Source organism: Megalops cyprinoides, chromosome 4 (assembly GCF_013368585.1).
Source record: "Megalops cyprinoides isolate fMegCyp1 chromosome 4, fMegCyp1.pri, whole genome shotgun sequence".
NCBI classification, from domain to species: Eukaryota; Metazoa; Chordata; class Actinopteri; order Elopiformes; family Megalopidae; genus Megalops; species Megalops cyprinoides.
Window position 1 is genome coordinate 17,339,929 of NC_050586.1, and position 72,089 is coordinate 17,412,017.

The 72,089-nt window shown below is 39.7% G+C and overlaps 1 protein-coding gene across 2 annotated transcripts; it reads right to left on the reverse strand.

Annotated features, from left to right (window-relative positions):
- Positions 1 to 6,054: 6,054 nt before the first annotated feature.
- On the reverse strand, positions 6,055 to 42,735 carry rtn4r (reticulon 4 receptor). 2 transcript variants are annotated; one of them, XR_005004943.1, is made up of 3 exons: positions 42,155 to 42,735; positions 6,534 to 8,055; positions 6,055 to 6,358 (listed from the first exon to the last, which is right to left on the reverse strand). XR_005004943.1 is itself a non-coding variant. In XM_036528095.1 (2 exons), the coding sequence occupies exons 1-2, from the start codon at positions 42,174 to 42,176 to the stop codon at positions 6,641 to 6,643; spliced, it is 1,437 nt and encodes a 478-aa protein (XP_036383988.1). In that variant the 5' UTR covers positions 42,177 to 42,735; the 3' UTR covers positions 6,055 to 6,640. The 2 variants fall into 2 exon arrangements, 1 of the variants encoding a protein (XP_036383988.1); XM_036528095.1 differs by having other exon boundaries at positions 6,055 to 8,055.
- Between the last annotated feature and the right edge of the window lie 29,354 nt (positions 42,736 to 72,089).

Below are 72,089 nucleotides of genomic sequence, written 5' to 3' on the forward strand. Positions count from 1 at the left end.
GTCTTTGTTTCAAATAACGTGTTTAATGTGTTTGCTTTAAAATATGTTTTTCTCCTGTTTTAATGAGAAACCTTTTTTTTCCTATTTCTTTTACAAAAACATTTACACGTATTTAAATGAACCATATTTTCATATGTTGTACAATCAGTATACTAAATGTTTTAAAACATAATACTTTCACACATGTTCATCGTTTTAGCATCTCTGTGATAATTGCTGCTGTGAAGTTTACAATGCCATGGCGCAGTCATTGTTTATCACAAAGAGTTCATTTTGGTGCCTTGCCAGTTTGCATTCATTGTCTCTTTTGTTTGTCTTGATGCTTTCCCTGTCTTCTAGAATCTCAGTGTAGCCTGGGGAATGTGCAATGTTTCTGCTGCTTCTCTTTAGATGGTCTTCAGAAGACTAAAGTTACACTCATGAGGTGGTGTTTTACATCTGTAGAAACCATCTTTCTGTTTCTTGCCACATTGACTGGCTTCAAAGTACTTATAAATTGTTCAGCTTTTTTCTCTGAATATTTTATTAAAGGAGTACACTGTTTAAATCAGATCCGTTCAAATGCAAATTTAGAAGATATTAGAATGGTGAATACATTTGAATGCACTTTCCTGTACATGCAAAGTGACCATTTACAAAGTGTACATACTGTTTTTGTTTTATAGAGGAATCTTTCTGGAGAAAGGTCATGTAACATCATTCTGAAGTAGCTTGAAGTGATCAAAAAGTTGCAACAAAATTAGGTCATGGTGGGAAAGGTACTGTAGTTCTCAAGGGATAGATACCTGTAAATAGAGCACTGACTACACAAGTAGCTAGCTGGCTAACTGGCAATTTGCAGGAATAATTTCAGGATGGGACAATGACAGAAGCTGTGACTATTAAGTTAATATTTAACATATCACCAGAGCAAAGTGATCTCTGCTGACAGTAGAGTTGTTCAGAAAGTGAAAATTTTGGAGAGCATAAAAATTAAATTACAGGCTGAAGTCCAATATTCTGCAAACAGGATGTGTAGAAGGGGAGCCACATCCCACGATGCATGCTGCCTTTTTTAGAAGTAATCAAAGGAGATGCTGTATCACAACAAAAAAGCCAGTCTAACTGAAAACAGAACATGATTGCTTTCCAAACTGACAACAAAACAGGCTCTATTGCTTGGCAATGGCCTTGGTTCTTTTGAACAACAAGCTCATAGTTTTTCTACATCTCTTTCTCTCTTGCACAGCTGTGGAGTTGTGTGGTGCAGAATCTTAATGTGCTATGCCACCACTAATGAGATAAACAATGTCTTTAATTAGCTGCCTTCCAAAAAACATTTAGATACCACAACATCATTATGTGATGGTAAACATGGCACATCGGCTTTGACCCAGGTACTATCAGTTTGTTTACAGTAGGCGTTAATCTCATAACATAAGAAAACATTCTTTTGTGGTGAATCATTCTTAATTTAACCAGTATGCACAGGGTAGATTGGTGGTGAGAAGTGCATGTCTTACTTTCTTTGAGGTCAGTGTCCTCAACCTAGATACTTTTCCACTTGTGTATGAAAGATCACTTGAAAATGCAGACCACACACATCACACCACTCAGCCGATCCACACGGATTTAAATTTGATGCAGAGCTGAGAAAACTTGTCAGTTCAAAAGCTGTTTGCTATAGTCTGTGGCACATACCTGGATTTGTTTAACAGCAAATGTCACATAAATCACACTAACGATTGAAAGTAAAGTTTAAATAGCAGTATTTTCACAGCCTTAATTTTGGAATTAATGTGTAAAATCCACTGCTCTTTAGAATCTCATTCTCCAGAAAATCATACTCTCTATGTATTTTCAAGAACAATCACAAAGAACAACAACTGAGATATACAGAGGCCATCCCGAAGAACATGAAACCCATTTTGCCCTAGCTTCCTTCTGACTGTTACTTTATTTCCATCCTTTGCAGGACAGGGAATAATGAATATTTTACAGGAATTCAAGAAATAATTCTTTGACGGTCTGTGTAACAGGCAAGCGCAAGACATAGCTTCTGACATCCACTGTCACTGTCAGTTTGGTTGCCGTGCAAGCATTAATGAAGCAACCTCTCTGCTTCCCTTATGGATAGAAAGGGTTTAAAAATGGAGGAGTCCTATCCATAAAAAAGCAGAACAGTTCCAGAATTTATTACCCACCAGTATGCCAAAGGCTTTCTAAAAGCATGGGGAACTGTTAACCCTCATACTATACTTTCTTATTAATGTGCTTATCCATTAATTATCTATATGGATATCACAGAAATACATAGCTAGTCTTTTGATACTATCTCACATGTAAAACTATTAACAGTAGTAATCTGTTTGTACTTCACATTAAGGAAATAAGGAGTGAATTCCTGAATGTGCTGTCAGTGGAGATCGCAGTCAAGGTCAAACATGTTTATGTTGATGTAATGGTTGGAAGGCATGACCAAAATAATGTAACCTAAGTTGAAATTTGTACTAACGTTTGGAACAAATTAATTAAAAATTGGACAGTAACAGTTTAATTTGTAATAATGTTGTCAATAATCTCAAAAGCAAAGGCTTCTGTCAAAGGAATGTCATTTATGAACCTAAATTATGCACAGCTAAATTATGCTTATTATTAAACTATGCTGTTCACATGCTGTACATACATGGGGTTCACATGCTGTACACACATCCTGTACATAATGGGCCAGCAATAAACCTTATCCCTCAAGTAATTTTTTTTTTTAATCGAGAGGATTTTTGTGTGCAATTTTTTCTATGAGTAATCAACGAAAGTAAAACACATGCTGCTGGCAGGATATTGATGTAATTAATCTTTTCTGTTTCTCTGGAATGATGATTTAATCTATTGATGTCACAACATTTGTCAACAACTCCAGTCTCGTTCTGAGCATTTATCCGAATTAGACAAATACTAGAGAAAAAAAATAAAATTGCAGTCATTAGTCAGTGTTTTGCAACCAGCATATAATGAGCAATTTCAGCTTATCAAAAATGTCAATAACATTCAGACACTTGCAATTTATCTTGGTTTTTGCCTGCAAAGCCTCACTTGAACTTCATTGATTCCATATGCACTTTTGTTCCTCAGTGATTTATTTTCTATAGCAACATTTAGAGAGATGGAATTCTCTACAATTTACTCAAATTCTAACTCACTGATCTGATTTCCCATCTCTAGGCACATGGAAAAATGTCCTGTTTCCTAGCAGAGTTTTGTCTCTGTAATTGCATGTATGGTCCAATGCTAAGGGACTTCAGCTTCACTAAGGCATGTCTCTGGGTTCACATATTAATACTAAATGACAATGTCATACCTGTCTAAATTGTAAATGTCTTCAAGTGTTCTTTGATGAATGGATGTTAACTGTTTTATTTTTTATATTTCCAAATCTCGTGTATTATACAATGTTAAGGTGTGCTTCAAAGGAGGAAGGTTGTTGACATCATAATACTTTAAACAAAAACAAAAGTTTTCCTTCCTTTGCTTTTAAAAGGAATAATTTTCCTATTTTTGTTGAGTTGTTCCAAACACTGGAACCTCTGTTCTTATTAATTGCTGAAACATTTTGTTGCTTTGCCAAACAGGTAATAATCTCTTGCATCCAGGGGAGGCGTGGTGGGGTGTGATGAAATTGCTTCATTTATCACCGAGATGAGAAGTTAAGTGTCGCACCAGAGGACACACAGGCTACTCAGTGGCTCGGCTCTAAATCTGAATGGCTCTGTACACAGGTAGGCAAGGGAACCAGTGGGAGCTGAGGGCTCAGCTCTTGATGTTAGCTCTTAATTACCAATGGGGTATCAGTGCTGCTTGCACCATAAAACCTTGCAGCCTCAGCTACAATTTCAGGGCTTGACCCATGGCCAAGCCCAGAGGGACTCATGAGTCTTTGGACACTCGGTGAGGAGGGAATGAGAGTGCCAAGCCTGCTGATCAGACCCCATGGCTCCATAGGAGCGGATCAGCAAAGCCGACCCCAATTACCGGGGGCCAGCACTGCTCAGGCCACAAGTCCTCGGTGTGGAAAAAGGTCAGTATGTAGGCAGGACAACCATTTATTTTCTCTGTTCATTTTGAGTAGAGATCAATAAAGTGGGAGCCACACTGGACCATTGTACATTGCAGGGTTAAAAACAATAAAATGCTGCTGGGATTTGTCAAGGGCCGAGCCTTAATCCTACACCTTTCTCTGTCATAAATCCAGGATCGGCCGCTAGATCTTGATTTAATTTGGTGCCATTTATCAGTTTTGACTGATCTTGACTGCCAGGTATGGGAAAACCAGCTGGTATAGACTTGTCTGTCTGTCAAGACTAACAGAGGGTAGCTATAGATAGTATATTGTATATTGTTTGAATTATTCAGGCATTATGGCAGGCAGAGGGGATATATTTTGCGCTGCAATTAAAGTCAATTTTCAGCTTTTTGCAGAATCCTGTCAGGTGCCTGAGGCATCTAATGTAAATGCATTCCCTCAGGCCTCACATTGCCTAGAAATTGCCTGCAGAGGACTTTATCATCCTGCACTTAAACCTATACCTAAATCCTAATACATTTTTCAGTGTGGCTTTAATAGTACGCATTTTTAATGAGCCATCGTTTATGTCCAGTGACGTAAATATCATCCTATACAGCCTTATTATTATTTTCTAATCCTCTTAAATGGTTGTGCATGCATTCTGTTTGAATGTCAGTCATAATACGAGCATGTGTGTCCTTACAGTCATTTGAACAGTGAAATATAAATGATATTTGTGGGGCAACACAGGTTGCGTTAAGTACTGGGAAAAGACTGTTTCCTGTCACATAAAAAGGATATTTTACAGTTAAAGCTAGTAGAACAAAGACACTGTCTTGACTCCTTAGGAACACTGTCAAGCGGTGTGAGCATCGGCGACAGTGGAATTGATGATGCTCCTTGTCTCTCCCAAACAGGGGAGGCGGAGCAGAATGTCGCCTCTTTGAAGCTGTGATGGAACAAAGCCTACAGGAATTATTTAGAGGCCCGACAGCTCATTGTGATATGTGGGAGTTTGCCATCTCAGCTGCGAACTATACCTACAACAAAAACGCTTATGCACTGGTGATACAAACACAGTGACTTGGCCGAACAACTCAACAAAAACCGGAATACATGACGCTTTCATAAACCACTATACTGGATGGGGAGTTGGGAAGTAATAAAACGTGTAGGGCTAGCATTTGTTTTCAAGCTAGATTAAAATAATACATTGGGACATCATCCAAAAAGTATGTAGATAGTACACTGAGAGTATGCTGGCCAGCTGCTACACATCACAGAGGGGATTATGTGGTGTTTTTTCATAACACAGTGTATGACTGTCACTGCCATTTACTTCTTTTACTAGTATGCAACTAGCAAAATCATAATTTCATTAGGCAGAGCTCAATTAATCACTGTATTCTGATGTTTGCTATTTGATCACTCTTTTTTCTTTATGAAGGAACAAATAAGTGCAACATTTCACTAGTAGGTTTTTAATCAATGTACTTCATGTTGATTTACCTTTTCATGGTAGACCATGGTAGACTGCTCCAAACTGCTTTATGCCTGTTAATTTTGTCTGTAAATAACCAAGGTATACTGATCATGCCATAAGTACATTGTGTTAAAATGATCAAATATTCCCTGATAAACTTACTCATTTGGTCCTATTCTGTTTTCCACACAACAAAAGGTAAATATCTATTTTTATTTCTTTGGCAGACTTTAAGAGTACTTATCAAACTGCAAAATGCAAATAATATTCAGAGTTTTTCCATACAAGTAACATCTCTGGCTGTCTTATTCTTAAGAACCCTTCCTGTTTCTTGAATAAAACATATCCCATCATCAAACAGATCTAAGAAAAGAAGACTTTATTTATAATATATTTATACTTGTACACAAGTAAAATAAAATTCATATCTATAATTTAACCGCAATCTCAGTGAAGGAACAGACAGCATTCTTTAGCCAATGCCACCTGTAACCATGGTGTGATGAAAACAGAACTCAAATTTTGGGAGGATAAACATCTTCTTTACTGTAATACTTATAAACATAAAAAAACAAATAACAGCATTGAACAAATGCATCACTTTTTGTCAAAAAAATGGGAAAGAAAATCTGCCAAGTCTTCGGGTTTTGTCATCAAAGAAACCCAAAACATTCTTGGTTTAATGAGCATGTGTGCGTTCAGCGCTCTGATCTGTCACCAGTGGTGTTCTGATTTCACTGTCATCAGTGGCGCTCTGATTTCACTTTTTATCAGTGACGCTCTGATTTCAGGGTCCTCAGTGGTTTGTCTGGTCACTGTCTTTGCAGCGTAAGCTTTGAGGGGGAAAGGGAAAGGGAAACTCTCAGAAGTGCAGCTTGGACACAGTACAGTACATAGAACAAATGATTTGGGCACCAATTCTTTATATACATTAAATCTGATGTATTATATAAAGGCATCCATTTGTAAATGTTATCTTTTTTGTTTTTGTTTTATCTTAAGATTTACCTTGTGTCCCTTCTTTCTCTTTCTGGACAATTGTGGAGGTTACTGTAGGTTCTATGACATTGTCATCAGCAATATAATCCGAGAGAATCCTCTCTGGGTTTCATGTCCTAACAGATAGCCAACGATAACCAGAACATGGGCAAAAAGAGAAGGTGCAGTGTTTGAGTAGTAGCTCCACTGCCTTTGAGACACTGAGCGTCTGATTTGGGCTTTTTTGAGCACTTTTTTTTCTTCCGGGATGGAGCTGTGGAAGGCTCTAGGTTGTCCATAAACTCAGGTTTTAGCTTTCCCAAGGACTGGTCCAGATTGTTGGAGAAAGTACCAACGGGACCGTCATTCAGACTCTTGTTGTGGGTGCCATTCTTGGTGGGGTCTGCCTCAAGAAACTTGGTCTTAGAGATGTTCTCCTTCTCCTTCAAGGGGTTGTTTGTAATCTGCCGACTGTTGTAAGAGGAAGGATCTGGGAGACCCTTGCTGGAGATGATGGATGACTTGTCATTGTCTGGCAGACAGCACCTGGGAGTACCCTCCCTCAGTGGGCTCTCTGTGGAATGGAACTTTCCAGAACGCGTCTTTGTGCTGAAGATACTGGTCTGGACCTGGAGAGAACTATCAATACACCCCTCCAAGTCGCTGCTTTTTAATCTTTTCAAGTCTTTACCCGCCAGGCTGGCAGGAACATGACACTCCAGCTCTGAGCTGGACCCTTTGAAGCGTTTGAACCAGTCCCAGAGGGTCCTGGCCCTGCAGTCACATATCCACTGGTTACCATTCAGACGAAGGTACTGCAATGACACCAGAGGGTCCATGGTCTCCCCAGTCAGTACGGTCAGATTGTTGTAGAACAGGAACAAGGTGGTCAACTTTCCCAGATCGTGAAAAGCTCTCTGCTGGACAAAGGTCACTCGGTTCTGGTGGAGCAACAAGCGGTCCAAGTTGACCAGGCCCCGAAGCATGTTGTCTGACACTGTCTTGATTTTGTTATTGTGAAGAAAGAGATAAGTCAGGTTGGCTAAGTCTAGGAAAGTGTCATCGTGCAGGGTGAGCAAGTTATTGTCTTGGAGGTACAGGTATTGCAGGGAGAAGAGTCCTCTGAATACACCGACGGGGAGGTCAGACAGCCCACACCTGTGCAGGTGTAGGGTGTGCAGTTTGGAGAGCCCACGGAAAGCGGTGGGGTTTATGATCCGCAGATTGTTGTTGTCCCCAATGTCCAGCTCCTCCAGCTTCTCCAGGCCATAGAAGGCCCCCGCCTCAATGTGGCTGATGTTGTTGGAGTAGAGCCAGAGCACGGTGAGGTTGTGACAGGAGCTAAAGCTGGTGGACCTCACCACAGTTAGCTTGTTGCTCTGAAGGAATATCCGCTGGCTCCGGATAGGGATCTCGGTAGGGATGGAGAACAGTCCTTGCTGCTGGCAGGCCACTGTAGGGCGGGGCTCACTGTAGCACACACACATTGCTGGGCAGCCGTCCGCTTGAGGCACCAGATTCAGCCAGAGGACCAGGAAGAGGAGCCTGCCTCCTGGAAAAGAAGTAAAGAAATGGGTGAGTAAGTCAGCTGTTCTTTTTCTTTATTCATGACTTTGCCCCATTACAATTCCTGCATGGGCTGAAGGACACTGCACCACACCAGGCTTTACACAATTATAAAATTGCCCCAATAATTTCTAAATAGTGAAGAATGGACATTTATAGTCTGAGGATCCTGTGACAACAATTGAGTACATTATTCTCACTTGTTTTCTCAATATCATCAGAGGAAAGAGGGGAAAAAGTGAGCCTGTGGGGGGTTTTGCCTTGTGACACAAAAATCATTTTCCAAGTATAATTAATCTTCTAAGGTCTTGGTTTAAGTAAAAACACAGTTGTGTTAACTAATACTGTTCTTCACTCTCCACTGAAGAAGCACTGACAATTTTTTTGCCCTTTTCAGTGTAATACAGCAGACATGAGTGTCAAGCTGCAAGGGGAATTGTGCAAACAAGAAGTTAAAAATACCTTTCATTTCTTGATGCAGACAAAAGTGTAATTATTTAAAAGGTTCTCCTTTTTCCATAAAATACAACTGCAACAATTTTCATGCATAAGATTAAAGAGATTTTTTTTTCAGCTAAATCATATCTTTATGTGCAATACAGTACATACAGCCTGAAAATAGCAGTTGAGATAACACCTCCATGTTAATTGAGCAGTCTGCCTTTAAAGACAGAGCTACAAGAGGAAATTGCTGTTCAGGGAGCTGTTCCTGCTCACTGCCAATGTAAGTGCAATGGCCATTCGAGAGAGCCCCACGAAATTCTGATTAATTAAACATTGGTGGGTTCCTTCTGCAAAATTAGCCCACACTAATAGCACAAATGGAACTAATCTTGTTTGAGCATGGCTTGGGATTGACATTTAGTCGTCCATATGAGATAAGTGTGGGCTTTCATGCTTCACTGGGATGTTACAGAGGTCCTGAGGGGCCAAGATGCTGGGCTCCTTGTAGATGTGGTGCACAGGAGTGTCTAAAGTGCCTTTCGAGTGCTAAGACTGCATGTAGATGAGGCGGACACCCATCAAACTCCATGTGGAGTATCCCTGCGGAGTGTTCCCAGACACCTCTGGGAAAAAGTCCTGCACTCTTTATTATTGAAGACAGTGAGCAGGACTGGTGGTGAACTGGACTGTGCCCATGTCCAATCCACTCACATTCCCCTTAATGGGATAATATCACAGCCAAACTCCATAACAGCTTGGTTGCATGGTAAACAAATCACTACAGACTTGAAAGATGTACCTGTACCTGAATAGTATGTATAAATAAATGACTAAGACTTCTATAAGTCTGCCATGGGGTGTATATATATCAATGTGAGGTGATTTTAAGATCTTAAATGCCCTCACTATCTCTCCCAGGCTTGGATAACAACACAGAGGCCCTTATGTCTAAGCATCATAATGCTGAGCAGGATGTTTCTTTGCTACACAGGCAGAGTGCACCCTTGGCATCAAACTCTTCATCATTTAGAAAACTGCCTTCAGTTTCTTCAAGCAATCGGTGACATTAAAGTAATGGCTAAGCTGACTAAACTGGTTTCCTTTTGGTAAACCACAAAAATGACACACAGGTTTATTTTACTTTCTCTCTGCAAAACGCAAAGGAGTTTTACACCTCGAGGTCAAAGACGTGGTGTTAAATCCTTTGATGAAGATGTAGTACATTGGAGCTCCATGTTCAAGAAACCTGGTGTTTCCTTAATCATTGATTCCTATAATCAAGTATATTTTGTTTGTCTTTATAGGAGGATTCTTGTTCTTTTAAAATGACCTGAATCCTGTCTGAAGGAATGGTTTGTGTAGTGACTTTGTTCAATATTTTCTGAATTACTAGCATTATTTTTGCACAGGGTAAGAACAAAACAATGAATAACAATTGGTCATTGACGTTATTCTATATGCATTATATATTGCATATATTCTTCCCAGGTTGCTGTAAATTTAGGCTGAACTAAAATGTACATGCCTCTACTAACTATGAGTTTTATTGGACTCCACCCCCACCCCGCCTACTTCAAACCATTCCACAGCTCATTCCTAGCGCTTGTTAAACTGAGATTTCTTACAGCTTGACAGAGCGCCTGAGCAACACTTCCCACACATTTTTTCTCTACACAACATTCAAGGATTGCCACAGGAAAGCTGTCAGAGTTTCCACTGTTTCTGCTCCACAGCACAATTCTTTCACCTGCCTGAAAGATATAAATACCCTCTGTACGATACACTTCATAACTCCTCCATCTATTGTTTTTTTTCCATTCCATTTCCAGTCACACTGTGTATCAGAGACCTATTTTCAAGGTTCGTCTCATCCTACGCAAGGGCACCTGCTCATTGTTTTCCTGGTCATCACTGTCGTCTGAGAAATCTAACTCCCTTGCCCTGCCATATTATTTGAATCCTTTATTTGTAAGGTCCATTGGCTATTCTGTTCTCTTCCGAATACAAAAATGGATCAGGGTAAAAAAAGCCTCGCTCATGTACAGTTTCAGTGCCCTCACCCCCCTAGTTGGACCTACAGTCAACTGCTAGAATTGCAGACCCCCTATTCTTACCAATTCTGTCTTTGTGTTGTGTTTTATGGGACTGGTTCACATGCTAGTTGACTGCTCCCCCTCTTAGAGCACCATAGATGGCCCTTCCATGAACCCACATACTTTTTCACACCTTCTGCCATGGGGACTTCCACATCTTTACAGAACATGACAGAGTTCATTCACAGCTTCGATCGGCTAGCCCCTAGCACAGACCAAACTGTACCTTAAAAAAATGAATATATATCTGTTAGAACACTGCCATTCAGCATGGACCTGTTGGGATTTCATTAAATTAAATAATTACTTGCAACACACTCACACAAAACTTTCATGGTTACATTTCGCTGACAGAACTTCCTGTCTCTGGAAAACTGCCATAGCTCATCTCTTAGAAGAATGGTGTGAACATGATTTTTTTTTGCCTTAAATAAAGCACCACTGTTTTTTATACGTAATTTAAATGTTTTTTGTTATATGCTATAATATAAAGTTATATGTTCATTATTATGTTATTTGTTCATCATGTAATATGTATTTCTTTTACGTTGACCCACACTGTCACACACAGCAAATGACACATTAATATATGAAACCTGATGCGCTATGCTATCATGATATCATTGAATTTCAAATCACACAAATTAATAATGGAACCAACAATAGTTGTGCTAAGTGCATTTTGATAGTAATGCATCATTAGTAACAGTAATCATAATGTCCAAATAACAAAAGAACAATATAACACCAGAAAATTTTGCTGTATGAATAATGAAATTGTTTTCTTTTTTTTAATTTAAAAAAGGTTTTTAAAAAAATCAAACTTTAAAAAAAATTGATCAGTCAACTGGAACCATTTGGAACAGGTAAACCAAGAGCAACTAAAAACAAAAAGACCTCCTGTTGCAATGGACAGATGCTGAATAGCAGACCCAGGATTTTAGCATAAAACGTGCTGCTATGATGTTTAAAAAGTACTCCTTTTGACGTTCAGAGGGACAGAAAAATATACCCAAGCAAAGAACCTCTGACAAATACCTCAAATCAAAAATACCTCTTAAATGGCCACCAGAATTATATGGAAATACAAAACAACATAAAAGAAAACAGGCACTTAAGATAATTGCCTGAAAAGAGCTGGAGCTCAGTGTTTGCTTTGCTCGGCAGCGTGTGACAATCTTGACACGGCACTAATTTGCATGCGCCGCTGGCAGTGAAGCCACTGCAGAAATCGGGTATTAGTCCACCTCCACCCTCCTTCTCGTCTGCTACCACAAAGGCCCCTGATCCGTTGGCCAGGGCCCTTCATAGCTTTTCAGGAGATATTCACTGCGGAAGAGGCTTTCCATTGCTTAGTGAGCCTGTTTCTTTCCATAAGGGCTGTCCTGCAAAGTCACTGATTGGAAAAGATGCAGCCCCCCAGGCCGCGACACTGTGGCCGCAGCATCGCCTCGCCAATGCTCGCAGGGCCAGCGCTGGCCGGCCCGCCGGATTGCAGGGTCCGGGACAGTGAACTTTCGCTTCAATGATAGGGGGATAGAGATTGTTCACTGAGTGTGGCTTCACTTGCCTGAAATCTCAAGGCCACCATGATGATCCCGTTGGTTGCAATGTATAAATCATGTAATGCACACCCCCTGTTTGGTCTGTCACACCATGCTGTTCTGCACAGATGAATGCATAACAAATTGCATTGTTCTTGTTGGCAAGATCATTGTGGATTAAATTTACAGCAAACAGCAATCATCTTGCCCTTGGACACATTTTAAAAAACTAATATATCAATTGTACATTTCTGCTTTTACCCACATATCTGTTCATGAAAAATGGGTAACCAATTAGCTGATAATTAGAAAACAAATCATGAATATCTGTGTGGGTAAAATGCAGACTCAACATACAGTTAAGAGCTGCCCCTGTGTCTGACGTTCAGAATTAGTGGAGGCTCAGTTGAATGCACACGGATCATTAATTAAACAATCAATTAAAAGAGAGATGGACTGTTACAGTGGGAAGGAAAATATTTTTGAATGGCAATACCTCCGAGGGGACTGATGTAGCTGAGAGGCCAGAGTCTCGCATGCAGACGAGGACAACAATTAGCAAATGAGCTGAGGAGGGATCGGGTTCTGTCTGCCTCCCATCTGACACAGCGCTCTTACCAGCAGATGGCTCATGAATAACTGAGGAAAACGGAGGAGGAATGAGGGGAGCGACAGAAAGAGTGAAAACATACAACTCTGCAAGAGCACAGGTTTTGAATGGGGTCTATTTATAACACAGGTTGGAAGGAATTGCCCAGCTACATCAACAAAGCCCTGGGGAGTTGAGCCATGGAACCGTACCATCGCCATGATTGAAAGGCATAGTAAAGGTTGAGGCTTTGGTCTGACTTGCATGGTTTAAAATGTCAGGTCAGGTATGACGTCTCAAGTTTGTTTGGAGTGGTGTGCACAACACGGATTGTGACAATTCAGCAAGTGTTGTTGATTATGATGAATTCTGAGTGGTTTGGAATAGCACAATGGAACTAATGGCCTATAGTTAAAGTCCTGGGTGGAGCATAGCGCCCACAGCCATAAGCAATGACTTTGAATGGTTTCAGCAGAAATCCAGCAGCAGGAATGAGTTAATGTTTAACTGTAATGAATGAAAAGCAAACGCAGTGGGATGACCATGGATGGAGCCATCTGGTAAATAAAAATAATACGTGCATGAACTTGAAGGCCTCACCAAAAGCTCAGAGGAACATAAATATCCAAGTGCAACTGCCCTGTTTTGCTTCTGTGGGTAGTGTGGGTTGCCCAGTCAGCTCTGCAAATTTGAACAACAACACTCTGCCTTTTTATTCAGTCTAATTAAATTTTGTTGGTATGAAAGATCTCCCTCTGGTAACGGGTGCCAGATGTGAGACTCACCACCGGTTGGCTCAGGGATGCTCAAAGCACAAGCATTTGCTCTGTTGCAGAGGTCTCCCAATTAATTGCGATGTAGATGAAGCCATCATGCCCCATGTGTTAAAAAGATGCCCCTCCCACGCCCTAAAACTGAATTACTGTCTCATATATTTTTTGCCCCATTTATTACCAATAAAACCCAATTGGAAATTTGTGTGGTTGCCAGCCTTCGGGGTAAAAAAAGGCATTACCTTGAAATAAAAGGAAATGATGCCTAATGATTCACTGCTCTCTTATTTGAGGGCCTCTGGATCATTAGTTTTGGAATATGAAATGATGACATTGTTTCTCGTGTGTTGAGTGCTGGGTTTTTTTTCCTAGCTAGATGCCAATACACAACAGTAAACAGAGGCACACCACATTCTAATGTGAAGTAAACATGTATTACTGCAAGGCTGTGTAATGAGGGGACCACACACAGGATGTTTATCCTACTAAAGCCACACTCTTCAGTTAGACTGTTCAACCACACTGGATGGCTTACAGCATGCTTCCCACACAGGTCACTATAACACTCAGTAATAAAGAAGTGACATTGCCCTAAAAGACTCATTAAACAGAGACAAACCTAGTGTCTAGTGTTAGGTATGTTTACCAATGCAAGACTGTAGAGTTCAGCTTTTCAAGGGGTGTCTACTGGGGTATGTATTGTACAGAGAAAGGTAAAAAAATCCTTGCATGCAAACATAAATTAGAAATAGACATGCAGACTAAAATGTTAAAGAAAGATGCATGAAGTAAAATACAGCTGCTGAAATTTGTTGAAAGCCCTCTCTATGTCCACTCTGGTTTATCTAGTCTGAACTTGCATGAAATAGGGAGCTGTACAGTCAGTGAGGTAATAATATATGTCACTAACTCACTGACAACTGCCTCCAGTCAAGCAAGAGTGATACTTTGCAGTGCTGCCAAGTATGCTTTAACTAATGAGGCAGGGCATCAGCAGGTTCAACTCCTAGTATCCTTGAGCAGGTCACAAATGTGTTTCTTATACTGAGCATTCCACGTCAAAAAAAAAGTAACAAAGTACACTCCACATTATTCTCCTTTTGCCTGTAAAAACCATGAACAGATGAAAAGGATGTTTTATTCTCTCAGTTTGTACACATTAAAAAGGCCGGTGTAATCCAATTTTCTAAGACTAATTGAACATCTCTGATGGATCACTACATGGGTTTCTTGTGTGTCACTTTTGCATGATGTGGCACTGGGTTCAGTTTTTTTTTGTTCCTGCAGCTTAATGGAGATGAATCCCCTCCACAGGGACAGGGCTTGATTGGCAACTGTGAATCAATGGTTTGGGCTGATGGTCCCTGGATAATGGTCCGTGGCTAAAAGGAAGAAGTTGGGAGACTTAATGAAGCATGGGCATAATGGAATTACTTTGCTCCTTTCCCAACACACACACACACACACACACACACACACATACACACACACGTGCAAGCACTCCATATGTTTATTATAAGCAAATTTTTAAAACAAATTTCATTCCTGAAAACCCCATCATAAACCAGATCGACATGAGTGAAATGCGTCTTCTCATAGAGGTAAGGTTATAAACTGGGTTATGTTCAAAGGCCATTTGACAAAGCCAAATATTCATCAGATATTAATACAGCATGCACATTTCCATTTTAAATTGTTTAAAAAATAAATATATAAATTACAGTGTATACTGTATATGTATATTTGAAGTATTATTGGCACTAATGACATGGCAGATAATACTTAAAATATTTTAGTTACTACCTCAAAGTTCAATGAAAGATTTTGAAGTCATCATTTGGGACTGTGAGTGTCTTTGTTTTCACCTGGGAATTGGCCTCTTCCTCTCTTATGTACTTTATAGTGCCAATGAAGTGAGAGGTGATATGACCAGTGTGCTCGTTCCCTCCTTTAGTAATGGGTCCCACATGCTATCTGACCTAAAGGGGATCAAGGCAACACATGGTCTTGGTTCAGAGGCCCACTTCAAGGTCTTCTCATTAGTGAGGTGAGATAAGATGCCAAAGAGTAATTTCATGAGTTAAATGGAAAGGGCTTCAAGGCCTCATGTTAGTGGATCTGTTGTTGGATTCTTTGTGTTTTTGTCAAGTCAGCACACTACTTCTATGTACTTCTACTCTGAACAGGTACCCTCTAGGTTCTGCAACTGTCTTTTACTTTACCATGGCGTGATCTGTACTTATTTTGTTACACCCTGTTAATTTTCTATTTTTTATGTGTTTTCCTCAACCATTTTCATCTATGCTTTTTATTTCACCACTCAAAGCCCCTGCTATTCAGGTGTGAGAAGACTTTTTGAATGGTAGTGTGTGAATAAAATTTGGCAAAATCACATCATTTTCCAGTGGATTATTTGTTTGCACCTGAAATAGTCTTACAGCCCATTAGATAGTCTGCTAGCAATGTCTTGCTATCTTTGCATGCAGACTTGGAACACACCTATTCAGACTACACCTTGGCTCTCCGAACTCTCACCCTTCCCTCTCCTGTCACTGATAAAAGTTAGCTGCTGTTGAATGGATATCAATTTAGGCATAATTGATAAAAACCTGGTGGCACGTCAAGCTTTTTCAACAGTCATACAAACCTATGGCAACACAAACACTGAAGCTAAAATTGGTGGTAATAGTTTTAGGTTGAATGCCCTGTGACAGCATTTATTCCCCTTGTAGCAATGTTTCCCACAATGGCATGGCACTACATTTCAATGACAACACTAATTATTCAGTATCTGTGCAGCTAATTGCCTAACAGTATTGAATGCACTTAGGTACTTTGGAGTGGATAGGAGCATCTGCCAAATTGATAAATCTAAATGTAAATATAGTAAGCCATCCAGCCAATGATAAATTATCTTGTAAATGAGAATGTGACTGTAACTGCAATTTGACTGAGAATCTTCTTGTGTCTAATTTTATCTTGATGTCACTGTCTAACCACTATGCCTTCAGAGATTTTTTTGTCTGTGTAACTATCCTATTTAGTTAGTTAGTGAACACGCTATTCATGTAGCCAGCTTACAAGCTACAAAAACTACTGTTTTAGTGAGGATAAATTCAGTTAGGCTTTTTAAAATACTATTAATTTTCAGTAAATGTTCCAGCCAGAGAGCTTGCATTTAGCTATGTCTGTGGTTTCAAAAGACATTATCGACCTGCAGTGAAAGTATGTTTTACACTGTGTGCTGGATTTCAGTAATGTTACACCACACTGAGTATAACATGAACAGTTAATGAACAAGAGAGCTTGAGGCATGGTCCAAATGCCAAATATTTGAGATTTTATGAATTATGTCACATAGAAATCTAGGAGAAACACCAGTTTATTTATCAATTGTGTGAGAATTGACACTAACACAGAAAACAGAGTGACACAAATTGGCAAGTAATGTTATAATCAACAAACCTTTCTATTCTTTCAGTCAGAATCTGTTGTATTTCGTGTACAGCATAATGTCAGTAATGTTGTCCAACCATTACAGTTGAACTAATTAGTTAACATCAAGTCTGTTGTGGAAAGTTTCACAGTCTAACTTCTGGATTACCAAAACATTTGATATGAGAGGACTGAATTCAGTTTGGTAAAAATCAAATCAGAGATGGACTAAGTAATTATGTTGAATACTTTATCACTAATTCTTCAAAGTGCTGTGATAAAAGAGCACTTGTTAACATATTTTAATGACTTTTAATGTCTTTATTTAATGAAAGGGTGTCTACTCACACACACACACACACACACACACACACACACACACACACACACACACACACACACACACACACACACACACACACACACCAGGACCTGAGAACACAAATTATGGCATAATATTTAAAGTAAAGTAAAGTACTTGATGTATTTGAATCATAGGGCCTCATGTCAGTTTGTAACCATGGGCTATGGGTCTTGCCAAGGTGAAGCATGAAGTCTAAACTGAAAGACAAAAGCTTTACCCAATAAATATGCAGGCTAGTACATACTGTACCTTCAGAAGTACTTAAATATATGGATAAATAAAAAATAAAAAATAAAAAAAAATATATATATATATATATATATATATATATATATATACAAAGTCTCCAAGCCTCTCACATGGTTGAGATGTTGCTATTAAAAAACAATGATGGTTTGCAGGTTACTGCAAGCCACTTCAATTCAACATATGGACTTATTGAAATTGGTACCTAGTTTCTAAAGTAGTGACCTTGTCTGTGGAGAAATAGAGGGAAGGTGTGAATTCAAATATCAGAAATAAATGCTTGTTTTTGTGTACATGTGTGTGCAAGTATAATTCCTTTAGTGTTGGTGGAGTGTTGGTACCCCTTAGCATTGTGAAGAGTCCTCGTGTGGTGAAGTACTCTCCTTAACAATGCTGCATAAACACACTGCTGTTATTCTTACGGTTGCTAGTCATTATTCGCACCATTGAAAAAAGACCAGTATAAAAGCAGCTTGATTTTATTGGACCCTCACCATTGTGACTTCCTGGCATATTCAAAGGAAATGGTGCAATGTCCTGTCATATGAGACAAATCTATACAGTCTGAAAGTCTGTGGCAGTCTAAAGCAGAAGCCATCCAAGGCTCTTATAAACAACAAGAAAAAAAAAGAAAACGAAAGATGCAAATATTTTTACATAAAACAAAAGCAGACACATTCTTGAAAGAATTCCTCTATTCCCCTGCTAGCAGAGCAGCTGGTTAGAACTGGTTATTAATTTTTGAAAAGCCTGCAATGCAGTCAGCTCACAACAGAAGAAGAAAAAAATGATCCTGGTTAATGGCCTTGGATTTGGCAACTAAAAAAGAATACACAAATTAGAGAGAATACCACACATATCTATTGTAAATTATTCAAAGCTATAAACAGGCAAACTAATTGGTTATATCTTTCTGAAGTGTGGAGGGAACTGGGGGGTATTGGCTTTTGGCAGCCATAATAGCTTAAAATAACAGGTCATTCATCACAGGTCCCTGACTGTTCTCTCACACATGCTATGAAGCATGCATGAAAGAGACCAAAGATATCATCCCCCCCAGCCCCCCGCCCTGGGATGAACTGCTTTGTACTGGAAAGGGCAAGGGTGATCTTAAAGCTCCTAGTGCTTTATCTGGATTGTGGGAAGATGGAAACAGTGTGCGGAGACTGTAAGACCAGGTAAATTCAAAGAAATGGCAATTTAACTCTCTAGCAGGTTCACAAGAGGTATCCAAGCTGTGTGTAGATGACACTGACACTGCACATACTACAAGACAGTATATATGTTTTTATTAGCACTGTCAGTTGGCCTTATAATAAGTACAGTGCACTATTGAACGTACAATAATTATTTTAATTTGAGCCAAACATGCAGACTGCCCCATTTCATAGTAAAACTGGGTTTCAAACCCCCAAACATCTGGTTTGGACTGCAGTCCCAGAACCATTTCTCACATGGCCCCCTTTACTTTCTGACTAAGACAGGCAGCATGTGACTCAGAGTCACACGGAACATGGGAATGTCTGCAAAGAAACGGCTCTCCGCCACCAGTTGGTATGGACCCCGGCATCATCCAGGCACGGATTAGAGGGAAGAGGAGTCACTCTTCAGGCTTAACTGATGCAGAGATGAGATGCCCCGTGATTGAGCGATTTCAACTAATTCTGAGCAGCTTTTCAGAGATCTATCCCCCTTTTGAAGTCAAACACCCTTGAGGCAAATTGACCTGAAAAAAAGCAAGTCTCCTTTTCAGCTGTGTGTTCAGTTTCTGCAGCAAGCTGCATGAAGGGCAGCATGGACCCGTTCCTGGCTTTTTTTTGTGACCACCAGTAAAAGCAGCACGTCGCCTCTTTTACCTCAACAACAACTGGTGATGCATTCACTTTTACCATGAAGTACTGCAGTGTTGACTGAAAATAGTAGTGGTCACAAGAAATTCCATTTGATGACACAAAGCTCTACAGCACTAGAAGTTCAGTACAGTCAGGTTTTGCAATACATATTAAAAAGCTTCAATAAGGAATATGGCTGACATGGTAACTTTCTCCTAGTTAAATTACAGGGGATGATCACTTTTGACTCCTCTTTTGGTACAGTAATAACTCTACTTCAAATGAGGTGGATATATGCTGTGCCGCTCCCCTGCTGTTTGGAAGATTAGGGGGTCCCTATCACCACTTGTTCAGATACCTATCAAGGACATTTGTGCCTTTAAATTGAATGTGCAGCTTTGCAGAGGAAAAGGGGACTTTGGTGGCAGCAATGTAATTATTTTTTAACAGAATTTATCAGCTTGTCCTACTGATTCGCCTAATACACTATCATGAGGTCAGTCCCTCTATCTCGGTGGTATATGCAAATAGTTCAGTGGGAAGAGGAAGGCAGTAAAAAGAAAGCAAGGTGATGGTTGGAAATGGACAGATTTCCATTGCAGACTATGATGGACAGGCAGACCTAAAGCTGCAAACTTAAATTCAATCAGCCAGCCGTGATTTCATTCCAGTGGAGTATGTGGATGTCAGTGCCATCTGCTCCCTTTTGATGTTTGCGGCTGTCGATGCTGTAAGCCAGCAATTACAAGATGCAGCACCAAGATGACCTGCGATGAGGGAACAGGCCCTTTTTCACCACTGAGCCGTTGGAAATCCAGATAACACATAAGTTCATCACAGACGTGGCATGGGCACACTTTTTGGAGTCGTGATGGGCTCTGCACCAACGATTTCCGTTCGTCTGGCTGGTGGCTACCTCCAGGGTGGGTGGGTGGGGGGAGGGGGTTCTTTTGATGCTGCGAAAATATAAAGCGCAACTCTTTTAATAAGCTTAATCCAAACAGGCTTGGGCAGAGAGCGTGCTTCTTCAGTGGAAGGAAAGGCGCTGCATTATTTACTACCTGCCTGTGTTTGGCTGCGCCTGGGTGCACAAAGCCCCACCACAGAAAATGGATTCGCGGCGATAACCATGGACCGCCGCAAAAAAAAAAACACAGCACCCAACCTCTGGTGAGCATTTCGTGCTCCTCTGCCTTCATCGCCGGCCCGATAAGGGACTCCTTTGCACCAGGCGCTTATGGATCCATCACCTTTTCATTTAAAGGGCATGCCCCGGCTTTCAGCGACGGCCCCCGCCGAGAAGTGATCGGCCTCTTTATCTCGCGCCCGAACAATGGCGGGGACCAGGCTGACGTGAAATTGGCTGCCGCACCTTCGCTTGCTGGGAGGGTGGCACCCGGCAGATAGGGGAGTGACGGATACGAGGTGTTTAACAAACAGCGCCGGGGTGGCGATCTGATAAGAGGGGATCCCACGGCAGGTGTCTACAGTGTGGGGAGAACCGGGCAATGGTAGGCCCCTATCTGCCACCATGTCTCAGCTCATCGCAAGTGGAGCCTGAACAGCTTAGCATGATGAAGGGAAGATAAACAACTCTATGAAGGCGGGGAGGTGGGGGGGGGGGGGCACTGAACAGGCTCCAGCAAAGGACGGAAAATGATTCTGTCAGCTATTCACATATATGAGAACCCCCCCCCCCCCCCTGTTCTCTAAAGCCTCAGACCCAGTTTCAGATGGCACCTTTTTATTTTAGACATCTAATATGATTACAACACTGGATGAAATGGACACATGGTTTAGTACCGGGTGTAATAACATAAGTGCAAACAATTGGCTAATACATACGATAGCGGTTATGTGCATTTATAGTACCTTTCATTCCAAGATCAATACAGTAAAGTGATGTGTCTCTTGTTTTGTTGTTTCTCTCATAGATTAGTTAGTCACTTTGGTGCACAGCAATGCCAACACCAACTGAGGCCAAGAACAGGGGATCTGTTATCTGTATCTGTGAAGTGCTCTCTCCCATGAGTCGAGATCGTGGTTTGGAAAGCGTAGTTTGCTGTGAGATGACCACTTTTAGTGACTCTGTTAATGGGTCTCATGCATGAATAGCGCAGGGTTCTTCACTGCTTTCAGTGCCACTCCCTGAACCACAGAAGCGCAGTGCACGTATCGGTGTCAGGGGACTAGCATGTCAAGATATGTTAACGCAGGACAGCTACAACTATATCGTAACCCAAAACAGACAGGGCTGTTTTCTCCAAATCGTTTTTATGTCCACGGAAATCACTGATCACCGATCCCAACACCTTCTTCACTTAGTAATCCTGCTTAAACGTATTGATTTTGTTTTGAATCAATACCTTCCCGGAATTCGAAAACCTTTTGCCAAGTATTAGCAGCTGGGATTATTCAGGTGATTTTTCCATTTATTTTGTTTAGTTTTTTTTTTTTTATTATTATTTATTTTTTGCTTCTGTAAACAATTCTGACAATGCTAGCTGCAGGGAAAGGAACAAAGGGTACTCGAGCCTCCTCTTGCAAACAAAGCGGCAAGGCCACGGATTGTGCTTACGCTGACAGCTGCCACATCACCTGGAGGAGCAGCACCTGACAAAGGATTTCCGTAATTCCGCTGAGGCCTTGGTGCTTCACCGTTCCACTGCTCTCATTAGGAACCTCCTTTCAGCCCTCCCTGCATTCTCGCACTGATCTGTCACATTCGCACTTTCTCAGGGCCAGCACTGCATTAACAGAAAACTGCGAAACGTTAGAAACATGGCTGTGGCAAACTGAAAAGAAACTCATGCTGTCTATTTTTATTATTGAAACATATGAAACTAGAAATACTGAAATGGAGGACTGCAATTTGTTTGTTTTAAACATTTAGCGGAGATGATATTGACATTTGTCTGTGAATAAATATCTAAGGGCATTATATGAGGTTTATGTGTACATTGTCCATGTCTCCATCCTGCTAGAGAACAACAGGCAAAATGGCTGAAGGGAAAATGTCAACATCTAACCTGTGAACCTTTGAGTGAACACTGTTGCAGGAAGACATTCTAAGGGTTACAGTTTCTGTATGTAAAAGAATTCTGTGATGAGGTGATGGCCCAAAAAACAAGTTGTATTACCATTCAAGCTACTTGTATTTATTGGTAGTTAATGCATGCCTTCTGCTACAGTACTTGATTGAACACATTGCACCAAGATGTGGCTGTTAAGAAATAAAGCCAATCAGGAGTCTAAAGCAGGGACATGATGTGCATGCCCACCCAGAGATACATAATTAACATGACTGTAACTCCCTCATTTGAAACGCTGCATTATACTATACCTACCTTGGAAAATACCATTGTATTGTTTGATTTCTGAGCTACAGATAGGCAGGATATCTGTATGATGTTATACACTCTTGTAACAGGAAGGTATAAAGAGTAACTGTGAGTCACAGTGGTGAACAATAGACTTAAAGCTGAGATAAAAGAGCTGTCACTTAATGATTTGATCAGGGCCTGGAATGACGTGCCAAATGTTAAAGTGATGCAAATCGAGGAAAGCACTGCAGAGAATCAGCAGAGCTGTGCGACGACAAGCAAGAACCCTCGACTCCAGTACATTTTTAATCTGCGACATAAGAATAGAGCCCATATGACTTCCCTTAATCAGAATGCTAAGTAGCTGGCTGACTTTATTTATAGGCCCTAGACACACACACACACACACATACACATGCTCACACACATGCTCACGCACATGTGTGCACACATATCGAGAGTGTTGATGTAGGACGAGGGAAGTCTTCTGGAGTCTTCTCAGCTCTTTTCCCTGTGCTGTGGTGTTGTCAGTGTACACAAAAGCACAAGTCTGCCCCCTAGTGTTCATACCATTCCCCCATGACACTACAGCTAGACTGCCATTGACCTCTTCCTATCTCAGATCTCAGATCCCTATGTACAGATTTAAAAAAAAAATCACAGAAGAGAAGGAAGTGATAGACTTTGTTATTCTCATTAATGTCACCATATCATTGTTTAGCTGTTTTAGGGCTCATTTAGGATTGAACTGTGTATCCATAAGACTCTATCTAAGAATGCTGATTTAACACAGTATACATTTTGAAAGTATTTAGTCTCCTATAAACAAATGTGACTTTCACAGAGGCATGAAAATCTTTAGCTCATCTTTCCTTCATAAGTTATTTTTGTTGCTACCATCACTACTCCATAAAATCATTTATAATTTATGTTTATGACAATTATGAGTGATATTTTTTCCATCACAGATATTTTGAAGACAGCCTGTGTTTATAGTGAACATTCAGTCATACATTAACTTCTCTCTCTGACCATCAAGCTGCAAAAGCCCTAACTGTGTTCTCTTTGGCATCAAATGTTTGTATGAAAAATAACAAATGTGTCACTGGAATAGCAACATACATGACAATGTAACAAAAGCCGATATCACGGAGGAAAAAATTACCACAAAAATTAATTTTGTCTGGCGAGACGTTAAAGTGCAACATGAAACTTTCATGAATTCATCCCGAAAAGCAACTCAATGCCATATCTCCTGGGAGCTGGGAGGGAAAGCCTAAGATGAAGGAGAATCTATCAGAATATCTCCTCCCACCATCAACAAAATGTCAGACAAAGGGAAGGCATGAACAAGCTGACTCTTGAACAGCGAGTATCCATGCGCCCGTGTTTAGCATGTTTATGTAAGAGGTGCAGAGCAGGGCCCTCCACCAGAGATGTCCAAAGCTCATTACGGAGTCTGCAATGAACGCAGGTTGGAGAACCAGCAGGCATCTTTCTCTCCCAGCTGAATTCACACTTAGCATTCTCCGACGCATTCCAAATGAGGAACATTCTTTTTAAAAGGCATGTGTGAACTTGCACACACACACACACACACACACGAGTGCACGCATGCACACACGCACACACACACACACACACTTCATCATAAAAATGCATCCATCCCCTAAAGAACACATCTAGCATATTATATTTTATGTCATCATAGTCAGTGACATTTAGCAGAAGGCACTGTAATTTTGTAATTGTAATTTTGTAATTTTGCACAAGAATATATTATGCAAGCACTTGTTTCTGTCTTTCTTTACATTCAGATTACACATTTTGCAGCTTCCTGATTCATTGTAAACATCATTGGAAAATAACTTTTCAATGTTTTAGGGTAGGAAGGATACAGAGGAGATCAATGGATGTCACTTAAAACTTAAAAGCAAACATTTAGGTCTTGATGTTTTTACATAATAACGGTCATTAATCAATTGGGAATTCAGTGTGACACTCAAGACTACAGACAATCTTTATTCTTGCATTTCAACCCTATCATCTGTTGAGATGCAAAAATGTTTTTTTTTTTTTTTTTTTAATCTGGTCTGGCCGGGCATACAAAAATGATGTAATGATCAAGCCATAGAAATGCATGGATTAAAATACACAACCTGAAGTGTTTCCCTAAATTAAATTCCTCTCAAGGAAAAAAAATATAACCAAAATGCTATTTCTTAGAGGCAGTATTGAATATACAGTACCTGGTCCATGGCTTTCCATGTCCTGTTATAATCTTGGCAATGCAATAAGGAATGCGTAACAAAAAGACACACTCAAGGACACTTCCATCAGTGATGAAAACATGCATTTTGTATTTTGAATGGGGAGGGAGGGGGTGGGGGGAATTGATGACACAAACCCATCAATAACTCTAGATTGGTGTTTGGTGGCTATGGCAAGACTTTCTATGGGTATCCATCTTCATCAACCAGACTGCAAGATTTCAGTCTCTTTTTATTCATCATCCATTACCTGCCAGTACATGCAATGTGGATAAGACACATGCACAGATCTAATCAAACAGAACACTCGTCATCTGCATGTCCACGCACAGAACTCGGAATCCAGAGAGCCCGCAGCTTACCTCCTTGGTAAAACTGAGAAACATCTTTCATTTGTACCGTCAGTCTTTCTTCATTGTTTTAGTGAATAATAGCCAATGCTGAGCTCTGGCAGGTAAAGTCCCTTCTGCCAATTGGCTGATTGGTGAATGGGATTTATGGTGCCAGCTATTTACTAACTTCTTAGTTACTCCCTTGCAGACAGCTGGTCTTGCAACTGCAGTAATTGACCACTGCTATTTCGCTGTCAAGCACAAGTCTAAACCCTCAATGACTGGGATTGATTTCCAAGCACTGATCGATATTCGAAACTCTGTGGGTTTTTCTCAGAAGTCGAAATTCGTTAAGCGGGCCTTAAACATTTCCAATTTGAACCCAATGTACTGTTCATGACAAAACTGAACAATAGCAGACACATGCAGAGGAGCCACTGGCTTCAAGTCAAAAACCACTTTAATTACAATGACAGATCTTGACAAAGATGGAGCATGTCAAAGCTCAAAAGCAGGCTGTCTTAAAAACAGTTTCCTAGGAGGTGAGGAGAGACCTACATACAAAGTCCAGTGCCAAACCTTTTCACACTCCTTAATACAGTCCTACCTATTTATTAAGCAGACACTCTGCCCTTCCTTGGAACTGAATCTGCAATCTACTAGGTTTCCAAACCTTTTGGAAGTCCCAATAATCGATGTACAGTATATGTAGCATTTAGACAAAAGCTTTATGGTGCATCTGTATAACCTTATAAGCAGCTATTAGGCAGAGCCCTAAATGGAGTAGCAAAACAGCTAAATTGCTGTGAGTCAGAACCATCTTGTTTCTTCCCAAACGTCTGGACAGCCCATGCTTTGCTCCTCGGGTAATTATGATTTAATAAGGCATACAAAACAATGCTGACAAAACCCCCTGATACTGAAACCCATCATTTAAGAGATCGTGCTACTCCTGGCAGAACAAATTGGTTGGTTGTCTGTGACACACATAGAGAATGCTAGCGTGCTTGTGTGATAGAGGGAGGGATATTTCAGGATGTATCGCATGCAAAAAACCCTTATATTCGCGATAGGAAAGAATACTGTTAGCAAGCTGGCTTGCCTTCTTTGCGATGCTTTTCTATGGGCCACATCTATGCAAGAATGCACTAGCTTGACAGCAGTAGATCTCAGCAGCCAGCCCCATTAGAAATGACCACTTAAACAGCGCATAAAGTGAAGGTCAAAAACGACCTGTCTGCTGGGTCCGCTGAAACATTTGCACGCACAACAAAACATTGTACAGTAACGCCCAGGACAAGCATAGCCCATTATGCAATGCTGTTATCAACGAAATTTGGCCTGCTCTGCCTTTGAGAAAAGAGGGTGAAGGACAAGCAGACAGCTTTTGGATTTTTTTTTAAGAGATTGTAGGGATTAAAGTTTATATTTGAATTGACTGTTGCAAGCGAAACAAGGGAAATAAACAATTGCTAGAAATCCTCTTGTATATTTTTATACATTATTAGATGTGCTCATGCGTGAAACAGATTTTTGTGTTGTTTTTCTTGTGTTGGTTGACTTTTATTTGTGGGTAAGACAAGGGATTTAGTTCTTCTGGAGTTTGTAAAGCTAGTTTTTGGCTTCAAGTGGCCTGCAGAGTAGAGTCTAGACTACTCATTTATACTGTACCTGGGAGTCAAACAAAAGGTTTTTTTTGTTTGTTTGTTTCTAAACAAATCGCAGCTATTCTATTTGATTATCACATATCCCTGCTCTTACTAGCTGAAACACTGACATCACTGTATCTTATTTGTGTGTATATCATCTAATGGCACTAAAATTGGATGTTTTGATAACTGAAGCAGATTAATCTTTTAGTCTCACGAGGTATGACACCATCCTTATTGAGCCTGTATTATCCCCTGCAGAAGGCACCATTTGCTATGTAACCCAAACAGTATCAGTTTAGCTCAGTTCATAGTTTTCATATTAACACCAGAAAAAAATCAAGCAACAAACCTACTATCAAAATGTTCAGAAATGTTGGGTCTGTTCATGTTATATGGACCACTGAACTTGAAGTGCAGTTGACGTTAATGATCACTGGAGTCTTCTTGGTCACACTACCACTGTAGCTGTGAGACAGCCGTGTGGGCAAGGCTACAGTGAAAGCCTCACTGGGCTTGAGTTTGGCCTCTCTTCACCCCTGGAGGGAGAAAAAAGAGGCAAGCCCAAAGCTGCATGGATAAGATATTCTTCAGATGGGACAGCCTGGAGCGATAAGGTGATTATACACTCTGAGACTATACTGTGCTGTCAGAGGCTCCGATAGCACTGCATATCGAGGTTTGTGGAGACCAGAGATTGGCAGGGCTTTGATAACACCATCAAGGTGGAGAGGAGAAAAGCATGAAAGGTTTTCCATGTCTGGGAGAGGTCATAAGTTCTTCCTGATGCTCCTAGGGCTGCTTTGGCTGGTAAGTTTTTGTTAGGTGAGAAAGCAATTCTCACTCACTTGAACCTTAATAAAGTCTCTCTGGAAATCTTCTTTGCGTTTATATTATGGCTGGATTTATTAAATCATTCAGATTTTTCTGCAATATCTGCCTTGTGTATTTTGGATTTATTTCCTTTTTAACGATATCAAAATATTAATTTCAAGCAGATTAAGACTGAAAAGGTCCCATCTACATAACACTGCAGTATCGTGTTTGCCTCAAAATATCTGTGGTAAGTCTAAGAAAAGATGTGAAAGTAAGGATATAGAAATGCTATTGAATGATTTCCTCTAAGAGTATACATGTCTCAGATTTGATTGTATTTTTGAAATGTAGACTTGTTAGGAAGCCATGCCATCAATTTGTTATCCTTTTTATGACAACGTACCCTAGTTTTAAGTATGAGAACATTGTCCTGTTGTAAAAGGTAGTATTACCTAAATATATTAAATCACAAGCTAGAAATGCTTCATGGACTCATGGTATTTGCTTGCTGATCATTTCATGGGGCATTAGCAGAGCAGAGTATTGGTTGCTTGTAGGAGAAGATGGAGGATGCATGCAGGCCACAGTTTTCATTCAACAGAAAAGTTGTCTTTGGGTTCTTTTTTTATCAACCATTGGGTATACAAAGCATTTTGGATGCTTATGTATACAGATGTGCAAGGCTTTGTTAATGCAATATAACACACCTATAGTCTACAGTTAGGAAGTGAAATATTAACAAGGCAATGCTACCGAATCCTCCTTTAACTTCTCAGACTATGCAAAGATGTGAGAGATGCGCACCACTCCTGCAGTCTCGGTTGTATCTGCAGCACGTTTCAGTGCTTATTTTTCCACAGGAATTCATCTGAGAGGAGTTAAAATGGGGGACAATGCTCTAAAGCATCTGATCCAGCTGGAACGCCATGGATGCCGATGTTACAGTGCGGAATGGTATTGCAGAGGGCATTAATTCCCCATCATATGCCACATTTCAGCAAATTAGAAGGTTTATCTGTCAAGCTTGAGGTTGAAAAAAAGCCCCAACATCTTTCCCATCCAGCGAAAATTTCAACACGCCTTCATATACCCTGGCTTCAGAATGCATCCAGCCCAATTTGTCAGGCTGTATTTAACAAACGTTCAAACGCTCCTCCTGGTGGTGTGCAGGAAGATCGGGAGGATTTTGTGTTGTTTGTTTGCTGTTTTGATCTCGCAGCATCTGCCACAGAGCTGGGCTGCATTGCAGAGACAGTGATCAATTATTGCACAACCTTAAAATACTGAGTTCAAGGAGTCAATTGAGGGGAAAAAAGGAACCCTGGCTTATTACAACAAGAGGGGCATCTGTACTGTATTTGACTTCTCTACCAGGAGCTTATGTAAGCACCTCAGCATAACAGAAATCCCGCGATCCTTTGTTCTAGCACTGGCCTCACAAAACACTCAGTTGATCATCACCGTCTCAAAGAATACCCTCTGTTGTAGTATTAACCTCACAAGCACAAATGAAATCAACTGGCTTAATGGATGTTTACTGAATACTTACTTGCACAGAATCATAACAGATTAAAGCCAGGAGTTTTTAAAATAAGGGATGGCCAGTGGGCTACAAATAGGGGTGGCATGAAACTTATCATTATTTGATCATTTTCCTGAACCCTGTTGTTTTGCAAGATTAACAGCAGTGCCGGTTTCAATAAACATCACCATTTCGCCTCTTTTTACATGACTGCATTTATCATGGTTACTCTGTATTGGCTTACTTCACATGAAATTATTCTGTCTGTCTGTCTATCTGTGTGTCTATTTTTGATCCACTGCACTCTATACTGTTTTATTTTATTGGTCTGCATCAATGTTTACTTCATTGAAAGAAATTCGAGTCTGCGAGGGAGCTGGTGGGTAAACAAATCTCACGGACAGCCAAAAATATCTGTTAATATTCTTTTTTGAGTTCCATGGATTGTTCTCAACATCTTTTATTCCCTTGTGTGTCTGGCCTCAGTATGCAGCAGTTAAAGCCATCTGCTGCTGTAAAGTATCCCTTTGACCCAATGGGATAGCACAGCATGGGAGCCGAGAATCGAAAAATGCACATGTGAGAAACAGCGACTGGCAGATCAGGAATAAAATCCGTACCTACAGTGTCTATCGCAGCGTGTGGGACCAGACGAATCACGACTGGCTCGCCAAAAAATAGCCCTCATCACAGATTAGCAGGCCGCAGCTCCTCACACGAGGCATGTAACTGAGGTGATGCTGCATTTTATTCCACAGTGGAAACCTTTACGGTGAAAATGCCGCATCCGCGTAAGGGGCGAGATGAAAGCCAGAGCTGAATGCAGAGAAGAGCATCAATATTCCATTGGCCTTTCTTCTTCAGAGTTTCCTCCTCACAGTAGGTGTTTTTTTGACCAGGTCCTATGTAGTTCAGCCATCTTATCATCCTGCTCCTTTTAAAAATTCTGAAGCCTATTTTATTGCTCCCACTGCTTTAAGTCTATGAGGTTTTTTTCCTGGGGAGGAAGATCACCAGCTTTATTTGTTTATATTATTGCCATAGCTGCCTGGGCATGCCTGTTTCAGAGATGCACATAAAATGCCTCAGTGAAAAAAGTGTCTCAGTGAAAAAATTCTAAGAAATACCAAGCAGAACTTTTATTTCCCAAATAACACCATGTCAATAAAATATGTAGTGTGTGGCTATCCCACGAAGCAAATGAGGACAAGGGGATCCGATTCTGTGACAATTGGAGGTGTCAAAACAGTGCTCAAAAGAGATGATTCCCTCCTAAGCAAACTGAGACAGTGAAGGAAGAGATGTTCATGTAATGTGCATGTACAATAATCAAGCGCTGCAGAATCTTTCTAACATAAAAATACTCCGCTTATGAAGTTTTCCACTTTCTCTTGCCTGTCCCTCAATTGCCAGTGTCTGCTGATGAGTGACTCACCCAAGCGATGTCCTGACAGCAACGGCTATGCCTCAGCAACCTGAGTCTACAGTCTGTTCCTGCAATTCCTCCTCCATTTTCTATGGCCCAAAGCATATGTGAGCATGCTCAGATCTCTCTCCTGTCTAGCCTTTCTTCCTACCTGCACTTAACTCCTAATGGTCATGAAGCTGCAGTTAAATTCATACTGTTAATGAGTGCTCGGATCAACACCCCCCAACCCCCCCCACCCCATCTGTCCTCACCCAGTTTTTTTTCTTCCTCCTCTTTTAGTGATGCTGATATTTTTAGACTGTTTTATTTCGCTGAATTTTAATAAGAGTCGGGCATCCTTAAAGTTACAGAAAGATAAAAGGCCTGCTGTGCTCCGTTAATACCTCTTTGAAGATGAAGTCAAATTGGCATTAAATGCCTGGCTTTTGGTATTGAATATTATGTGGCGTGATGCTGCAAGCTAAGCTGGGCGGCCCATATCTTTGCAGTTCCACTATAGAGGACACCCTGTAACTCTCTTGCTTGTTAATGAACTATTTTTGGTAGTTTTTCTGTTTGTGCCTAATGTACCAAGTGTGACAAAGATGACTACTTACATATTAAAAGATCAATTTATTAAATGGCCCTGTGATAAATGTATTTCAATTTTTATTTTTAAAATGTGACATCCTGCTAGTATTCATCAAAGTGTAAATTGTGCAAATTAAGTCTGGATGCAAAACAGTAAGCCAAAAGTAGAAGATGCTTTTAAGTCAAGGATTGAGGCAATGATAGCTTGTCATTAAGTGTTATAGAGACACAGCACTGGACATTTAAACTGGAGGTGTAGAGCATCTGATTTATGGATTCCAAAAAGTGATGGAGAGCTGAGATATCTATACAACAATTATTCAGATTGAAGCCTCTTTCCTTTGTGCTGTTGTTGAGACATATTTATTGTGCTTGGGAGGTCTGCCTCTCTATTTGTCCTTCACTCTCACTCCTTCATACCTCTCTTTCTATCACTTCCCTCTCTCCCCCTCCCTTCCTATCAAGCAAGGGCTGGATTGATCCACCATGAAAATCCCAGCAACCCTACGACGTATAAATCTGCTTATCCTGTCAGTAATCTGTGTAATTTGAGGGGCTGTATTTTGCAATGATGTGTTTTTGACGTCTTAGTATCCATTTCGTATAATTGCGGAGCATCAGACTGCCCGTCTGATTGCCTCAGCTGTTGCTGGAGAATTATCTCCTCCCCTGATTGGTAAAGGTTCTGACTGGCTTGCTGTTGGGGTTAGGAGTAATTGCAATGGTGAAGGATGCTTAGAACTGTGGCCAGCTTCTGAGGTTCTGGGATTTTTAAATGAGGTGGAGGAGCAGGCAACATACTCTGACACCATACCAAAACTGTTTCATCCATCAATTTGAATATGAAATCTGCTCCTATAAATACTGTTCTCTGATCAGTGTATGCTGTTCCCAGACCAGAGCTCACAGCCTGCAGCTTTGCATCCCTGTGGTCAATTAGTGACGGAGAAGGATTTCATGGCCTTCACGACTGCATCCATAAAAGCTTACAACCTGAATGGAGTGGAAAAAAACAAACATCTTGCTACACTACAGACGTTCACCAGACTAATTTTGTGTAGCCTTGCTGAAGTGCTGTTCAAAGCACAGTGCTGGGGCTTTAATGATAAATTAATTACTCTCATCTTGACCTTCAGGTCAAATGAACCACAGTGTACGAGTAATCTGTGTAAAGCATATTAGCACAAGGTTCTGTAATTGCTTTAATTAGACATAAACGAGGTTGATCCCTTGCAAATGACAAGTGGTTGTGTGGATTGTTATTTATGTAAACGCTTACTCTGCTGTAAAGTCTACCCATAAAGTAGTCTTTTTCCAAAATACGCATTTATATTTAAGTTTTATGCACTCTCCATTTGAACTGTGATCACTGTCCCAGTCAGTTGGAAAGATCCCCTCTCTTGGCAGATAGTGCTGCTAATGGATTTTCATAGCTTTAATATCCAGTGATATTCCTTTACTCATTCCAGGGGAGACTGCTTTTAATGCTAATGGATCTTGCTGAGGGGTTTGGAAAAACCTATAATTGCCTCATTTCAAGCAATATGTAATATTTTTCTGTCATAGATGGGTTAGGCAGATTAATTAAACAGTAAATGATACTTCCATAATAATGTGACATTGCTGCATTATTATCAGTAACGTGGAAAAATCTGTGTACTGTGCAGTATACCCAATCAGATGTTGGTTGACCAAAATATTTTACCATATATTACAACATATCTGTGTATGTGGGCTAGAATGTTGGAGACATTTGAAATAAACGAGTGGGACGGAACTAAAATAATTACAAAGTCAATAATGCAGCTCTGTTGACCACTGTGTGAAGGTCAATTGCATCCACTGAGAACAATGTTGAGCATGAGTCATGTTTGGATGGCTAGTAAATGAGGTAGCGTGCTCATAGTAAGTGTACTGTCTCACTCCACTGAACATGTGTAACGCATCACACACCCCAAGCGAACTGAACAGAACGGCACCAACAGTTTCCGTGTGAGAAACACAAACAGAACCAATGCACTTCTTTGCACTGACCCAAAACTGACAACTAGCATGGGGGACACTCTGTTATCTGTTATAGCCCTGAAACAAGACTAGAAGCTAGTGAGACTGTAAACTGGGCATGGCCATGCACGCAACAATGACACAGACAGAAGAAATCCCCTTGCACCTTTTCTAGCCTGCTATTTTCAGGATTTCAGAAATGACGCAGGCCTTTTGTGAAAGACACATAATGAATTGACTGTCCTGGCCATGAGAATATTTCAGTATGGAAGCTGGCGTGCAGAGGTGCAGTTAGTAAGGCACATTGTGAGGAAAGCCAAGAGGAGACGCTCCCTTGGCTCTGATTTCACACCAGCGTTGAGTGCAACTTATCCACGCGCTTCCTTTTAAGGGCGTACCGGCAATCACTTTACAGAGAGGCATGAGAAACTCTATATGCTAATGTCCCTGAGTGAGCAATGGAAACAAAAGAAAAAAAGGGAACATAACCTGTCAATTAACCGTGGCATAACCGCTGAGAGTTTGGTTTCAAACTGGGGTTTTCCACAAGACGAAAGGGAGAAATCAGAAAGAGGTCTTACACTTGACTTACTGCAGGAGCTCTCATCTGAACTTTTTTGTCTGTGTTAGAGAACTCGATTTGTCTTGAACTCAGACTTCTTAGTCTCACATCTGCTCCATGCTGATATTGTGTAGAGAGACACAAGGTTGCATCAGTGCTGGATAAAAGCTGTCTAATTTTATTTGGTTTTGTTTTCATATGTCTGCACCGCTTCCATGAATGCATCCCCACAAATGATTATGTAATGGAATCCGATCCAGACTGCTGCTCACAATGAAAGCAGTGAGAAGAGACAAAGTTTTCTTAGGAGTTTTAATTATGCCAGACTGCAGATGTCTGCAAAGAACCAAGGCTGCACAGTGACAAGGCATTGGCTGCATATTGTTTCTGTACAATAAATAAATAAATCATTCACAAAAATCTAGTGTTCTACAGGAAGATGACAAGACTGGTTAAATGAAATGACAAGTAAAACAGACTCATACAGGATTTTAGTATGCAGACACACATGGATTTCTCTCTCTTTACACTAAGGCATAATCAGGGAGGTCACCCCAAAAATGATCATCCAGAGGTATATGACAAACAGCACGGATAAAAAAAAATAATCCTGATACTCCTAAATGTGGCCTGACACAGAGGTTGTGCCAGGGTGTGGATTAGAGGATGGAATAAAATGTATAGATGAGATTAAAGGTATCACAGGGACAAATGTTTATCTGTTGCGGGAAATCTGTATCGCTGTCCCTATGCCAGGTCTACTGAAAGAGATCCATATTCAATCCTGCTCTATCTTTCATGCTCATTGCCCCTCCCACAGGGCCTTTGAGATTATGGATATCATTATAATGGCAGTTCTGGCAGGACTGCAGTGGTCACATTTAATTTCACAGGTTCTTACATCCATACAAGATAATCAACACTTACATGACAGAAGAGGATTACTCAGAACACCAACCTCAGGGAGATGGAGACACAAACCAAAGTGCTCACTCATAACCTGTCTCACTATAAGAAGGGTCTATTTATATATTTACAGTTTAATATGAGGGGGTTTTGCTTGCAAAACACAGAGTAAAGCAAATTTGATTTACCAAGACCTGTTATCTGTACAGGTAAGAATATACAGTATCATGACAGATGCACCCACAATTAGGATGTACTTATTGCAAGCATTTGCAGCCAAGAAGCTATTAATAATGAACATTTTTTTACCACTTCACAGTGTTTTGTTTGTCTTTGTCTTGTTAACACAGTGTGGTTTTGATCCTGCCCTTTGGGGGATTCTCCAGTTCTGAACCATATAAGATGACAGCTGATGCCAGCCCCTCCTAAACTGCAGTACTCCATCCAAGGGGCAGTAAACATCTGGAAACTAGAGGGAGGGGATGATACTTGTTTTGGTGACTCTGTGTTCACAATGACAATCTTGTGACTTACAACAAACAAGAGATGTGTTTTTCCCAAGTACAAGAGTTTAGAACTTCAGATGGTTGCTGCCTGGCATCTTATGTTTGATTTGACCTGGCATGCATCTTGAATGGGATAGATTTTTCTCTTATGGCTTTATATCGTTGTACAGTCCAGAACAAACTAATAAACCAACAATGAAATCTGTTACTCTTCCCAGTTATCCATTTTTTTTTTTTTTTTCAGAAAAAAAAAAAAACAAACAATTCTGTGGTTCAGAATGGAATCAGGTAGGTACATTCATTGGATATTCGGTATATAGAGTATTGTGACTACTTTTATTAAGCAGCTCAATCATTCAGCCCCTAAGTACATCAGATATTTCCAAAGAACAGATTTGATCGTGAATTAGCTGCATGTCTCTCTGAACCTACAAAAAACTTGATTCTGCCAGCCACCTGTTCCGTTACACTGGTATGAATCTAGAGGAATGCAGTCTGTTTGTCTGAGGAGGTGGAAGACCGTGGCACACCGATTGACTGAGAAATTGCCGATATGCATTAGCGACTGTGCCTCCAAATGTGCTGTATGTTCAAAGCCATTTTTGTGTAAATTGATTTTATTTGCAGTTTGATTTTCACTTGTTCCTTAAATTGATTGATAGGGGAAGCACTTCACAAAACTGCATCACCATTCATGGAGATAGCCATGCATTAAGCTGTGCATTGCCTATTGTGAGTTGTGGAAACTCCCTACTCTGCCTATTTATCAAAATCCCCCTGAAAGATGATTTCATTGAACGCAGTCAGCACTGCTTAGGAATGTTATTGCGGTGGGTAATCGCGCGTCAGTGGGTATAGGAAATTATATAGCAAAGATACTGTCATCCATATATTCATGTTTACAGCTTTCAGAGTGGAGTCTCACTCCAGCAACACATCAATTTTCCCAAAGCACTAGAGTGGCAGGCTGAAATGCCATTTCCTTTGCAGTCATAGCTATACATTTTTTACTGCACACTTTAGCCGAGCCAGGCCTACAAAGCAGACTAATAAGCTTTTTCACTCTCGAGCAGCAGATGTAAACTGACGTTGTTCTCTCTTGTGAAACCATTGACCAGCACTACAGGAGAACACACTGCATTCGGAAATTTCCATCGCCAACCCAGTCAATTGAATGGGCTGCTATTGGTTCCTTACATAACAAAACCAGGCCAGCTTACGATTCAGGAACAGGAGACCTTTCTATCAAAAGGCTTCGATCTCTTCAACAAGTCTGGTGTTTTCAAAATAACTGCAATAAGGTAGGTTCAGAGGTGGTTTTGATAAGAATGTGCTGCACCACGTTTGACAATGGTGCTCATGGGAAGTGATATTCCCAACTAGAGGTTATGGAGTGACTTTAAAGGAGACTTGCAGACTTACTTTTCCTTCAGGTCCTATTTAATAAATGTGTAGCTTTTTGTTTATCAAATGCATCCCAGTTGAAATAAAAACTTGCAGTCACCAATACAGTTAAATTATTTTGCAGGACATATTTTGCATCTGTTTAAAGAAGAAGTTGTATTTATTCAAGTACATGCAAAACCACAACCTGTTATATCACATCTGAGCATATTAGCATTCATCTCAATAAAGATATTAACATCCCTACAATATGGAAATAAGCTTTTTATTGTGCACCAGCAACCAGGGAGCTCATTTGAAGATTATGGGTTAAAAATGTACATTTGCACTCTCCTAGAAAAAAAAACCCAACAGCCATCTAAGTGCAAAGGTCTCCATGAAAGCAGAACAAAATAAATCAACTAGCATTGAGAACATTGACCATAATTTTTTCCCCTTCTAAAATTCATCAAAAACACAACCTAACGTTTTAATCATGACTGAATTAAATGTTAAGCTAGATGTGACAAAATGTTTCACATCTGCCCACTAATGTAAGAATCACTCGTCACACTCACAATCACAGGGGAGCAGCAGAGTCCAAATCAATGGAAGATCCAGCTGACTTTTACCTTGCTGCCCTTTGAAATACACTTCAGGAGTCCAGAGTCTCGGAAAGTAAAGACAGTGGACTGTAAGCCTGACAAAGGCTTCAGTCATCTGTCTAATTAGAGGACCGATTCTCCTCTGTCTAATTAACAATTTACTAGCCCATCAGTCAGCTCCTCCACTGTGCTATAATCAGTTTAACAAATGCACCCATTCCCCATGTCCCCCTCACGTCTGCAGAAGATTAAATGATTAAAATTTCATGGGGGATGTACATAGGTGCTGAAAGGGGCTATAACGTGTGCACATGCAAAACCAGGGGATGCATTTAACCCTTCAACAATTAGCTTTAATCCAATCCAGTGAGTGCAACTAATGGATATCAGAGTGAGAGACACACCACCTCGACAATTAGCTTCAAGATTTATGCATGGTGGGTTGAAAGGAGGAAATGGTGCAAAAGTAGTGCTAGTGCTAGTAAGAAATCTCAAGGGGCCACTCTGTCAGGCAGCTATACTGTTCAGGGCCATGGCAAACTCTGCTAGAAGTTGATACTAGTGATGCCTCAACAGCATTTGCCAAGTACTGCAAAGGCTCTGCAAATATATGGATAGGTTTTGATCTTCTTCACTAAGCACAAGTCATGTTTTTTTTTTTTTTTTTTTTTTTTTCTGGAGGCTCCTCATACAGTTGATGACAGTGTGCTTCTATAGAGATGAATGTACTTTCCCTGGCTGCACACCACACAAGATTTTTAGAGGACTGACCCTGCCCTGAAAAGGAGATTTTTTTTTCCCTTCATGGCCTACTTTGTTGTGGTATTAATTTACGCATTGTGCTCTCCACACATTGGCCTCCCGAAAATTCCACACTCAAATGATATTTCACAGAGAGGATTAAACCACAAATCTGCATGTGTTCCATTTTCCATTTTATCTTCTGTTTTTTTTTTATATTAACAGACAAAATACCATTTCCTCCCCTCTTAGTTCATCCACTTACTGTCTCTGGCTTCCTTTTGGTTATAATAGAGTAATATAACCCTGGCCAACCAGGGTCTCTCTGATCCCTGGGAATTATCAGAGAGACCGAACATCTGTAGATGGCCGTGAATAATGCACAAAAATATGATGTGTGCACATGGTTCTACAGTACGTGCTCAGAGGAGCAGCACGGCAGCAGATACACTGGCCTGGCACTAATCAGGGCTTCTCCTGTTTATATATCTGACATCTTATCAGAGCAGGTTCAACTGGAGGCGATCTCTGAAGAATACATGCAACACCTTCATCAGCAAAATATTGATCCTTCGGGGACTGTTGAGAATGTGTGGAAGACACTCTCTCTCCCTCTCTCAATATATATCTCCTTCTCCCTCCCTTCCTCTCTCTTTTTCTTGTCTCTCCCTCCCATGCTCTCTCTCTCTCTGCTATCCCTCTCCCCCTCCCTCCCTCTTCTAAGCTATGAATCTTTTGATGTATCTTCAGCAGCCCTCAGTAGACCTGAGTCTGTTAATTATTTAGGGCTCTAGAAACCACCTGGTGTAAGTGAAAGGGGTTCTGTGTGCCTAGATGCCAAGGCTCAGGTCCTGATAGATTTAGCTTTTAGCACAATAACGCAGACCTTGCAGTGACCCATGTAGCATGGAGTCCCCTTCCACAGCTGCATATGCCAGGAAATGAGAGCTGACCATGTAGATGCCCACATGATGATACCCCCATGGTTACTGGACGTGCATCATTCTCAAACTCACTGAGTGATCGTGCATCATAATGTACACTGGCTAGAATATCTGGGAGCCCATGTATGCTTTTGTGCTCACCCAATGTCTTAGATACGTGATTAATGTTTCTCCCTTTTGTCTGCCTGCAGAAGCCTGCAGAACGGCAGCAGTGAGATTTCAGTGAGACAACTAGGCTGGTAATGCCCTCACTCCCTCCTCCTTCAAAACTACACCACCATCTCTCCATCTCTCTCTTTCTCTCGCTCTCACACACTTGCACACGCAAAGCTCTCATGCATGCACACACACACACACCATCCAATCCCTCCAATTAAAATTAGACAGACACACAACACGTTCACACAAAATGTCATTCTTAATTTGCATCCTTGTGTTACATTTTATTTGATCACACTTTTTTGTATGCAAATGTATTCAAGGTTCAGAATACTGATGATGAAAAGATGAGGAGTGTGTTGAGTCTTAATATATCACCAGTTCTCTGTGTGATATAGTATATTTCAGAAGTGATACCCCAACCTCATCAAATGACCGTTACACTGTTTCCAGCACAAAATACAGCTCGTTTGATCATGAGTCTGCTGAAAGGAGACTAAATGTACGGGCTGTATATGGTGTGTGTGTTTTCCCCCAATTTAGCAAAAGCTTGTCAAATTCCACATGTAAAAAACAAAAACAAAACAAACAACAAAAGACAGATGTTCAAAAAAGTACATATCCAGAGAGATATTTGATTACACACTGACTAAATGACAAATCTTAAAATGAGGCCTCCATAACACTGACAGCTTAAGCGCACAACAGGATCCAATCAATTTGTTCTTCTGCTATTATGGATAAAGGCCTGAGAGAACGTAACACTGCAACACACCACTGTCTCACAGTGAAAAACATACATACATAATGGACACGCCTAGATTTTTTGGAGACCACATTTTGAGGAACAGTTGGGGCAGCATAGTACCTTGGGCATTTTATTGTTCATTTTAAGTGATTTTTAGAAACATTCTTTGTAACTTTGAACATACTGAAGTTGAACTGCTAAGAATGTCTGCTTGCAGTATCGTTCATCATCATCATTAAACTGTTATTGTTATCACTGCTATTATTCTTAGGGTAGTAACAGCAGTATTGTTATTACTGCAGTTTTTACTCCTCAAATCATTAATATTAATATCATTTTGTGCCAGTAATGCTGTATTATTAGCCTGCTTGTACCGATATAGTATGTTTATATCATCATCTGATCGACTTGCATCTGGTGTGTGCGCGCGGGCACGCGTGTGTGTGTGTGTTTAATGTTTAATTAGTAAATGATATGAAGACATTAGTTCAAAAGTGTCAAAAGTACTGTGCAATAAAATGTGATGTAGAGGTTCTTTATGATTTACTTATTTTGTGTTCTTACGCCGTGCCAGCTCTGTCTTTTAGGAGAGATTTTGCGCAGTTGGATTGGACCAGAAGCACTGAACGCATAACCTGTGTATCAAGACTGAAGAAGGATACTGCGCCTCATTTAAATAAAACTGCCGTGGGTGGGGGAAGCATGGGGAAGGGGAGTGTTTTTCAACAACGACATTTCCAGTCTCGACTTTCATAGATAAGATTACCTCTAACACCGTTAAGAGCGTTGTCAACATTCAAGATTATAACGTGAATAGTTTTTCATTAAAATGCATGCATGTATCTGTATATTGTGTGAATGCTGATTTACAGACCGCATGTGCGACAAATATTCCCAGCTATTTTCACATGCCATGGATAGTGGAAGTCATAATCTTCAGCTATGTATTTATTTTATTATTTGTAGCAATTTGTCTGTAATGATTACACTTTATAAACACGTGTGTGCAGAATAACGTGTGAGGACCCTCCCTGGCAATTTAGCTGGCACGTACAAAACCTTCGTAGTCCCAACATCTCCCCTTTCAAAAAGACTGCAATCAACTATGCAGACTAAATTAATACGTAACTAATAAAATAAAGGCATAGGGAAGTTTTCTATAATGGCATGAAATCAAATTCTGATTGAATTCTTATTTGTGTTTGTGTCTGTGGCAGCCATTTGGGTGGTTGTGATACTGCGACTGTGATTAGGCAGAATTTCACCTATCGGACGTCAAATACATTAACTTTGCTCAGCGGATTAAATTTGCCACATTCACTCCGCCCTGTTTCTAAACCTTAAGTGCTCTAGCCACTACACCTTACGTTTCTGTCCCGTTACCCCTGTACCTTAATGCACTCAAAACCAGGTAGGTACCAGCGCCAATCCATTGTGCCAAACTGTACTGAACGGTTCAAACTTACTGTCACCATTGCGGCTTTACGAGTGAGGGTGTAACTGATTCTATCCGGCATAATTAATAAAACACACGTAGTGGTAAGACAATTAGAAAACTGCAGCCAAACAGGTAAACCAAAACTTGAAATGGTGTAGTAGCCTACAGCGCACAGAATGGTACGCGTGGAAAGTGTCTAACAATCGGCCGCTAAGAGTCTGTCCAGTGACACGCACGAATTATAAACCGCGCACTCCGCATATTCTCGCCTGAATATTGTATAACCATTATGCACCCAATACACACCAATTGGTCAACAATGTATATATATATATATATATATATATATATATATATATATATATATATATATATATATATATCGCACCCAGAGCCAATATGTATCCAAGCTACATTATAACAACGAAGAACCAGACCAGTTATTGGGCTTATATAAAGTCTATGTCTGCCTTTGATGCCTTAATTATGAGAAGTTATGCCTCACTGAAAATAACATTTTACAGGAAAGCATTACAATGGCTCGAATTGTCTTGGCGGTTAGAATAAACAGCAAGATTTTAAAGTGGTTTAATTATATCTCAATTTCTTAGCTAATATCATACTACGCACCTGTGATCTTCTCTGGACACACTGCCTATAAAATATCACATCTTAGGTGCAATCACGGCTATTTTTTGTTATAAAATACTATTCTATCCTTGTCATGTTCATGTCATACACACCAAAGCTCCCCATTTTGCCCACCTATGTACTGCTATGATACCCGTTCATTTCAAGATAATCACTCAATGCAGCCTCTTAACTACATATTTCAGAACTTGTGAAAGGTGCACCTACCTTCGACAACAGTGGTCTTCATTTTTATTTGAATAAATCCAGCAAAAGGCACCCTGCTCGCGTCACGTCGACAATCTGCTCGCTGTCCGTTACTGTTGCGAGACGGAATTTTAAAAGAGAAATTATCGCAAATCCAGGGTAACGTTAATCAGTGACCGCCCTTTGCATGAAAACTTTAGCCAAAGGTTTTCTTATTGAAGCGGACCGGAGAGCCAAGTCTCCTTAGGAAGCTGCGCTCAGTCATTTGGGGAGTGCAAGGGGTACAACAACTGCAATTAACATCCAGACAGAAGCTCCCGCTTAGACAAGGGGTATAGCCCCAAAAGAAGGGACTCACAAACAGAAAATACACAAGTACAGCAATCCAGCGTGTAACACCGCCTTGGAAGAACACGCGGTAGAGAAAAATGTCGAAGCAATCCACGGGTGCTGAAGCACAGATCCAGCTGTCCCCGGTCTGAATTCTAAAGGCAAATATCCCAAAGTGCGTGTAGCCCGTGTAAGAGGATGGAGATTGGCTGCAACGCCACGCGCTATTCGCTTTTGCATGGGATTGCAAAAGAAGAAAGGGAGGGGGAAGTGAGGGGCGCTTGTGAGAGGGGAGAGAAAAAGCGAAGATGAATGTTTCATGGGGCTGGATCAGGGACTGAGCGCTGATGAATGTTTTATGGCATCGTGTGGTTTTACGTGAGGGGAATCAGTTTGGATCAGATTTGCACAAAACCCCCAGTAATCACGAGAAAATATAGAAAGTGGGGAGGGGGGTTGCCAAGACGAATAGATAACGAATAAAGTCAGGGAAGAGGAGACATGTAGAAAAAAATGTAGTAGTCAGTTTGAAAGCGCAGGTGAAATCAGAATGGTCAGGCGGTGCCATTGCGTACTTTACGCGTCTAGATAGATCCGAACTTACTTATCGAGCATACTTAAACAACTGTACGTTGAATTGGTTTCCATTTGTGGCACAGAGGTTTGATCGTAATGACATAACACATCCTGTGTATTCTATCTGTATCCTGAGACAGATCAACTATTGCAGTCCCACTTATGAACAAAAAGCTATCAGCTTCGACCTCACTGGTATCTCCTGCAATATTTACACTATATTTATACTATAAAAACAACTTAAACATGAAGTGCAGTTAGAATTCAGGAAGCCGATCATTTCGACTTGCAAAAATCAGCGACAACGTCGAAAATGATAAAAGCTTGTCTGTGCATCATTGGTGCAATCTGCAAAGACGAATTAGACTCACAACTCTCATATATGTGTATACTTCTGAAAACCCGGGGACATTGAATTAGCAGTCAGGTTATTCGTAAGGGAGACACGCCACCCAGCGGATGTTGACAATTATGATGACTGAAGAGGGAAGGTTATGCCGTATTTCGTCTCCAAGTGTAAATCTAGATCACGCATCGAAGGACACGGTATGCCCTAAATTATGTTTTCTACAAGGTGTCATCCTCCGTGTGTTAAAATATATAATGCAACAAGAAGGTGCGAATACGTACACGACAGAGAGGAATATAAAGATTTGCGTTTCAAATATAATGCATCACAATGGAGTTTCGATTTGACATAGTTTCGTCATTAGAAATGTGCTAATGATGCTTTCGCTGGCAGTGAAACTGATGTAGTTTACATTTCCGTGCTCACATGCAATACATGTTGTTCCTGTTCTCACAGCTACTTAACTCGATGAGTAACAGAGTAAAACCTGGATTAATTGCACTGCCACATTAAGTACTAAATAACGAAATCTTGCCCACTGTTCGCCTTTGCCCTGTCTATCAGATCGCTGACCAGAAGCACCAGTCGATTTGATTGCTGAACTTTCACACAATGTCACAAATATGCACCATGGACAAAGCAGCAGAAAATGACTGAAAAGAGCTTTATGGACACCAAGTGCATGCCCTCAGCACACGTGACAATCTACCTCAGTCCCCTAATCCTGATATAAAGCATCTGTGAATAATGTTCCAGATATTCCAGGAAGTATTTCACTTGGTGGTCAATAACTTGCTGATACATTTGTCAGTGACCTATATTAGCTCTTACACAATTTATCAATTAATTCAAACAATAATATAACACTACTGCATCTGTAAGTAATATTAATACTTGCCCCTACAACCACTGCTGCCGATGCTGTTAGTAATAGTAGTAACAGTAGTGAGGTTATTAACAATCACTGTAATCAATGCAAGCTCCCGATTAACATTGTTTTTGGAGGTTCTAGGTAGATTTATATTTGTTTACACCCCTGATCAAATCTGCACTAAAGACACACCCTCCTCCAGCAACCTCCATCTGTCATGAAACAACTGAAACTATATATCTCAAGTTCAGCAGATGCACACTTAGCATAGTCTAATTATTCATACCATTTGTTTGATGGATGGGTACAGTAATCCATGTGTTTAATGACCACAGTTATAAGAGTAACAGCAGGCATAACTCATGCCATGTAAATGAGAACACTTGTACCAAAAACAAAGTTGTGCTGCTGTGAAGTATAGTAAAAAAAAAAAAAAAAAAAAAAACAGTAGTCCTGCAACATCATTCATTTGTGCTCTGGTATTTCCTTGAATTGCATGTTTTAGAGTGAGCAGTCCAGGAAAGGGGGGCAAATTATGGATGTAAGTGGTTTTATATTACACTGCCTCTCATAAGAAATTTCCAAGAAATTCAAGTATCAGCACCGCTCTTTTGAAAAAGGACTACACTTTATTGATAAAATTCATGTTATAGGGGTTGTGTCCTTTAATCTGTTTAGATTTAGTGATACTCACATTACCAGCTATTACATATTATCTAAAGAAATGAAGATGAGGTTCAATGCAAATCCTAGAGGAGGTAGAGTCAAAATTTCATATCTAGGGCAAATCTTATCCCCTGGCCACATGGTAAGGCTACTTTAAAGAGTAATATCCAAAATGTCTGTTATTGACACAATTTCCATGAAAAACTATTAATAACTGTGACCGTCAATTGTGGGTGACAAAAAGTAGAAATCAGGGTTCCTACACATTTTCCATTTCAAAATTCCATACTTTTCCAGACTCAAATTTCCAGACTTCTTGGTAGATTTTTCAGACCATATTTGACATCTGAGTACAAATAGCTAGATGTTTATTATGTAAACAAATGGTTTTAAAATGCAACTGTTAACATGTATGTTGCATTCTGACTATGTATGCTATTATGTTGCCAAATAATTGCCAGAACATTGTAACTAGGTACTGTAGTTCATACAAATCAATTAACACCAAACCCAGACAAGTTCAATGCACAGCATGTTATTCAGGCTGCAATGCTAAAACAGTGCAATGTTCAGTTTTTGTCATGTAAATTTAAATAACTGTATACCTGCAACCCCTACAGTAACAGAAGGGTGCAATTCACCAGGGAACTAGAAAAGAGAACTAAAGTCCATTGACTTTGCTTCATTGGCTGTTAGATGGAGTAAAATGTAAAACATACTTGTAAACACTGTTTAACAAATAACTATAAATAAAGTCAAATAATAATTAGTAATCATACATTAAAAGAATGCCTTTTGAGACCTTAACATACATAAGAACAAAATGTAAAATCATCAGTCACAAAAAGTTTAAGAACACTTTTCCATTGACTTATTTATTTCTCTAAAAATACAAAGTGCTGTGTGAATCACTGTGGGACTGTGAAGAGGAACAAACACACACACACACGCCCACGCACACATGCGCACACACACACACACACAGAGGTCTGACCTGTATTGACATGGCTAGGCTATGCCCTCAAAGTTTCTTCATTTCATTGATTTTCTTTTCAATGTCTTTGTCATATTTCATTAGCTCTTGTTATTTATCTTTTGCAGCTTTCCTGGGGGCATTTGATTTTGCAAGCACAGAGATCTTGTCAGTGGCGTCTGCTTCAACTGCAGGTTCATCTGCAGATGTCAGAAGTGCATTTATGTTGGCCTGTAGCTTTCTTTTCTTCGTCTTGAGTTGGTCCACCTCATCCTGTACTACCTTCCATTTCTGTGTTTGTTGTGTGTGCTCCCTCTTCTTCTTTTCCTCATCAAGGTACACATGGTATCTCTGTCTTGCACAGCCAGCAGACTGTAGAAGTTCTTTGGTCATCCCTACAGTAGCTACCCCACCCACACGGTGCAGGTGGTCTACTATTACCCGCTGGGCAATCAAGGTTTTCTCCTTCATGTTTGTGACAGTGATGTTCTTATTAACAGAGAACCCTCTTTCCACAGAAGCCTGGCCATGGGACAGCAGGAGAACCTTTTGGACTATTTCCCAAAGGCTCTTTGGCCAGCTGTGCATGGAAGAAAGGCATTAAATGTTCAGAATAGCTTAATATTTGGTTGATTGTGATGCTATGTACTGTATATATACAATTCAAAGATATTGTCACATTTTCTTTCAAACTAATTTGGTCACGGATGTCGGGATTTAGTACATAAGGCACTTGGGGCAGAGCTGTTTTGAAGGCTGTGACGTACAGGTGTAGGGGCAGCCCTGTGTAAGAGTGTGCATTCAGTCACACACCATACTTCTTGCCTTGCTTTTGATGACATCAAGTTCGCTCTGGCCCGCGCTGTCTCACACAGTGGTAAACATTTTGGCTGCGCTGGCTGCCTGCTCCAAACTCCATGAAAAACACTCTGCTTGTATGATCAATTTATTTTTAGAAATTCTGAATTTTATATTTTAGAAAACAGAATAGGGGCAATAGTCTGGAAACACAAATATTTTCCATACTCTCTGTTCTTTTTTCTATACTTATCCAGACCTGGAAATTATTAAAATCAAATTCCATATTTTTCCATACTGTGTAGGAGCCCTGAAAAATGTAATGTGCATGGATGATGTGAATCCCAGCTTGACCATTAGAATAATTCAATGTGGTTGCAAAGCCGGGACATTTAATCAGATGAGCTTCCTCAACAGAGAGCTTACCAAGATGGTCATACCTTGCTATCAGTAGAAAATAGTGTGGTTCCAAAGAGTGGCTTCACCCAAACCTCTCTGTGGTATTTAAGCTCAGTCATTTTCAGGTGTTTCTGGTTTCTCTCAGCCCTTCCTCAGTATTTTCTGTCTTCAAGTCTTTTTTGTCCTCCATGATTTTCCTTTGCTGACTGGTGTTCTTGTTGAAGTTCAACAAGATTCTTCAGGAAACATTGAGCTTTAGGGTAGCAACCCAATCATATATAGGAACAGATATGTGTTCTCCAAAATAGATTATACATTACTTTGAATTTAATTAAATTGTACTTTTGCACTGTTGTACACCACGTATGTAGTCAAGTACATGTGGCAGTGTAGCATAGTGGTTAAGGAGCAGTTCTTGTAACCAAAAGGTTGCCCGGTTCGATTCCCCACTGGGGCACTGCTGCTGTACCCTTGGGTAAGGTACTTAACTGACAATTGCCTCAGTAAATATCCAGCTGTATAAATTGATAAAATTGTAAAGAACTGTAACCTGTGTAGGTTGCTCTGGGTAAGAGCATCTGCTAAATAATGTAATCAGTAAAGACTAACTTTTTCATGATATTTGGTTTGATGATTCCAATAATAAGCAAACATTTTATGTGCTATCAATGACTCACTGATTTCAAAATATTGTAGTGTTTTGCCAAGGAAAACATAGTCTTGTGTTTTGTACATACAAGCCAATGACTGGCCAATGGCAGCTCTGCACATTATGGGGTTAATGCAGTGTCATTTTTCCATCAGTTGCTTTGAATCTACTAAAGCCTTTTTATGTACATGTGATCTCCACCTTGCTATCATTTCAGAGAAAATTCCTCATGTGTGCCTGGTCAACTACAGTGGATTCACCAATAGTCAGGCTGTTGCCTTTCAAAACCAAATGTTAGGAGCATGATAACCCTTTCGATGGCCAGCTAGAGGGAACAGTGATGTCCTCCAGAGAAAAATGATTTCTTTTAGCAAGGAGGAACTTCACCAGTCTTGCACAAACAAATAAATGAAATATAGCACATATTTGAGTGTTGTAAATACAAGATCCATGTTTACAAATACAAATCATACAGTATATCTACAGCAGGTTAGGCACAAAAGATGTTTTTCCTCAATTTCATTGCAAGGGCTTTTATTAAAATGTTTTGCATGAACCACATTGCATTATTGAATCATAAGATACTGTATAAAATGACTGACTCTCAGTATGTCATAGTTCTGTTCTTGGATTGTTGAACTTAGTTTTTGATTGGAATTCCATAATTCAGCCATTTATTTTATGTCTAGAACTCGTTAGCTTTACTAATAAGGACTGTGCAATGCATAGACTCCCTTGTGATAAATGACCTCAAGTTACCTTGGGATTATGGCCTAATGGTGTTTTATTATGTTGCTCTACATTTCAGAAAAATACTTGCTAAACTCTAGTCAATTAAGCAGGAAGTGAATATATTCTTGTACTTCACTGCTTCACTTTGACCATGACCTTGCATTTAACACAGTCATGTCAGTGAACAGAATCCATCCAAAGGTGCCGATGGACATGCTGATAACAAAGGAGAGGATTGCACTGGGAATGTGCAGTAATATTGTTTGGTAGCTGCCTGAAATTGCAAATATTTTGCCCCTTTTAATGGTATTCTTGGAATGACAGTGACAGGACTGTTTCTTTTGACATGAAGAGTCAATAACAGAACAAGTTCACAAGGCAGTCTTGTTTCACTGTTTGTGCCAGTGATTTCACAATGATGAGTGATTTTTTTGCACAAACACATCTACCACGTTACTAGGAGGCTCACGATCCAGAGTGTAACACATTCGTTTGTAACCAGCACAAATGTGTGTCAATGATAAATGGTACAGTGCTCATCTGCTATGACAGCAAGAGTGGTGTTGGTCTTGCTTTGAACAGAGACAAACATCCATACCGCTCAACTGGCATGAAGGTCCAGTGGCAGCTAATTTGCCTCTGTCGCCTGAAAAGAAAATAGATGTGATGGAATTGTTTCCCCAAGTACATCCAGACCTGCTCCACAAATTGGAATCAAGACAGTGTATACTTGTTCACATTTACCTGCAAATACACTGATTCCTGTTTTTTCCCTCTCATTTTCTTTTGGTCTTTTACTTAGATTCCCAGATGCCTCTGCAGGGATGGGTTTGGATAAATACAGTAAATTAAACAAATGCTGGTGAATGTCCTTGAGCTGTGCATGCCTTGAATGTGAAACAAGACATAATCATGTATAACTATACAGTATATATATGTATAAATATATATATATATATGTATGTGTGTGCGTGTGTGTGTGTGTGTGTGTGTGCGTGTGTGTGTGTGCATACACGATACACGCACACACACGTAACAGACATGAGCACGCTGAACATCTCTCAGAATATTGTTTTCCAGGTGATGCTCCTCTCCCTTTAAGAGGATGTGAATATTTTACTTCTCTTTCATTCTCTGCTGTTCAACCTTGACTTCTTTCATGCAAGACTGCTTGACTGCGCACAGGCCAGATCAAGCATAAGGGTGTCACTTGGAGTTGTGGACAGAGACCTTGGGGGGGAAATTGTGAGTGATATTTAGTCTCCCCTATGGAAACCCATGTCTCCTAGGCCCTTTCTGATTATCAACTGGTGTTTAGCAATAGCATTTGATACAGTGTAACATGCCTCTATCTTCAGAAATATTTACATGGATCCACAACAGCTGTCCATATTATTGTACTTTGTATATACCATATATCCCTTGTATATATGAGCAGTTTTATCCATTTTTCTTTTTTTCAGTTGCTATGGAATAAAGGTATGTTCTTTCTATTTCATTCATTCTCCAAAAATTAGCAGTTTCTCATCATTAGTAGGAACAGTTGTTCAAATATGAGATCATTTGCAGTATAACCTTATAATTCACCTCAGGATATTCTTTGCAAATCCCTGTATATTAAGTATGTCAGTGACCATCCCAGATAATCCCACTGTTGACCTGATTCTATGATACAGTACTCTGTGTGGTAAAGACACACAATGCCATATGCCATGTGAAGACTTTTCTCTCTCATTCTCTAAATCAAATTTACCTTCCTTTGTTTATGTTTTATTTTCCTAGCTTCAGATTCAGATTCATATATTCTGTTTTTACACAGTTTCTGTGTGTGATAGTCACATTTTAAAGTATGAACTGTGGTGGATACAGCATGGAAAGAAATATATACAAATATAAATACAGTATATAATATTGAAAAGAACCATTCAGAATAGTAGATGGAATGAATACATTTCAACTGGAGGATGTCAGTCTGTCGAGTCACATGAGCAGCTGCCCATAGTACATTTTAAATAACACAATTATTACAGCTCAAGATTTAAATGAAACACAAGTGCTAAATTGTTCCACTTGCATTAATTGACTAAGTGTACAGTGTACAATATAAACGAGTATATTATGGGCAAATCAGCCGTGCCACAGCACAACCCTAATCTAAAGGGGCTTGTAGTTATCAACATTATCATGCGTTAGACATTGATAGAAATGGCCTGAATCTTGGATTTCAATCTGAGGCCAAAAATGATGTTGTTAGGTTTGTGTTTCTGTTGTAGTGATGTTTCTGTAAGAGAACGGATACTGCATGTTTGGACCTCTTCATTTTTGTTAAACTGAAATGAAATAATCATTCACTTATCATATTTGACATATATGCCACAAAATGCATATTTTGTCTGCTTTTTACTGGTCGTAATGGAAGCCGCAGGCGTTTTTCTCTTCCCAAACCTCCCAAGTGTTTTTGTATGCTCCTTTAATAAATCCCAAACAGCTAATGACTTGGAACCTCATTAAGGCTACATATTATCCTGGATATTAAATTATGGAGACAAATTTGTGCAATAAAACATTACTTGCACCTCATAATATGGGAAGAAGATGAAGAATCGAAGGAGTGGTAAGGAAGAAAAAGATGAAGATGAAAAGCACGTTTTGCACCATAGGTACTGAGTAACACAGTCTCACAATCCCCAGCGATTTATACCTTTGCTGATTTGATTATCCACAATTTATGACCAGTGGTGCATGAATATTACACTTTCAAATTTGTGCCATATATACCTTGTGTAATTGTCGAGCACAAGTCAAAACATTCAAAAGGAAGAGGACATAAATTGTAGAATTACTACACACATGATTTTGGTACTGTACAGATTAGAGAAAAAGATCACATTTTCATGTCAGCCAGTCAAAGCTGCAAGAATGGTATCCAAGATGACTAATTAAAAGCAATAATTCTGTCAGCCCATTGCGAGAGGTGAGAATTACTTTTCAATATATACAGGCGATCCCTACTGTTACAATATAATGCGTTTCTGGAAACACCATCACAATTTAAAAGTATATTGAAATGTACTTACACTTAGACAAATACAATTACGTTAATTAATTATACATCCCTTTATACCTGCATATATAGAGCCAAAAAATACATATTTGTTACAAGCATGGAAAACAGTTGGACATAAGTCATGGTGTTTTCCTGGCATCAATCTGTGTCCACGATCAGCTCATCCTGATGATATAGAGGCAGTACTGCTCTTAGATTATACTTGAAGAAGCAGACAGTCTTAAGACCAGAGTGAGACAGTGACATATACTCTACAGATAAATGCATCTTCTGCTCCCGTTCACAGGTTGACTGAATGAAAAACCCTCAATGGGAAAAGCAAATCTTTGATACTTTTATTGACTTTTCTACACTTTTCTGCCACTCTCTCTTGCTCTTTTCTCACTCTTTTTCTTCCTCTCTCTTGTCATAAATCACAATTTTGAGTGGCAAAATATTCTGTGGCCCCATTTTTGTAAATGTCATAAACTTTAAAGCAGAGACTGCTTGTACTGTACCAATATTATTTTATCACACTGATAAAGTTTTAGCTGGGTAAACTTTGCCTTAACTATGCCTTCAGGATGCAATGAAAATGATATTGACATTTACTTCATTTTACTCCATTTACTTTCATGTACCTTGGTGGGTTTATTGTGCATTATTGTCATTAGATTCAAAACAGTAAAATTAATACATAAAACCACCAATTTTTCACTGAGGATTACTTAATTGAGATAAGATGATGCCAATGTGTGGATCACAGGAAAATAACTTAGAAACCCAAGTGAGTTCCAATATTTCCTCAAAAGAAATTACTCCCCATATAAAACTCCATGAACATCTGAATTCCCTTGGTAGCTATTAGCTTGAGCTACAGTGCAGTTGACGTATGTGCATATTTCTCAGGGAACATGTCAAGAAATTATCAAAGAAATGTCAAGTTTGGGCCAATTTTTTTGTCAAACTTTGATGTTCAGTCTTAAAGCCACAATCAAAATTGGGAGAAATAGACAGATTTTAGACAGGAAGTCATAAATTACCTTCTTTCCCAGCATGTTCCAGAATGGAGTGGCAGTATGGCAAATTGGAGGTGGTCCAGTGCTTTCGCAGTCTGCTGAATATTACCTGTTGTGTTTACTGCACACATACGAACAATAATGATTCAAATATTGAATTGACAAACAAGATCCTCTATAGTGCATTCTGCGACATGCAATTTGTTGAGTCATACAATATGGCAGCTATAAACCAATTACTCATATCGATGTTTTGTGTAGTTTGTTTAACTACAAACCACAATGACTCCAAATGTTAAATTCTTTCTATTGAGAATATATCTTATTTCCTTTAATTTGACCAAGTTGTTCAATGTAAATGTATGATGAAGCAAGGGGTGAGAGGGATTAATTAAATAAATGGGGGGTTAAATCAGTTATTCACAAGATATCATTGTTGTTGCATAAATATTTGCACATTGCAGCAAAATAGTATATGGAGAACAGCAAGGCTAAAATCACCATCTTCATAAAAATGTTTATTTTGGGTGAGCAAGACAGTGCACGCATTTAAAAGATAAAATAAAATATACAGTCTCCTTCAGGTTCACCGGTTGAAGACTACAAAAACAAATATGAAAGACAACAGACCAAACTAAAACAAAGACTCCCTCCCACACACACACCAAAAAATGCAATCCCTCTGTAGACATGACAGGTGTCAGAAAATGCATTCAGGTTGACACTTTTGCCTGTTGTTTTTACCTTGCACTTTTAGTGATCATTTTTTGCCATTGACTGATGTAATAAACATTCTCTGGCAATGTTTTTTAAAACAATTGCAATCCTATAGTATAGACTGCTAGGAAGGGCCAAGGTCAAGTGTAGTGAAGAACGGCTGAGATAAGAAATATGATGCTTTCTCAGGTTACTGACTAAAGTCTCTGAAGAGACTGTTTTAAGTTACAGAGTCTTACATCTGTTGGTCAGAGAAGGACAGGGAGAAAGACAGGTTGTGAAGATCAACACCAATAGATCTCCCAACACATAATTTCCTTAAATCCCTCTCATTTCAGATTATTTTGCTTTCTAATGCGCCCTCCACAAGAGTTAAAGCCGATTAAATCTGGGCCCAAACTGAAATGAGTTAATTTGCTGTTCTTTAGTCACTGTAATCTCTTAATCCCACTTTTCTGTCATTGTAATTTAATGTTTTACCTACCCTCCCAAACCCCAACAAAGTTTCAAAATCATGCAATATCTCCTTCCCCAGAAACACAGTGTTAAAATTCCCCAGCCTGGCTTTCATAGAAACAATTTCTCAGACTAGCATCAAGAGCTGACCTCAAGTCATTTATAACAGACACACTGAGTTTATGACACATCTGATGAAGAGCACTGAAATACAATATTTCAGTATTGAAATATAATAGCTGCATACATGTCAGTGCTGATTACTCATGTATCCAGGGTAAAAATATTCATGTGATTCAAATTTAATATTCTTTTCACTGCAAAAAAGATTTCACACCACATAGACTTTGCTGTACTTCTTCTTGAGAAGATTTTATTGGATTTGAAATGTAATTATAACAATAATACAATCAAAAAGCTTTATGGATATCTTGTATGCATTATTTACTCAAGATAGAAAGCTGAGCTTGCTTTAGCACTTGGGTCCACCTCAAATTGTTCCCTACATCCAACTCATTTTGAGTCGTTATTTCTGCAAACTTTAAAAAATATTCATTACTAATGACATGCAGAAGTCATTGTTAAAAGTAATTCAAGATCAAGGTTTAAATATTGCACTGTAAAGTACAAAGAATTTAAAAATGTAAATTCACTACAGATGTTTGTAGAAGATATTAATGTGAACCTTAAAAGCTTGTATTACTGCAACTAAATTTTCTCACCAACCTCTCAAGAGCATCCTGTCTCCCACTCACTCAAATCATTTACACTGCCTGATGCAGAATGTCAAGAGTGATACAAAGCACTGAATGCTTTTAAGTCCTAGGGCACCATACACCAGGAATAACTTGGTGATTCATACCTTTTGAAGTCATACCACTGTTAATGTAGAGTATGCAGACATATAATTGTATTATGCTTAATGGATATGTTCTTTGCTTCCTGTAATTAATAATTGCTGATATATTTGAGATCAGCATGCCATGCCAACTTTAACTGCATTTTAACATCAACCTTCGCTTAACTTGGGTTCAATACCACAGGTGAGTCATGCCAAAGGCTAAAAATTGTAACTATTGGCTTAACTATCTGGCACCAGTGGATTAAAGGTCTTGCCAAGAGGTGAGCCTGTGAGTCAAGATGCTTAACACCATGGAACTCAGGATAATCTGAAACCCAATATGCCATCCAGGCTGGGGTATGTAACTCTCTCTCCAGTGTAGTTTATAACACTTCCCCTGCCTTTGCAAGAGACAGACTTATAATAAAATAAAAAAAGAAAAACAGATTGCTGGTACAGTTGACATTCGCTTTCCCACAGACTGATAGAAGTGAGGTCCATAGCCACCTTATAATATGCGTGAGTCCCATCAATATTTATTGCTACCGATAAAAAAAATCTTGCTGCCTACTGGAAAATGTTGATGACAAGGAACTGAGGAAATTCACCACAATGTTTCCGTAAGCATTTTAACAAAACACAGCACTATTAAACTTGAAATACCAACCACTGCATAAGGAATTCCCTTCGATTTTAATAGTCAGACTCCCCTTTAAAAAGGCATACAGTGCAGTCATATCACATCAAAGTGGAAATGATTGAAATGAAAAATTTGCCAAGTTGACCACAGGCAAGATCCCCAAGACCTAAATGGTATCCCAAAAATGGGATTGCACAGAGGACACTTGTGCAGATTTCTATTTCAGGATTGGGGGATGTAATCCTTCATGTTTCATTGCGCAACTGTTTATTTTCTTGAGACTGCTTGGCGAAAGAACTCAAAGCTTCTTAGCAGTAGGATGCAAATCTATATGAATATGAATTTATGAATTTTAAGGTGATTTGCATCTTAGGACTGCTGAGGAGAAAGTTACACACGCCCGCACACACACACACACACACACACACACACACACAAGTATGGATAATAATCACTTCTCTGTATATGTCAGAGGAAACCATAGTTCTATTGTAAGGCTGTGGATATCTGAGGAGCCAGTCAACATTGTGCTTGGCATTAGAGAAAGCCTACCATCTGCCAAGGATGAGCGTGCTATGGTGACTGCATCTGCTCCCCTCACCAGCTTTGCTGGAGAAGCTGACACAAGGTCACAAGGAGAGACTATGGGCTTTGTGGATTTGGTATCCAGGAGGAAAGTAAAATATGAACCAGGAAAACAAAGTACTTGACACTTTCTCAGCTTTAGCCACAGGTGGTAGAAGTGTCAGGCTTCAAGACTTGCCTTATCGTGTGCTGTAGCAGAAAATGTTCAGTCATGCCTTCTCTCACATTTTCTTATGAAGCACCTATTTAAAACAATAAAATAAATAAATAAATAATCATATTTTTTATTAAATAAATATCATAAATTATTTGTTGCTACACAGGTAGGAAGGCATGACTGTGAGTATCTGCTGCACAAACATACATTAAAACAATATGGATAATATGAGTTAGGATAGGAAATCTTGTTACATTATCAGTTAAAAGTTATGGTATTCTGTAATCAAATGCTATGCCAGCTCCAAGATTGCATAGTCATAAAAATGTGAGCAAAAGATAAAAGAATTGCAAAGCTGTGTTCTGTATTCCTCGTGATTGCATGTTTAACAATTCTGTTTTATGATAACTGCCACACAGCAAAGCAGAGATGTCAGCTTGAAGGCTTGCCTACAGTACCTTACCTTTATGAAAAGATGGGAACTGTGAATTGTAAAATTTAAACCTTACTCCAAACCTTTTCCTTAAAGGCACTATTTTTTTCAAAGAATATACAGAGGCTACAATAACAGAAATTATATGATGTAACCAATCTTGTCAAAACCCTTAAGGAAGTTCATTTTCATAAGACTGTTGATAATGGCATCCAAATAAATGTTTTAATGAGCGTCATTACTTACTGCATTGTAAAAGATATGTCTGCTGTGAGGGTCCTAAAGTCTATTCCTTCTTCGAAAAACAGTGTAGATGAAAGAGCAAGCAATGAGGAGTGATGGGCTTTTCCCAGGCACCCAATAATGGAGCCATTTTCTAGGCCCTCTTGCAGCCTAACTACCTCTGGTCTTCAGTAACAATGCAATGAATGATTCACAATCCATGGGTCTGACAGCATGTTATAGCATTGTCCACATCACATGCTGCACACTTTAACCGACCATGTCATGAACTGTGCTGGGTGCTGGAAAGAGTCATTTGTCATTTTGCAGGATGAGATTCATGAGCCCAGTGATAGGTGGATTACAGTAACCGTGAACGGATCCCCAGAGCCACCAACAGCATGGGTGATGCAGGAGCGGTTTAGCTGTCAGGCAGGAGGGGGGTCTAACTGAAGCATGCAAAAGGACATCTGCTGAGCCTGGCCCCTAATGCCTCACCCGGGATTCTCCACCAATCCAGTCCCCTGTTAATTACCATCCGCTTGGCTCCACTGCAGCGCGATGCAGGCATGAAGAACCTTCATAAAGGTCAGCGAGAGCCCACTGGATTCAGCGGGAGAGACTAATGAATACCAGCAATTAGAGTGTGGATCCCTGCATTATTTATTCGGATAGAGATGGGGGATCAATGGAAATGTAATGTGGAACTTAATTACTCCACACTCAGCGGGCCTCTTTCACAGGCTCAATTCCAAGCTTTCGCTTTATGTGGACGGACCCCCACTTCGACTCTTGCATCGCCTTGCATTTGGCTGCTTATTCTCTCTCACACAGGAACAAATGAGGCTGACCGTTGGCACTTTCCTTTTAAAAATCTTACAAAGGCAAGGCACATGCATTGTTTGAGACCTTATGTAAGTCTAGGATCAAATCAAAACTCTTTTGGTGTCTGATGAAGTCACCTCACACACGTCCAATTGCTCAATGGCTCAGAAATCCAGATCTCTTTGCCCAGTTTTAAATATGCAGAGTCAACACAATGTTTATTAAATAATCCAACAGAAAACATGATGTTGCAGACAGTGTACTCCTCCTCTGGCCAAATAAACATAGAATGTGAATGATGTGTAATCTATAGCATTGTGCTTTTATCATCCTTCTAATTTCCACCTGAAAGGAAACAGGCCAGCATTTAGCAGGAAAGTGGGTCACTAACACTAACAACATGCTTCTACAGGGACATTGTGCAATGAATAATTTCTCTGTCTGCAGCCCACTTTCCGCTGAATATGTACCTGCATATTTTGTGAGATTACTCCTGATGCAGTTTACCTTGGGTGTTTTTTATGAGTACTGCACCAGGATGTACATATGTGTGACCACCCTCATAAGCTCTCATAAACTTATAAACATTCATGTTTACAAATTTCAGCATAGACATCTGAAAAGAAATAAGTAGAAAGCATGGTGTGTGGTGTTGTTTCTTTAGGCAGGAAGAGTGACTTTTACTTATAATAAGAGACTTTGTAGGCAGAACATCTGGCCCAGCACAAGAAGCCCATAGGTTCACCACCCAGTACAAGCTATATAGTTTGGTGTAATGTGAATGAATTGACATATATGGATTAATTATTGGTTTGTTTGATAGATTGTTTATTTGAATACAATTTAAAATTGCTATGTTGTGCAATACAATTGTCAGATGAATTCTAAATGTTTTTAGTCCAATCCTGTCACTGGTTGGGCCTTTAAAATAACACAAAGTATAGATAAATCATGATTAAAAGTTATTCAAATATCAGTATTTACTTTTTAAACACATATTTTAAAGTAAAATTTAGCACGTGATTGCACCAAATTTTATTTCTGAGGACCTTCATATACACTGTAATTAAGTCAATGAAAATAAGAATGTGTCTGCATACTCACATTTCCATATTACATATGACTGCACTGGCTTGTCACCAGCATTGCCTGGCTGAGATGGTCAGACACAATCTTACCTGAAGAGCTGATATTTGGGCTCATTGGCCGATACTAAATTATTGACATCAATAGAGACTCAGACTTACAGAAACATTATCAAAAGTAGTACAGTACTATACTGTCTGCCCTTGACAACAAATCTGATGTCAGCCACCCCTAGTCCTAAACACAGCCATTCAGTATGACATACTGAATTTGATCCAGAATCCAGGATTTGCTGAGGGGAAAATGTACCTACACCCAGGCAGTAAGAGGAGTTAATTTATGGTGATTCTTAGTGGCACTTAGTGGCAGCTACATGGCACTATTTCTCTCTCACTTCTCCTCTTATACCAGACTGTTCCAGTGGCAATCCGATGCAGAATGCTGAGGAAACAGCAGGTCAGATGAGGGATAAGGAAAACAATCTCTAACATACTCTCACACTTTGCTTTTATTTCATTAAATCTTTGCTCCCACATTACAAAGATTTCTGTAAATGTGGAACAAAAGGCATTTAGCAAGGAGGCATGCTCTTCCCTTCTTTTTTGCCAGTGCACTGTTCCTTGTTCAGGTACCTGTATTGAATCTGCTTTGATGTACTGTAATTCTATGTGATTTTAAGTGGGGGATATATGCTGAAATCACATCTGTACTGTAAAGTGGAAGCTGTCTGTGTTTTTACTTAAGAGTTACTATGCGCTGTCGATTCTCACAGTTTCTGTGATAAATAAATCAATATTAGAATTTGGTTAACGTTCCCAACTTCTCTGTACAAAAATTAGGGTATTAATAGCACTAAGCTTTATATGTAGCTTGTCACAAATAAGCAAAGAAATTAAAAAAGTGAAAAAAAAAATGTCTAGTCTTTAGGGTTTCATTTCTTCAGTCTGTTATTGGATTAAATGATTTACCAATGTGAAACTATAACATATGTAATATGACATATGTAATATGACATTGACATATTGTATGTTAATAATATAAATGAGTACAAAACTCTATGAAATGATCAAAATCAGACAAACATACACAAGGTAGCTCATTCAAGATTTTGGTAATTTACAGTTGAAACATTCCACTTAAAGCAAGGTTTGCCATCTATGTCACTGTGCTGTGCACATAGTCACAATGAAAATTCATTTAAATAAATCTATGAATGTTTTAAAGAGTTACTGATTTAGCTGCATTATTTTTAATCTAACTACAACAAAGGCAACATGAAGGGTATGGTTGGAAATGTGATGCAGATCTGTTAGGCAAAATAAGCAAAATAACACATTGTGCACAACATGCCTTGTGGTCTACAAAAATGACAAAAAAATCACTTAATAGGTTTTTGAAAAAAAAAAAACATTCATAATCCAACATTGCATACGCTGTGCACAAGAGTTTTAATGCATGCCTTTGCTTGTGCCATTCACACTTGGTTTGGGCTGCTCTGAATTCATTATAGTTGTGTAACTACTGTTCTTGCCTAATCTTCTCAGCAGCGAGTCGCAGACCCCAGTTTCAGCCTTAGTATTGTTCAAAAAATGTAATTCACTGAGGACTTACCAGGTAGGCTGAACACACACTGCATAAGGATGCAGTAATCTCTATCCTGTGCTTAGTTACATTAAAAAAAAAGAAGTATTAGGGTTGTGTGAGGATAGAGTGGTACTTTAAATGGAATGACAGAAATGTCACTGACAGAGGGATTTTAAGGCCTTCCCCTCTTCTGCCACCCTGGTGTAAATACAGAGACTTCCATTCACTTTAAATTTTCTGAGATTCTGCTGCAGTGCAATTGTAGCCTGAACATATCAGAATTGTTTTTGGTAGTAAAAAACAAAACAAAGCAAATAAAAATCACCCTTGGGGAGGGACCAGTTCAGCTGAATTTTTCCATGTGCTCTGCCAAAGTTGAAAACAGTCCTGGGAACAAGTACATGGGGACATGTCTGGCTCAGCTCAACAATAAAAATGGATATGCTAAAAGATTTGTATGTACAGACTTAGGCTAGTCGTGAAACTGTGGTAGAAGATGTGACATGTGATATGAGATAACTGCAAATCATGTTGATCCAATTTACGTTCCTCAGAATTTATGTTTAACATATATGTCCTGTCACATATTCCAAGTCTGGCATGTCTTGACTTCCTTCATGTTCCTGCTTCTAGTTAAATGTCTGACAGTGTAGGAAACATTACTATGAATGACAAATCCAATACTTTTGCACATGGAAACATTTCTGTCAGTCTTACAACAGCTGTATTCCAATATGTCCATATATGTCCATGCTGACAGCTTTTGCTGCTCAACTTGAGAACTATTTCTGATATTGTGCACATCTCACAACTGACTTTTCAAAAATGACAAACATGATAGTTTGTCTTCCACAAAGACACTTATTTAGCAAGGAATTTGACACAATCTGACATGCAATGCAAGAATGACATATTTGCAAGCCTGGAAGACAACATAGGAAAGAATACAGCAAGCTCCTTAACAAAAAATAAATAAGAAATAAAAAGCTACTATTATAGAGCAATTTTAGGCATAAGAAAGTTTTTGAAAAGGAAATAATGCAAAGTAATGCCATTCCAGGTAATGTGAATGTGAAGTCTCTGATGTGGGATTTTAATGAATTAAAAGTATACCTGTGACATGTCAGAATCCCAATTAACAGAATTGAGGAAATTTAAGTATGTCCTGAGGTAGAGGTCAGTTTCGCTGGTCAGCCATGAAAGACTATCCAGGTGGTTCGGTTTGCAGGTGTCAGATTGTTGGGAAAAGCACAACACCTTTTTGAAGGTGTTATGAGAGAAGTGGCATGCCATTTATACAGAGAATGTTTTTAAAATACACATTTTATCAATTTTGCTGAGGACCTGACAGGCTTTTATTACTAGCTGGATTCACTCGATGACAACACTTAAATGGTGTGCACTATCTATCTCATCATTTTAAAAAGAAATGAAATGTAAACATATCAGTAGTTTAGCCAAGTTATCAACCCCACTTGTCCCACCCCTTGCCTTTCTGTCTTTAAGATCTTATCTAAAAGAAAACAGTGCTGCCTCATACTGATTTCCCTTCAATAAGACATTATTCGGTGCCCAGTCACTGATGATCATGTCTGATGTTGGAACAGCTTTGTTATTTTAATTTCCATATTTTTCCACTGAAAACTTGGCAGTTATTCTAAAAAAAAGGTTATAAAACTGTTGCGCAAAGTTCAGCAATACCTTGGCCCTGGGACAATTGACTCAGCACACCTGAAAAGAACTGTGGCTCACTTTTTACAGTCCTCACAAGATCTTTTCAAGGTTACCATGTCTGTTTTTGCTTTGTTGACCTTTTAGTCTGCATCTTGACCAAAAAAAACACAGCCACGTGATCTCAGCCAGTGGGGGTTGGGAATATCTCAAGACCCCTTGGATTCTGATCACATCTGGATAAAAAGAGTAGGCCATGCATGCTATTCACAAATAAATAGGGCAAAAAAAGGTTTCAGATACATTTAATTTCCACAGTGGGGCTATTATCAATTCAACAGGGCAACCGGCTGCAAGCACTGTATTGACTGAATGGCGAACCACAGCGTGAGGAGAGAGGCGTGACGATGCAGACGGGCTAATGTGCCGAATAATGGGTGGGAGGTGAGGAGCGACCGGGCTGCTTGGCAGAGCTAGACTCTGCCCTCGGTGGGCTGAGTGTTCCCACATCAAAGGAGGCCTCACACACGGCCTAAGGGGTTTACACGTGGGGGCTGGGGAGGACGCCTTCGGCGGTATGCTGGTATATCGATCGGGCAGGCGGGGGCCGCTCGATATCCACAGACCCAATTAGGCAGGCTCTCTGTGTAGTCGATGGCCTAATTACCATGCCTTTCAGGAGTCTTTTAATACAGTTAACCTCCCTCCCATGCACTGCCATCCTCACCCACTGCTCGGGGAGCACCAGGCCACCTCCCATAAACACTTATGGGGGGGCTAAAAATTGGGCTGCATGATGGTGTCCAGGTGTTCTGTATGTGTATGCCCTCAGAGAAACAGAACTGAAGATGGTGCTTGGAGTGACCTCTTAACAAGCAGTTTGGCCCATGAAGGAGGGTGGGAGGGTGAAGGAGGGGCAGGGACGGGAATGGGGGTGGGGGTGGGGGTAGACACCTCAGCCGCCGCTGCAATTTGCACACTTAGCTAAGGGATCCATTATTTATCTCAACACTTCCTCTCGTCCTTGTTTTCTTCCTACATGATTGATGTCTCTCACTAAATAACCTGTCATCTCCCTTTAAAGTTTCATCAGATAAAATGCGACACGTTAATGAGCAAAAAGATTATTTCACTTCTGTGACATTTATCCAACTACAGACTCACTGCCACAAAGAGGTACTTCACAGTAATTCACACAGACTGTGTGCATTTGCAAAAGACATCACGATACCTTAAATGTTACAGTTTACCCTAACTTATACCACATGAACATTACTGCATACTTGGAGTAACAATGAGTACCAGACTTGCTTTGTGCTTTGAATTTATTCAGGGCCCAAAAGTGACATTAAAATATGTGAGCAGACTTTTGCATGTAATTCTAAATTACTTTAGAAGCGTTAGATTTATTAGTATGGCTGATATATCATAGTTTTATTGGGCCGTACAGAATGAAGAAATAATAAAGCTGCAGGGTCTTCCAGAGGGATCTATGCAGCAATCCACAGCTGAACAGCTAATAAGTAATTAAATTCTCAGGTTTCTACACCACAGGTTTAAAGTGTAGGATGGATGAGTTACCTTGTGAAACGTTGGCATGTTCCGGGTATATTCATTTAAGCCTCCCAGGTTTCTTAGGGGAGGATTTTTTTCCTGCAACCCTCCCCCTCCCCCCCATGCCACCCCATCTCATTTGTCTGTTCTGCTCGTCTCTGCTTACCTTGAAAAAAAAAAGCAAAAGGTCACTCCACTCCTCAAAGCGTGGTGCCAGCATGCTCGTGGGAAATTAATGGTTTGTAGCCTCGACTGTGGCTTTTCTTTCCCCGCCTTGTAATTTCATTGGTTTACTTAAAGGACACCTTTATGAGGAGAGGAGCATAAATGGGAATCGGTGATGAATGGAGGAATAGACAGACATGGTGCACAGATTGAGTGTAGAGGATTTTTTGCTGTCGTTGTTGTTGTCGTTGCTGTTTCACAATTTCCCCTAAAACTGCAATCAAAGACGACAGGGCAGGGAAGTTCAGGACAACAGAATGAGGGCCGGGTGGAGGCGTGTCCCTTTTTTTTTCTTGCCTCAAAAGGTGCGATAACCAGCTGGAGGCGGAGGCTGATTTTTCACAGCCAGTGTGTCCGTGACTCAGTAAAGAGGCTGGCACATTGCACACAGTCGGTGCCCGTCTCCTCCTAGCCCCTTCCAGACATTATTAATGAAGCCCTTGGCCTCCCAGACGCTCAGAGACTTTCGCAGAGATGAGGAAAATAGCTCTCTTCTGCTCCCAGCCAAAGTGTTTATCAGTGCACGGCCTCGTCTTCAAGCGGTATTTTTTTTTTTTGAGGGAGGCAGCAGGGGGTGGGGGCCAATGGAAGGACAGACATAAAATTGATAGCCAAATCATCCTGAAAATGATAATGGTTAAAATGACCTTTGGCTTAAATCTACTGAAGTCAACAAAGAACAAAAATAATTGACATCATTGCCTTTTCTTCTCAAAAATGTATTCACTGAGCAAGTAGAGTCTGCCTGAAGGAAGACAACACGATACATGAAACAATACATTTGGGTATCCTTTGCCTGGGGTGCCGCTTAAATCTTTATTTGGTGCACCCTTAATCTATTTTCATATATTTTTTTATTTTTCTGCCCATTTTATGAAAGACAGATGTAAATGGTTTGGATTATTTGGTTCTCTTTGCTTTAAAAAATAGTGTTGCATCATGCATTGAAAGATAATGAATCTGACTGTGAAATTCTGGTTAGTAATTTTTGGCTCCCCCACCATGCTGATGCCCTCTCCATCCCTATAGCCCCTCCCCCACCACACCACATTTATGAAAATAAATAACTTATAAATAGACAATGAATAAATGAATGAATTCAATGAATTCAATGAATGAAAATACAGGTTTAACAGACTGTGTTAAAAAATAAATTTTTAATTCTGGTACAAGAAGGACACAACCAAAGGTAGTAATGGGCTGTTTGTGTTTTACTTTTATAAGATCACGGCCCACTCACACATACTCCTGCTAGGCCAGGATGAAAATAGTTATCGAAATATCAAGCCTTTCGATATCATAAAACCTTATAATACATACCATATAATACATATAATACAAATATAATACAAATCATAATTCATTAGATAACTGCCAGTAAACCATGTTACAGTCACAAACAGCTTATGTCAACAGCCCTTGATGGATGGTACTCCATACAATTCCAAGAACTTCATCCTACTAACGGCAACTTCATCATAAACATAAAATGTGATATGTTGTTTCTTATGTTTAATGATAAGTGTGCATACCATAGAGCTCTTTATTTATTTTAATAACCAGGAATACAACCTATTTTAAAGTCCTTTAATGGATACCTAACATATTTCAGGGATCTAACGCTAAAAAAAGCCCAGAATGCATTGCTCCACCTCTCCATGTCTCCGTGGATTGTAGCAAATTGTATGCGCAAATCTCATTGTTGTTGCTCATTCTTTTAAAACCATTCCTGCTCATTTATATGCATAAATGCAGACTCCAAAGGCTCAGCTTAACTGTAGATATAGTCTTCGCTATGTATGCTAAGTTGGTTTGTGCATTACTGGGTGGAATTTTAATTATATCTATTTTAGCACTGAGCTAACAGTGAAACGAGGTAAGACCAGCCTCATATGTATCCAGGGACCTGGAGGCAGACAGAAGTGACGTGAGATGGTGTAGACTCGGTTTCAACTAAAATCTTAAGAAATATCTACACTTTAATAAAAAATGAATGACTTAAAAGTTTCAGGACAGGGACCCAAGCAGGCTTTCAAAGCTCATATGGAGCAAAGATAAAATAACTGATTCATTGCAGGGAGTTTATAAATGGAGCACTCATTTATCACTCATGCGTTACAAGAGGATGGTCCACACTGTACAGGACAAGTTACTAAATTTGAGATTTTACCCTTTCTCTCAGACAAGATCACTAGAGGCATTTCTAGTGATATTTAACAAAAAAATGGGCTGGAGTGTTAAACTGCTCAAGTCATTTCACTTTCCAGTCCATACAAATAATGGCATTGACTCAGCAAGAGGACTTCTTATAGTGAGTAAGGTAGAGGTTAAAGAGATGTAGAGGATGGCATAGTATGTGGTGTAATCCTGAACAGTTAACCTCAGGTCATATTTAGTCCTGTACAATTGCCTCGTAGGGCCCAGCTAATGGAAAACCTAAGACCTCTGCAGGAAGGAAGTGACCTCTGTAGTCAACGTTAGTAAATGTATGTGACTTTAAAAAGCAGACTAATAATATTCAAGGCATACTGTAATAGCTGCTTTTCTTTTTCACATTCATGCACTCTACTTCTGCATTTTAATCTCTCTGTTCCTGCAGTCTGCCGATCCTTTTATGATGATTCATTACCGTCAGCTAAATACAGCCTCGCCTGTCCAGTTGGTACAATAGACCTCGCAGAAGCCACGCAGGAGTATATAAATCAACCTCGGGTGCTAATGGAGGTTTTTTTTTTTTTTACAGTTTATAATATGTCCTTCAGCTTGGGTACAAAGTTACATCCACACTGGAGGCATTAACAAAGATCTTGCAACTTTCCTTTTGAGGAGAAATGATATTAATCCAATACCCTGGACACAGTCCAGAGTAATGGCGTAAGTGCCTACAGGATTCCCCAGCAGGGGGGCATATAATTAACAAATTGTTGAATTCATACTACTTGTAACTGCAAATTTGAATTGTGCCATTTGGTCTACTGCTCCTGATGCCCTGAGACGTATTACATGTATTACTTTCCATGGGTCAAACCTGTACACTTAAGGATAGTATCTTTACATGATCTGCTCAGAAATAATAAACTATAAGCCATTTCACAGTTCTTGTTCTGTGCAAGAGTAAGAGCATGTTCAAATACCTACTCCTTGGGTTAATAACTGTTCATTAATAACATTTAACATTAAAGATACAGATTTCAAGAAGAATAAACTAATGGAAGGAAATTCAGGAAAATATGCCATGGGATTTCACTTGCCCCATGTTCTGAAAAGGCTTGCTGTTATATAATACCTTGTTAGCTTAAAATGACATGGATTCAACACTGAACAAGTACACTAAGTGGGTCACTGAGGAATCAAACATTATTCACATTTACTAATAAATATTATTGAACGTCCAAATAGAAATTAGTTTGTTTCCTGTGGTGAAGGAATAACTGAAATGGTATTGCTGGTATGGATCTTAATTAGCTTGCATTTTTCTGGCATTAGCTTCCCAAATCCTCCTACAAAAGATGTTCTCTTTCCTTTAATAAATTGTTGAACATAATTTTGAATGTAAATAAATATTAGTTAATTAATAGCAAACATATAACTTTTTTACCTTTTCCTACCCAGATGGTTTGAATTAGTTAAGTTCTGTAATGACATATTTGCAATAATTCATTTGTTATAATATAATACTATAAAACAGCTGAGAAAGCAGGCCTAACAGGAAAAAACCTGTACTTTGCTAAATTTAAAGGGAATCATATAATATGACTTATGTATCAGCAGTCATACAAGAGTCCCACACATACGTAGCATTTATGGCATGAATTTGCATGGTGATTGATTTGCTTCATTTTCCTATTGTAGAACATATTGTAGAACATATGAGAAGTGTAATTCATTTTGTTTGACAAAGAAAGTGAATGGCAAGTGAATGCATTTTATCCAGAGAGACTTATATAGGTTACAAATTTATCCATTTATACAACTGGATATTTACTGAGGCAATTGTGGGTTAAGGACCTTTCCCAAGGATACAACAGCAGTCCCCCAGCAGGGTGTCAAACCAGCAACCTTGTGGTTATGAGCCCTGCACCGTACCAATAAGTCATATTGCTGCCCAGCTTTATTGAGCACCTTACCCTTTTGTATGGCAGAGGTCTGCCCAGGAATCAAACTGGTGACAACCAGCACAGGAGTCCTGCTCATTACTGCTGCACCACAGTATGTGGCCAAATCAGGGGATTTATAGTATAGTTATAGTTATAGTATAGTACAGTATAGTATAGGAATATTACATTACCCCTCAAAAGAACAAACTTCTGTTTCAGTCCATTCGTCCCCTCACTCAAAGCCCATGGATTCTTTCAAGCAAGGAGGATGGTGAGGCACCCATAACATGAGGACCACCCTGTCCAAACCTCTGGTCCACATCAGTGATTAATATGCATGTGAGTTTGGCACAAACTAACTTAATTTTGGATTCAGAGGGCTGCTCTTTGATGGCTGTGGACCTGTTTTGGTGGAAACCAAATGGAACTCCTAGACCTAGTGTTCCCTGGTTAGTGTCCTGGGTATTGAAGCATGCATGGCGTAGATATCACTCAGCGCATTAAGGTTTGCCAGGTGACTTGATAGGCTGCACGTAGCACATACAGAACTTTTATGGGGGATTTTTACAGGTACTCTGACACTTTTCAGCACATGGTCCACCCTTCTCAGAAATCCAATAACCAGAAAAATACAGTGAATTATAATAAAAGCATACTTCATTTGTGGAGGGGGATTACAGATTTGTAAATGGAAAGAGATGCCCTTCCACATGTTTGGTAGAGGGCAAGGGGTTGTCATTTGTCTTCATGTTAATCTGCCGTGTCAATGAGGGGATTTTGCTTGTTAATGCAGTGAGGACCAAACTGCCATTCTGTCAGCATGGTTATGTGGTCCCTTCTAAAAAAGCTTCACCCATCTTATTTCTGGAGATCACATACCTGTGCAATTAAAGGTCTGCCGTCATTTATTGGGTAGAATTAAACATTGTACAGCTCTTTGCTGTCCAGAACATTGAAAATCATCCATCTCTTAGAAGTAGCAGTTTTACAGAAACAGCCGTCGTGTTCATAAAACAGGAATGTTCCTTCCAGACCATAAGCAGCTGTGTAATTGATAGTCGTTTAATCCCACTTCCAATTCCAGTTGGTTAGAGATGCAAAATTCAGTGCAATCCCTTATGTTGCTGTACTAAAGCTTCTCTTGCTTTTGCAAATTGATGTGTGTCGCAGTGGGGCATATCCACATTAATCTGCTTAATCCAAATGTAATTGCTTCCTACTTCTTTTCCCCTTAACCCACAAAAGGGTCTATCATTTTTTTCTGCTTGGTGTTAAAGAGGACACCAATTGCCTTTTTTTAAGCACCGTTGTTTCTCTCCTGTCCTGAATAGAATCAATAGTCACGTGATTAGTGCTTGTCCTTGACTTTGTTTGACAATGAAACAGCATTGCACAGCGTGCGTTTGTCCACACATACAATGTCAAAGGGGATTTTCATTGCTGTTCATACTATTTCATAATTTCATTTCATCTATTTCATAAATTCATACTATTATGAGTCAGACATTTAAGGCTATGCATGCCATCAGTAAAGATGTTCAAAGGATATAGTGTTCTTTTTCTGTAAAACCATGAGATCAGGATGCTTCCAATACATTTCAAACAGCCATAGAAAGTGACACTAAACAGATCATTTCTCCTTCTTATGTAAGATGAGCATTCAGAATTTTGTCTTGAGAGCTACCAACCGTCAACCTGCAGTAGCCTCACTGATTTACAGCCATCATCTGCATTCTTGTAGTTCATAATCCTGCCACAATGAGCTTGATCGCTCAATTTGTAGGGTTTAAGGCGTAGCTTCTGCATTCAAAGTCCACTTCAGATTCAGAACTCTGACTTTGTCAATGTGAACTGTACACATATTTGGACATCCTCAAATTCTAAGTGTCTAAGAGTGTGTTCACATACTGTCCAGTCTGTAGCTGAAACTGACATTGCCTTTGAACCAAGAGGTTGCACCAGGGTGTGATTTTTAACTTTTGCCTTTAAAAAGGATGATGAGCTGAAGCTGACTTTTTTATTTTACTGCACTGTAGAGTGGAAAAAAACAAGCAAAGCAAAATGGACATAATTCCTTCAGCTTGGAACGACACAAAGACATTACAAATGTCACATTCTCCTTCGATTTGTCACGAGCCCTCAGGCTCTCAATCCTTTACCCAGATGAGAGTGGGAGAGGGGTTGTTTAACATGATTGAATTGCAGCCTTCTTTTTCATTGAAGCAATTTTCCCCACTTGATCTCTGAAGCAAACAGTAACTTTACTTTTCAAGACAAGAGATTAAAGGTCCATTCAAAACAAATGTACATATTCCATACGTATTGTTTCTAAAACAGAAAGTAGTACTATCTTCCATTCTGCTCTCACATGCATCGTTTTCCCTGCTGCATGATCACACAGCTCACTTTTATGTCTGTATAACCCAAATCTGTACACATGGACCACCCCTCAGATTCACTCCAGAGACACACTATGAAATTCTGGGCTGAACACACAGTGCAACAATTGTGCCTCTCCTAGATAAATAGTGGCTTTAATAAATAAATTCTGTAAGGCAAACTTTGGTTTGGGATCTGTGTAATAGGCTGTGAGAACTTATTCAGCTAACATGGCAGCTGTACCGTGATACTTGCAATGAACCAATCACAGCATAAGTAGGTCTTCAGATAAAACTTTGAGGGCCCCCACAACATTTTCTTGACAGGGGTTGACACGAGCACTAAATTTTCTAAATAGGAATATAGTACTTTTCAGAAAGTTCTCTGTTTTTAACGTGCTGCCCAGAATTTAGATGGAAAAGGATGAGAAAGGAGACTTTTAGTTCTTCTGCTGATCCAAGCAGAAGTAAGGACAACTCCTGAACAGCAAGTTTACTTTTTCTGAGTTTGTGGAGAGGGAAGACATTTGTTTTTGTATATAATTCTGTTTAAGGGAGAAGGAGGCCTGGACGATCAATAGCAGGTCAGCCCATGATGGATGGCACAATGTTTACTAATTTCACCTCAAGACAAATTATTCTGTGCTGAGTCTTTTAACCCAGAGCAAAGAGTTGAGAAGCTCAATGGAAGCCAAGCTCTGTGCTTCTCTCGCTCCCTGTTGAGTTCTTGATTCATTTCTTCATTCATCTCCATCTCCCTCTCTTTCTCACCTTTGGGCCCTCGCTGTACGTGTGCTTAAAAAAAAGCACAATGATTTCATGACATGTTTGTTGGAGGGAGCATCTTTTAAACCAGCTTGAATTACATTCAGAGACTAAATCCAATCAGTAGCTTATTTGAAATCTCAGGATGCTATGCCACTTCGAACTAGAGGAAATTCAAAGGTGCATTTGGATGAACTTTGAAACATTAAGTGTGTGAAACGTCTAGCATGGTGAACTTTTTTTTTATCAGACACATTGTTCACTTAATAAAATGTGTTTAAATGTATATATTTTATTTCGGTTTGGAGAGATTCTCATTTCATCTGGATTAAAAATTCTTTTCATTGAAAGCCCTGCTACTGAACACAGCAAAGGATACTAAATAATGTAATGTGCAAAGCTATTGCACTCTGCACCTATCATGATTGGGTATTTCTTACAATGGTCAAACTTTCCATTAAGAATACCAGGCGTTGGCCTGGTGATCAGGAGACTTTTTCCAGGGGTGGTCACACTATGAAGATTGTCTCTGCAAGCAGTTTGTAAATCCGAGAAGATGCTTTACATTTGTTGAATTGTTGAATTAATCAGAACAACATTCATCTCTTTCTTGCTTGCTTGATTTCATGGGATCCTGCATTATATTGGACAGAAGGAACATCTAGTTTTAAGGCATTCATATGTCTGAAATGTAGTTTAAAATCAAGACGGTTCAGATAAAATGTGCTGGTGTTTTTTAATCAATAAAGTCTACCGCTGTTTCCAGATGGCCTCCGAGTGCTGCTGAAATTATGTGTTATATTGAGTTTGATATAGGGTGTGCGTCAATGTTTAAAATGTCCGTGTTTTTTGTTAGCGAAGAGTAATGCCGGGGAGAAGGACAGCACAGAAATGTGAAATGTAATAGGAAATATGTGTCATTGGCAGGCCTTGAGGAATGATTGATTTCTTGTAGGGGTGAGGAGGCTGTCATGGGACTAGGTCAAAACTGAGAACATGGGATGTCTCCAACTTTCTGGCCCTGAACGCTCAAATGAGCTCATTAGAAGTTAATTAATCACAGCTATTGATCTGTTGTCACTTTCCTCTGCTGGGCTGAGTACATTGCAGAGCTCGGGTTATGCACAGCCGGCTCCGGGAGGAGATATTTCTTTCCTCCAGCATCCTGGCTCGCTTGCAGGCTCCACATCGGCGCCACACTGTGTCTCAATGTGCCGTGAACACGGTCCTTCTAAAGGACTGAGTGTTGCAGTGGCTGAGTCTGTCTGAGCCATGCCAATGATCGCCTGTTTCACATCACTTTTTCATCTGC

Excerpts from the sequence above, each read along its gene's own strand:
- rtn4r (XM_036528095.1), bottom strand. The coding sequence starts at position 42,176 with ATGAAGACCACTGTTGTCGAAG. Across the intron at positions 8,056-42,154 it reads GAAGACCACTGTTGTCGAAG|GAGGCAGGCTCCTCTTCCTG; the intron begins GTAGGTGCACCT and ends CTTCTTTTCCAG.